Genomic DNA, 64,216 nt, shown 5'->3' with positions numbered 1-64,216 from the left:
CCGTTAAAGACACACACACACACACACACACACATATATAATATTGTACTGTGAGATCTAACCGATTTCTTAACATTGTGCCTTCTTCGTTAATGTCCGTGCAGCAGAATCCTGAGCTCAGTATTAAGTTCTTTGCAGTTTTGTCTACTTGAAGGTTTTGTTAGTTGTGGCTGCATCTCAGATTTAACACAATGGGAATTATAAGGGAGTCTTTTTGATTTGTTGTAACCCAAATGGAGTTACTTATAAGCTATGATTCACATTTGACAGCAACTCTGTGTTTTTGTTTTTGTTCTTGTTGTTGTTGTTTTTCCACTTTTTTCCTCTGCAGTTCTTACATTACAGAAATGGTCTCATCACTGCCAGTGTCAATTGCAGGGAAGAACTTTTCTGTATTTTTCAAGTGGCAGCTTTGGTTTATTTTTATTTTTTAAAAAAAGCCAGAATGTTGAGGCGCTACTGTGCTGTTGTGGAAAAATAATTTCACCCTACATACTCACCTTTGGCTGGAGGAGTTAATCGGGAGGAGGTCGAGGCGAAGCTCGTGCATTGTTTGTAGTTAAAAAAAAATGTTGTCTTGCCATATAAATTATTTATATTCAAAATTTATTTTTGTAGTTTGTACAGATGTTAGTATTTAGACTGAAGTTCTATTTTTAAAGAGTAAATATATATTATATATAAATATATCTATTTGTTGTTGAGTTTGATTTTCTTTTTGTTTGCATTTAGGAAAGAGGGGGAATGATTTGTATGTTATTGTGTGTGTGGAGGGGGGGGCAGTCTTCCTTCATGGCTCTCCCTTCGTCATTGTCCATGTCTAAAACACTGTGACTTCCCAAAACTATGCTCAAGAAACCCCTTGTGTGACCGCTATGTTCTCTCACCTGGTATATAAAATTAACTAACAAAAATAAATTCAATGGAAAAAAAAACACTGTAGTGTCTTTGCCAATTTTCGGTTGCAGTAGTGAAGTATTTCATATCTACTACGTGAAATAATGGACAAACAGACCGAGAAAAGCTTCTGTATCATGTAGAGCAGCAGACAAATTCTTGAATTATTTTCTTCTTTTTTTTAATTATTACAATTATTATATTTGACCCGTGAGGCAATCCCAAATCAATCCTAAGATTATTGTTGTAAAAAACGGAGCCACCGGTATTAAACGGTGCATTTAGCGCTAATTCAAGATTCAAGAGTTTTTTATTCGCCATTTTTGAGCGTGCCAAACAAGGAATTTGACTTTGGTAAATCACAGCCTCTGTTCAACATTTAGGTGACTAACAACAATACTCAGGACATGTGAAGAACGAAAGATATTCTCAAACATCCCCTGATCTTAAACTCCCAAGAGCGCAAGGAAAAACTCAAAACTCCAGCTAGGGGAAATGAGAAACCTTGAGAAGAGACCACAGATGGGAGGGTCCCTCTTCTAGGATGACCAGGCTGCAATGGATGCAGAGAGGACACATAGTACAAACAGTGTAGACAAAAAAGGTCTGGAAAGCGGGATGTTATTGCACAGTAATGACTCTGAGACTCTAAGAGTGGTGTGAGTTCATCAGAGCGACAGCCTGGGGGAAGAAGCTGTCTCTGTGTCTGCTGCTTTTAGTGTACAGAGCTCTATAACGGCGTCCGGAGGGGAGTAGTTCAAACAGGCTGCAACCTGGGTGCGAAGGGTCTGTTGAGATGTTACTTGCACATTTCCTGGGCCTGGACAGGTACAAGTCTTGGATAGATGGGAGGTTGATTCCAATTATCTTTTCTGCAGTCCTTATTGTCCGTTGCAGTCTGTGCTTATCTTGTTTGGAGGCCGATCCAAACCAGACAGTGATGGAGGTGCAGAGGACAGACTGGATGATGGCAGTGTAGAAGGTCTTCAGCAGCTCCCGCGGCAGTTTGAACTTCTTGAGCTGTCTCAGGAAGTACAGCCTCTGCTGGGCCTTCTTCCGGACAGAGTCTATGTGGCCGGTCCATTTCAGGTCCCGAGAGATTGTGGTTCCCAGGAACTTGAAGGTGTCTGATGAGAGAATAGTATTACTGCGGATAGTGAGGGGTGAAAGTGGTGAAGGGCCTCGCCTGAAGTCCACTGTCATCTCCACGGTCTTGAGCGGGTTCAGGTCCAGGTGGTTTTGGCTGCACCAGTGGACCAGCCGCTCCACCTCTTGTCTGTACGCAGTCTCGTCACCGTTCTGGATCAGTCCGATGAGAGTGGTGTCATCTGCATACTTCAGGAGCTTCACGGAAGAGTCACTTGCGGAGAAATTGTTGGTGTAGAGGGAGAAGAGCAGTGGGGAGAGGACGCACCCCTGAGGGGCTCCAGTGTTGGTGGTCAGGGTGTCAGATGTGATGCTCCCCAGCCTCACACGCTGTCTCCTGTTGGTCAGGAAGCTGGTGATCCACTGACAGGTGGAGGCAGGCACCGCGAGCTGGATGAGCTTCTGTTGGAGGATGTCAGGAGCGATGGTGTTGAACGCCGAGCTGAAGTCCACAAACAGGATCCTGGCGTACTTTCCTGGGGTGTCCAGGTGTTGCAGGATGTAGTGCAGTCCCATGTTGACCGCATCATCCACCGACCTGTTTGCCCGGTAGGCAAACTGGAGGGGGTCCAGCAGGGGGCCCGTGACATCCTTCAGGTGGTTCAGCACTAACCTCTCGAAAGATTTCATGACCACAGATGTCAGTGCAACAGGTCTATAGTCATTCAGACCTGTGATGGCGGGCTTCTTGGCCACTGGAACGATGGTGGAGCTCTTGAAGCACGAGGGCACCTCACACAGCTCCAGGGAACGGTTGAAGATCCGTGCAAAGGTGGGCGCCAGCTGCTCAGCGCAGACTTTCAAGCAGGAAGGTGACACGCCGTCTGGGCCCGGTGCCTTCCTGATCTTTTGTCTCCGGAACATCTGGCGCACTTCCTCCTCACGAATCTGGAGTGCGGGCGCGGCCTCTGCAAGAGCGAGAGTCGGTGACCACGGTGATTGAGGTGTGGACAGAGCAGTTGTGGGGGGAGGTGAGTATGTGGATTGTGCTGCAGGAGGTCCCGTTGTGTGGGAGGACCGATCAAACCTGCAGTAGAACCTGTTTAGCTGGTTAGCGAGCCTTGGGCTCTCCACAGGACGGGGGGTTCGTTTCTTGAAGCCCGTGATGCTCTGCAGGCCTTTCCACACTGTTGAGGGATCAGGATTGGCAGAGAGGTGTCTCTCCAGGCTCTCCCCGTAACACCTCCTGGCTTTCCTGACCTCTCGGTTCAGTGTGTTTCTGGTCTGCTTGAACAGGTCCCGGTCGCCGCTCCTGTAGGCCTCCTCCTTGACTTTGCGCAGCCTCCTAAGGTTCGGTGTAAACCAAGGTTTGTCGTTGTTGTACGTGCAGAAGGTCTTAGTCTGCACACACAGATCCTCACAAAAACTGATGTATGATGTGACAGTGTCAGTGAGTTCATGCAAGTCTGAATTTGCAGCTTCAAAAACTCTCCAATCGGTGCAGTCAAAGCAGGCTTGGAGGTCCTGCCTTGACTCCACTGTCCACTTACTGACAGTCCTCACCACAGGCTCGGAAGTTTTTAGTTTCTGTCTGTAGGCAGGGATCAGATGAACTAGACAGTGGTCCGAGAGTCCTAAAGCTGCACGAGCCACAGAGTGGTATGCATCCTTAATTACGGTGTAGCAGTGGTCCAGTGTCTGTGCCCCTCTGGTGGGACACGTTATGTGCTGTTGAATCTTGAATCTTGAATCTTGAATATAGGGAATTTTCACTCGCTGACTAAAGCCAGTGAAAAGTGGATGTCAAGCATCTAAATGTGCAAATTGACTCACTTTTTGTTTGACAACTTTTCATCCTGGATGGTTTATTCACACTGTCCCACTTGAGAGCCTTGGCAATGTGAACACACACAAACACAATCAGCCCAAATTGGAACCATACACAAATGTCTTCCGTCCTTTCCTTCCTCGTACGTACGTAAATATACGGCCATGTGCACACACGCGCCCACACACACACACACACACACACACACACACACACACACACACACACACACAACCACACACACAAACACACACCGGCCCGGGCCGGGCCAGCCCACCTGCGTAGATGAAAGGTTTCGGCTGTAAATTCCTGTCTACAGCAGCACAATTCGTCTGCATCTGATAGCAACGCTTGAAGAAAACCTCAAACATTATTGAAGCGAGCGTCTTTTTGATACACTATTTGCTTCGGTTACGCCTAGTCTCAAAAAGTTGGCAAACAAGGTGCCAGTTATGTATTCCAAACTGTCCACAGCCGACCTTCAAAACAAATCCAGGAGACATTTTTTCCTTTCATATATCCTTTTTCCTTCCTTCCTTCCTTCCTTCCTTCCTTCCTTCCTTCCTTCCTTCCTTCCTTCCTTCCTTCCTTCCTTCCTTCCTTCCTTCCTTCCTTCCTTCCTTCCTTCCTTCCTTCCTTCCTTCCTTCCACCGCTGAGTGGTTGGCCTGAGGATGAGTGGCCATTGTTGGCTGGGTTCAATAGGGCTGATTAGTCAAGAAAAATGTGTGTTTAGGAGTGTCTTGAAAAACACGCAGGTGTGTGTGTGTGTGTGTGTGTGTGTGTGTGTGTGTGTGTGTGTGTGTGTGTGTGTGTGTGTGTGTGTGTGTGTGTGTGTGTATAATCTTGCACTAAGTATGCATCATAAAAGATTCAGAAGAATAATGGGGGGATTAAAGAAAAGCAAGCAAGAAAGCAGACTTGCGGGTGACATACCATGCATTCTTATTCAACACCAACTTTCCTGACAACGATGAAACGGTCAGAATAAATGAATTTCATTGATTAGAAAGTATGTTTTTTTTACATGATATTTTTCACTCTGGCTTTGGTCAAATAAACCCTTGTGGCTATTTTTCACTTCAGCACCAGAGTCTCTCTCTCGCTCTCTCTCTCTCTCCATCCATCAAGCTAATGTGATGCAAACTTTTCTACTCTTTTTGATTTGACACCTATTCCCGCTCAATCATAAAATGCCCTCATTTGTTGTGATTGCACCCCCGCAAGGTCTTCTAATCATTAGAGGAAGGAGTGAAATCAATATATACGGAAATCAGCAGAACAAATATGTTTGCAATCTACATCCTATACTCCATTACGTGTGGGTGCGTGTGGACATACCTTGGCTGTGAGGAGGAGGAGGAATCCAGCAATCATGTCGACAGGCGGGAGAGTAAACATTTTTGGAAATAAACAGGAAGCGGCGTAATGCCCTTTTAATTGATTCATTCTGTGCCTGTCTGTTTACTGAAGAATCTAACTATGAGAGGGCCTCAGTGTTTAGAAGCGCTTTGTTTAGTTCAAACCATAACACTCTGAGGGCCAGACCTGACGCTGGATCATTGTGACAAAAAGAGGGGGGGGACTCACCTCTCTCTCTCTCACACACACACACACACACACACACACTTCTGAAATGCTCTCATGTACACTACTGAAGCGGTCTCATTATTTGAATTGAATACGCGAGAGATACAACATTTGTGGTTTGGGAGGAGTGATTATTGAGCAAGCACCAGGTATTGGGCCATCACGGCATTATTTTCAAGTATTGGGCACTCGTAGAGGCTATTGTTGCACACAAAAAAATATATACTATATGACCTTCTGCTGCATTAGTTGGTGCTGTAATGTTACAAACTAACAGACCAGCAAATCATCATCTGCATCCGAAGAAAAAAGTTCATGATTTTTTTTTTTTTTACATCAAAAGTACTCGAGGTATCTGCAAGCGAGTACTCGTGGAGTGAATATTGTACTGAAATATGTAAGTGGCATCCAACATACCCCGCTGCATTCTCTTTACAGTTTGCCAGTCTCGAAGTGTTACTGAAGTTTAAATTGCAGGGTCACCCATGGCAAAAGGGTCCTAGGTGAGGGGCCAGACAAAGCACGGTTCACAGAAGCCCCTTATGATGAGAAAAATAAATGGACTTCGTTTTCCCTCGCCCGGACGCGGGTCACCGGGGCCCCCCTCTGGAGCCAGGCCTGGAGGCAGGGCTCGAAGGCGAGCGTCTGGTGGCCGGGCCTTCGCCCATGGGGCCCGGCCGGGCACAGCCCGAAAAGGAAACGTGGGTCCCCCTTCCCATGGGCTCACCACCTGCGGGAGGGGCCAAAGGGGTCGGGTGCAGAGTGAGCTGGACGGCGGCCAAAGGCAGGGACCTTGGCGGTCTGATCCCCGGCTGCAGAAGCTGGCTCTTGGGACATGGAATGTCACCTCTCTGGCTGGAAAGGAGCCCGAGCTGGTGTGCGAGGCAGAAAAATTCCGACTAGATATAGTCGGACTAGCCTCCACGCACAATTTGGGTTCCGGTACAAGCCCACTCGAGAGGGGCTGGACTCTCTTCCACTCTGGAGTTGCCCACAGTGAGAGGCGTCGAGCAGATGTGGGTATACTTATGGCTGGGCGCCTGCACATTGGGGTTTACCCCGGTGAACGAGAGGGAAGCCTCCCTCCGCCTTCGGGTGGGGGGACGGGTCCTGACTGTTGTTTGTGTCTATGCACCAAACGGCAGCTCAAACCTTCTTGGAGTCCCTGGAGGAAGTGCTGGAGAGCGCTCCTTCTGGGGACCCCATCGTTCTACTGGATGACTTCAATGCTCACGTGGGCAATGACAGTGAGACCTGGAAGGGCGTGATTGGGAGGAACGCCCCCCCCCCCCCCCCCGATCTGAACCCGAGCGGTGTTCTATCATTGGACTTCTGTGCTCGACACGGATTTTCAATAATGAACACCATGTTCAAACATAAGGGTGTCCATGTGTGCACTTGGCACCAGGACACCCTAGGCCGCAGTTCCATGATCGACTTTGTAGTCGTGTCATCGGATTTGCGGCCGCATGTTTGTGAAGAGGGGGCGGAGCTGTCAACTGATCACCACCTGGTGGTGGGTTGGCTCCGATGGTGGGGGAAGATGCCGGTCCGACCTGGCAGACCCAAACGCTCTGTGAGGGTCTGCTGGGAACGTCTGGCAGAATCTCCTGTCAGGAAGAGCTTCAACTCCCACCTGCGGCAGAGCTTTTCCCACGTCCCGGGGGAGGCGGGGGACATTGAGTCTGAGTGGACGATGTTCCGCGCCTCCATTGGTGACGCGGCCGACCGAAGCTGTGGCCGTAAGGTCGTTGGTGCCTGTCGTGGCGGCAATCCCCGAACCTGCTGGTGGACACCGGCGGTAAGGGATGCCGTCAAGCTGAAGAAGGAGTCCTATCGGGCCGTTTTGGCCTGCGGGACTCCGGAGGCAGCTGACAGGTACCGGATGACCAAGCGAACGCGGCTTCGGCGGTTGCTGAGGCAAAAACCCGGGCGTGGGAGGAGTTTGGTGAGGCCATGGAGAATGACTTCTGGACGGGTTCGAGGAAATTTTGGTCCACCATCCGGCGTCTCAGGAGGGGGAAGCAGTGCAACGTCAACACAGTGGGGATGGCGTGCTGCTGACCTCGACTCGGGACGTCGTGAGTCGGTGGGGAGAATATTTCGAAGACCTCCTCAATTCCACCTACACGCCTTCCATTGAGGAAGCAGGGCCTGGAGACTCTGAGGCGGATTCTCCAATCTCTGGGGTCGCAGTCACTGAGGTAGTTAAAAAACTCCTCGGTGGCAAGGCCCCGGGGGTGGATGAGATCCGCCCGGAGTTCTTAAAGGCTCTGGATGTTGTGGGGCTGTCATGGCTGACACGCCTCTACAACATTGTGTGGACATCGGGGACAGTGCCTCTGGATTGGCAGACTGGGGTGGTGGTTCCCCTCTTTAAGAAGGGGGACCGGAGGGTGCGTTCCAATTACAGGGGAATCACACTCCTCAGCCTCCCCGGTAAGGTCTATTCAGGGGTGCTGGAGAGGAGGGTCAGTCGGGAGGTCGAACCACGGATTGAGGAGGAGCAGTGTGGCTTTCGTCCTGGTCGTGGAACAGTGGACCAGTTCTACACCCTCGGCAAGATCCTCGAGGGTGCATGGGAGTTCGCCCAACCAGTCCACATGTGTTTTGTGGACTTGGAGAAGGCGTTCGACCGTGTCCCTCGGGAGGTTCTGTGGCGGGTACTTCGGGAGTACGGGGTGCTGAGCCAACTGATAAGGGCAGTTCGGTCCCTGTATCACCGATGCCAGAGTCTGGTCCGCATTTCCGGCAGTAAGTCGGATTCGTTCCCAGTGAGGGTTGGACTCCGCCAAGGCTGCCCTTTGTCACCGATTCTGTTCATAATTTTTATGGACAGAATTTCTAGGCGCAGCCGAGGCGTTGAGGGGGTCCGGTTTGGGGACCTCAGCATCGCATCTCTGCTTTTTGCAGATGACGTGGTGCTGTTGGCTTCTTCAGGCCGTGATCTCCAGCTCTCGCTGGAACGGTTCGCAGCCGAGTGTGAAGTGGTCGGAATGAGGGTCAGCACCTCCAAATTCGAATCCATGGTCCTCGATCGGAAAAAGGTGGAATGCCCTCTCCAGATCGGGGATGAGATCCTGCCCCAAGTGGAGGAGTTCAAGTATCTTGGAGTCTTGTTCACGAGTGAGGGGAGGATGGAGCGCGAGATCGACAGGCGGATCGGTGCAGCGTCTGCAGTAATGCGAACCCTGTACCGGTCCGTTGTGGTGAAGAGAGAACTGAGCCAAAAGGCAAAGCTCTCAATTTACCGGTCAATTTACACTCCTACCCTCACCTATGGTCACGAGCTATGGGTCGTGACCGAAAGAACGAGATCCCGGATACAATCGGCCGAAATGAGTTTTCTCCGCAGGATGTCCGGGCTCTCCCTAAGAGATAGGGTGAGAAGCTCGGTCATCCGGGAGAGACTCGGAGTAGAGTCGCTACTCCTCCACGTTGAGAGAAGCCAGATGAGGTGGCTCGGGCATCTTATCAGGATGCCTCCTGGCCGCCTCCCTGGGGAGGTGTTCCGGGCATGTCCCACCGGTAGGAGACCCTGGGGACGACCCAGGACGCGCTGGAGAGACTATGTCTCTCAGCTCGCCTGGGAACGCCTTGGGATCCCTAGGGATGAGCTGGATGAAGTGGCTGGGGAGAGGGAAGTCTGGGAGTCCCTCCTAAAGCTGCTGCCCCCGCGACCCGACCCCGGATAAGCGGAAGAAGATGGATGGATGGAAATTGCAGCCGCTGTGTCATAATATGGAGGGGTCTCTGAAAAAGAGAGAGAAGAGAAGGCGGGGGGGTAATTAGACACACACACACACACACAGAGGGGAGTGTGTGTGGTGAAGGAGAGCAAAGCTAAACACATCCAAGTGAGCTAGTAAAACCTAATGAAGGCTCAGTGCTAAGCTGGCACACAGGAGGAAGAGGAGGAGGAGGAGGAGGAGGAGGAGGAGGAAGAGGAAGTGGACTGGGCCAGGCCGGCGAGCAATGAGGCTGGCTTGCTGACTAGCTGGCTGGCTGGCTGGCTCACTGTGCTCGTTTGGGCAAAACTGTAATTGACACCATCAGTGAGCGCATCACTATGCCTTTTCCTTTGTCTACACATTTCTTCACATGCGACGCTCGCCCCATGTGCGTGTGTGTAACTGCTGGCTGTGGTGACAAAGCAAAAAGGCGCTTTGACGCTCACAGTGTGGCTGGCTTCGCCTGTTCCTCGCGCTCGCTTCAATCCCAACATTTCTACATTTTATGGAGAAAAAGTCTGAAAAATGGAAGCACTTGTGCTTCTTTCTTGAGTTCAACATTGTTGCCTGGCAACAAGAGGCCAGATGGCATCATCCATCCATCCATCCATCCATCCATCCATCCATCCATCCATCCATCCATCCATCCATCCATCCTTCCATCCATCCATCCATCCATCCATCCATCCATCCATCCATCCATCCATCCATCCATCCATCCATCCATCCATCCATCCATCCAACAATCCATCCATCCATCCATCCATCCATCCATCCACCCATCCACCCATCCAGCCTAGCTAAAAATGGGTGGGTCGGGACAAAAAAAACAGTGATGGACATCATGCAAATGACTCTCTGTGGCCACATTCGGTAATCTATCGTCGATATTTAATCAGTCCTATGTTTCAGCACGACAAACAGCATCTCCAAATGTTTGAGATCATTTGTACATTTCAAGCCTTGTTCATTAAAAACAATAGTAACCGTCATAAATATAGTTTCATTCTGTTTGCAAAACAAATCAGTGTTTCCAAACAACTTTTGGCTTAGACAGAAGGCACAATTTCATATTCAATTGGATATTAAACAATATGAAAATAAACCATCTATCATCGCTTTAGTAAAAACGTCATATGGCTATTAGTTTTTCTTTTTTTCCCCGGTCTCATACCGTATGCCTAACATCATCGTGCTGTGGTGGGGGGCTAGGCTATATAAAAAAAAAAAAGAAAAGAAAACCAGGATGTGAGTGTAGGTTGACTTTTTGGGGGCCACATGTTGCACCTATCACTACACCAGCAAACAGATGGCCTTTCTGCTGTGGTCACTAATAAAAAAAAGGGAGGAAAAATGTTATAGCCATGCGTTTAAAGAATTAATTTAAAAAACACACTAACACGTTTTAGTGCTATATTTATGTTGCGGCTCCAGTTGGCGCTCACTTCTGAGTTTCAAAGTCAAAGTCAAAGTCAGCTTTATTGTAAATTTCTCCACATGCCAAAGACACACAAAGAAACCGAAATTTCGTTCCCCCCTATCCCACGGTGACAAGACATGGCCCACAACAGACAAACAAGTAAACGAGTATAACAACAGCGTGCTGAATAAATAATGAATAAATAACACAATAAATAAATAAATAAATAAATAAGAGGAGCAAAAAAAGGAGCAAGTGCGCGTACAGCAGACATTCCAGAAAATAGCGCAACAGTGCCGCACGCTACGCAGAAGGGGGTAGCGAGTTCAGGGTCCTAACAGCCTGGAGAAAGAAGCTGTTGGCGAGTCTGGAGGTGCGGGAGCGCAGACTCCTGTACCTCTTCCCAGAGGGCAGAAGGTCAAACAAAGACCTGCTAAAGTACTTTTTGATACTATTTTGATACGTAGAAAGTAGCTGAATTCATTCAAATGACTCAACATTATTCAAAATGGTTCAGAAAGTAAAATATTCCAAATAACAATATTGTTCAGTTCAATAATAAACACATTGTTGTCGTTAGCCAATGTGCTATCTTTTTCGTCGGCTCACTATTTGGAGCTAGGTAGAAAGTTGACAATGAGTTAGCGGATGAATACAGCTGTGTGTACTTAATCCCACCAATTTTCATTTTTATAAATTCCTTTGAAAACCACCACCCTAGGCGCTGTTTTGAAAAGATCAAATCATTCCAATATCAGTGGTATTGTTAAGCAGTTAGAGCTGTGAGGCAGTCAAACACAATGTAAACAAAAGACTAATGAGCAATTATCCTGTCTTCCGTAGTAAACTTGTTTTATTCATGTCTTCAAGAAATAGTTTGGATGTGAAATTGCTGCTGCTGCTGCCGCCGCCAGAAGAGAGCACACAAGCCGTCCCCGTGCTGTGCAGCTGTGTGTGCTACTCTCGCCACACTTTCGCTGCACAGACCTAATAAATAAACAAAATTAGACCCGAAGAAACGGATCAAATTTGCCAGCTGGGCAAACGTACAGTAGGTGGCCACTGGTTTCGATGGGCCAGCTCAAAAGGTGAACGGACTTCTTGTTGCAGCTCATGTGTTTGAAGAGTAAGTTTAGTCTGTATGGCAGCTAAACTCTAATGATGCTCTTGGAAGCAAAATAGACGCATTTCAGCATGCACCGCCAATACTAATGTGCTCTAATGAGAGAAGGTTCCAGGCGTGCGTGCGTTTCGTGCATGCATGTGTACGTGCGACTGTATTTACTCAGTTTGGCTGCTTGGACACACACTACTAAGTTCACTCATGAATCAATAAATCAACAAAGAGCCTCCAATGGCCTGCTCAAGTCTAAAAAAGGACACTTTGGGGGAAAAAGGCCTACACTTCTGTTCTAATCTTTTTTTTTTTTAGCCTGGCAGGTTAACTCGCCTCTCTGCAGCATCACTTCTCCCTGCTGGTGACCAAAAGAAAAAAAATGCTCATTAGCTTTTTAGCAAGTGTCATTGAAGTAAAATGTGTTCCCTTTTTTTTCTCCTTGCATTTGTTTATAATTAACCAATTAACTGCAATTCTCCTAAAATGGCAAAACCCAAATGTTCCTGAAGTGGGTAAATGTCTTTTTCAGCTCCACTGTGCAGGCGTCAGGCTTCCTGGGTGGTTTGTCAGTTTGTTGAGCTCACGTAATGTATGCATGTGTGTTTATTTAGTCTGCAAAGCGGAACAGAGCCTTGGCCTCGGCCAATTTTCTTTCCATTGAGTTGAATGCTTTTTGCAGATGGAAAGAAGCTGTCAAACAAATTCAGGGCCAACAGATACAAGAACACCCCCATCGGTGATCATTACCAAGATTACGACTCAAATCTTGTCAGCACGAGTCGTACGGTAGGCCGAGTGTCGCGGGTTTGTCCGCTCGGAAATTCAAAGCTGGCTGCTCGCGAGCTTTTGTCCGTCTTTGGGGTTTGAAGCTCATGAGTGGAAACACATGCTGGATGGTTCAAGTGACACTAATAACATGCTTACTTGGAGCTGGAGTGAAATCCCACCTGAGCCCCGCCACGCGGCTACTCCGCACGCTAATGAGCCTAAAAGTAGGTGAGATTCTTGGATTGGATTTAGGGGCATCGTTTTATGTGCCAGAGAGAGTGTTGAGGACATCATTGAAGCTCTCACAACCAACCACCCAAGCACCACAGAAACCTTCTCATTTGAAATGTAGTGTAAAAGGAGCTCTCGATTGCTGTCATCTTAATTAAGATCATTTCTGCTGGTATCAAGGGTTTAAATGATTGTTTCCTTCCAGGAAATCTGTTAACTTTGCCACATGTGTGCCAGATGCATCTTTTCTCCCGCTCGGAGCATTCAGATCTATCCGCTCATCCGTGTTCTCGACTACTTATCCGGTTCAGGGTCACAGATGAGTTTAGGTGATAGGTATACTTTGCCCTGATTTGCTCGCTAGTCAATCAGAGGGCAGCATTTAGATCTATTTATGATAGAAAAATAATGTACGTACTGTAATGGTGGCTGCAAAGGAAACAACGTCGAGCCAAAAAAAAAAAAGAAGAGCGAGTTATTTTTTTAGGTTACTTGATGCAAGAAAAAAAAAAGAGAGAACCAATGTTCTAGATACTTGTTTAAATACAGGCAAAGCCACTGGGGCACTGCTCGTGAAAAAGTGGGGGAGGAGCACTGAGTGGGGGTGTGGGGGTCCGGGTGGTGGTGGGGGGTCGGAGGGGGGAATGCCACCCACTAAGGCAGTTGTGGGGGTTGAGCAGCTCACAGGAAACAGTTGTGGCTCCATCCCAGGCCTCACACCGAGCAGCCCTGGGCCACCCAGTCATCGGCAGGCCAGACCCACCAAATGGTCCGAGCCCACAGAGATGTGTTTATTTTTCATCCTTTGCTTTGAGGGGAGGGAGCGGTGAAGGCCCACCGAGCTGTTGATGAAACCTTTGATATGTCATATGTCAGCGTCACTTGCGAGAAATGTGTACACATACCTGCTTGTGTATAGTTACTAGGGGGTCCCGGCCGAGAGGGTGTGGACACAAAGGAGTGTTTAGGCTTCGGGAGGCTGGAAAATGGAAAGCCGTGCACGCTGAAGGCAAGGCTGAGCTGAATTATGGCTCATTCTCCAGCTGTCCCTGGCCATTGACGTCATCGCCACGGAATGCAGGTGGGAGGGGGGAGCATGTGGATGAATTTATGCTACCTGCGCTCTGATCATATAAGAGCTACAGTCAACATTTGACCTCTGTTATTGCCCCAAAAGTGAAGATTACAAAGCATTGAATTGACAAAATCATTATTTTCCACCCTAATTTACAAATAATTTCTCTACAGAAATCCATGAATTGTTTTCTTCACATTAATGATTTCCTGTCTCTTACAGTTAAAGTGAAATTACAGACTTTGTCATGATTTTAAGAGGAAAAATGTCCACAATTTTTGACTGACTAATTTACAATGATTTGATTGATATACCACTTATTCTGTTCAGTACTGTAGTTTTATCATTATCATCATTATTATTATTATTAGTAGTAGTAGTAGTAGTTGTTGTTGTTGTTGTTGTTGTATCATTATTATCAGTTGTAGTATTATTTGTATTATTTGTATTAGTAGTAGTAGGGCCTGGACCAGACGACAATATTTTATAGCGCCACGTGACGGCGCTATAAAATGCCAGCGCGTTTTTTTTTCCTAGAGAGGAAGAAAACGCGTCACAATGACGACCAATCAGATCGTTAAACACGAGGAAATAAATCCAGTTCAAATGTTTGCTGCTGTTGCTGTCGGAGGCAATTGATGACAGAGCTGGCGTCCAACGCCCAGTGTGTTAAGACATAAAACAGGTAGGAAAATTGGCTCATTCGACGAGAGACTCATATGACACAAGTTGCCAGGTTCTGAAACAATTTCGCTTGACTTTTCAGAACTCTGACGTTACAAAGAGTCAAAATGGAGTCCAAATGGTCCAGGTTCCTTGTTGGACTCTCAGTTTATATTAGTCGAAGCGATGGTGAGTTGAAATGTTCTTTAAGACGCTGTCGTGTCGTATTTCTCGCCTTTATTTTCTGATATGATCGACCTGTTGTTTACGTAGGCCGCGTTCATCGAGCCACTGTGAAGTCTATCGACACCGCCAATTCCACCATACTGACCGAGTGGCCCGGGATAGATGGCACTCATGCCAAGGAGGTCAGTTCAAATCTGCTTTGTTAATGAACGCCGACCTTGCTCATTTGCGACCTCAATTGAGATCGTGTTTCATTAACGGCACAGAAGCACTGAGTGGGGGTTAGGGTTTGTCTTGACTGAAATGCTACCAATATGTAAATAGTTTTACTTTGTCCCGCAAAATGTCACCATCGGGTGGAATCATTGCAAAACTACGACTTTTCACTTGAGTCCCCCAACAGCTTTGTTACATTTCATATCATACATTATATTGCTGTCATAGCCCATAAACTCAACACCAACCCAAACTCATGATCAGTTGCCAATTTAATATCACATTTATTCTACTGTTATTCATTGAAAGTGTACAAGTGCACTGCTAGCACCAGCCTTCCTCATCACAGTCTCAAGTGTATGAGCTATCAATGTCACAAAAGCTCTGTCTGTCTCTGTGTGTCTGTGTGTCTGTGTCCCTCCTTTTCAAAGGTCTGGGTGGGGGCCTTGAACGGCAAAAGCAATATGAGATGTTGCGGCATCAGAAGACTTCAATTAAGTACAGTTACTTGAACAATCTCTTTTTGCGTTTCTTTCATCCAGCTGGATTTGAACAACTTTTGGGCACTCAATCCAGATCTGTGGGATCACATCCAATCCACCATGAACAAATCTGAGGAAAAATCCCACACTCAACCTTCAGAACATGTGTGTTGATTTATTGTTTTCAGTTTGACACAAAATAATCCGTCTTGGCCGTTTTTGAAAAGTCTACAGCGTCTTTGTGAGGTATCGCGTGCTGTATGCACCACTGTTCATTTTTTAAATGTTCCCTGTTCTATTTTGCTGTAAAAATGCTAACCCCAATATTCATCTGTTTCTTCCGTAGAAATACGAGGGTCGACTGCGCTCATCCAGGATTCCGGCCTCATGTAGTACGTAAATAAAAGCATTGGTGTGACTTGTGATTGTGTGTTATGAATCATGTCGTCTAATGCCAAGCTTCCCTCCAAAAGCTGCCACACCATCCGTGGACAAGACTGGAGGCAAGGCAAATCATGCGCCGCCATCCCTTCCCTCCAAATCACTCATTGTCCATTCATGCCTATTTTCTGTAATATGTCACTGACAAACGTTTGATTTTTGCCACTGTGGGAATGGCTGAACGAATAACACGGGTGAATCAAACTGGAGGTGTCACTTTGTCAAATGACTTTGAACAGATATCTCTGCCGATATTCTGACTGATCTGCCTGCCGCTCTCTAAATTTCAGGTGTTGGTCGCTCTCAGGTCAGACAGACGAACCGGTTCCAACCTCAAACTTCTGTCCCCGAGCAGTCTTCTGCAGGAGCTTCAGGATCAAGCCCACTTGAACTTCCAACTAAGGAAGCCCTCGCAAACTGTGGTTGGTCAAAATCCTAACCTCTAAATTGTCAGGCCAGCAATTGTTCTGACTGATGGAATTAAACCCCCCCCCAATCTAGGGACTTCTAATGACCTGCGACGCAAAAGGGAGGCTAAACCAACCTCATCTTTTGTCCACGAGGCCATTAAGGAAAATGTTCAATCATCAAAGATTGTCCCTTCTAACTCTTCAGGTTAGTTACCTGTTGGTCAGAAGATGGAGTTTGTCTACCAACGTTTTGATCCCTGTCCTTTTCGGAAGCTGAGGCACATGTCAATTGTAGAAATACTGCAACATTTCCATACTAGAAAAAAATGTACGTGAAGCTTTTTGGGACGGTGTCTGCGCTTTGGAAAAATGTGACTCTCCCTTTTGCTATTCCATTTCTTTCTAGCATGACCTTGTGATCTTTTCCTCTGTAAATCCCCAAAACGAATTTCCTGCAATGTTTGTACACGTTTTTTTCTTGCCCTCTGCATCCTTCAGGCCGAAGAAAGACCGTGGCTCCCCAGGAAGTCAACAAAGGCAACAAAAGACTATCTGTTGTTGTCAAGCCTCCCGAACAGCAGACCAAGAAGGGCAAGGTCAGTCATAGTCACTCTTGGAACTTTGACTGGAACTTTCTTGCCTTCCAAGAGAACCTTTCCTCCGTTCCCTTTCAAAGTTCAAAGAATCATGCCGACCCAACCAGCAATTCTATGACATGATCCAAGACTTTCGAGAGACCATGGACACCATCCACTTATCCATCACCGACGTGGTACTACTCTACTCGAGCGCCGTTTTGAGTCAATATTTACTAACTTGTGTGTGTGCGTGTGCGCGTGCGCGCGTGAATTTTTCAAGATTGAGCCTCACAGAATTTGCGTATGCGTCCGCAAACGACCCCTCAGCAAGCAAGGTGGGTTGAGTAGGAAGTTGCACTGGAGCTGCTGTGCCTTTCAAACGCCGTGAGCGAGCCCTTTGTTTTCTCTTCTTCATTAGAGCTGAATAAAAGGGAGATCGATGTGATCTCGGTGCCTGGCAGAGGTGCTGTGCTGGTCCACGAACCAAAACAGAAAGTGGATCTGACGAAGTACTTGGACACCCAGATTTTCCAGTTTGACTATTCTTTTGATGAAACCTCCACCAATGACTTGGTCTACGGGTAAGGTCTTCTGTATTTGGCAATCAAAAGGAACGCCTTTCATGATTGAGATTTATTGTCAAAAGAAATCGATGTGGACGTAATGCAAAATGGAAGAGCGACTAACCGAAAGAAAGCATACGTTTGAGCACAAACGGTGCAGACAAAAAAACATTTTCTTGGCTCATTCAAATAAGTTCCCTTTTGTTTTGCGCGTGAGCTTCCTGTACAAAACGATGAATAATTAGGATTTGAAATATTGCCCAATAACATCAAATGAGTCGTTGATGCTGTGCTGTCCAGGTTCACGGCAAAGCCTTTGGTGCAGTCCATCTTCGAAGGGGGCATGGCCACATGTTTCGCCTACGGGCAGACGGGAAGCGGGAAAACTCACGTGGGTTAAGGTCTTGCTGATTGACCAGTAAAAAGCGGTGGCTTGACTTGTTTTCTGCTTGCCTTGCGCAGACCATGGGTGGTGATTTCACAGGGAAGCAGCAGAACTGCGCCAAGGGAATCTACGCCTTAGCTGGTGAGACTCATTTGCACATTTCTTTACACTGTCCGTCTGTCTGTCCGTCCGTCCCCATTTTTTTCGTTTCACCTCCAGCCCAGGATGTTTTTGCCTGCCTCAGTCAGAAGAGGTACGCCAGCCTCAACCTGTCTGCTTACGTCAGCTTCTTTGAGATCTACAATGGCAAAGTAAGACATTGAGTTTCTCCCATAGTGCTACCGAACCGTGGTGTAAGGAATGCACATCTCTGCAGGTGTACGACCTGCTGAATAAGAAGACCATGCTCCGGGTGATGCAGGATGAGCATCAACAGGTGCAAGTGGTGGGCTTGCAGGAGGTCTACGTAGCCTCTGCACACGATGTCATTAAGATGATACAGCTGGGCAGTGCTTGCAGGTAGCTAGGAGTTGAAACATTGCAAAGGTTCCAAATTGCTAAATCAGTCTTGGCGCTCTTCTGCCATTCTTGCCGTGACGTGAGTGGCTGAGAGCAGTGTGACTCTTTAACCCCCCGCCCCCCTTCCAGAACGTTTGGGCAGACATCGGCCAACGCCTACTCCTCGCGCTCCCACGCCGTTCTGCAGATCATCCTTAGGCGCAACGACCGCACCACCAAGCTGCACGGCAAGTTCTCCCTGGTTGACTTGGCAGGCAATGAGCGGGGCACGGACGTCAACAGCAACGACCGCGCCACCTTGGTGGAGACTGCCGAGATCAACCGCAGCCTCCTGGCGCTGAAGGTGCCAAGTTTACTAGGAGTGTGTCGGGGATAGGACCACGTGGCACCCTTTTGACATGTTTTGTGTCATTCCACTCTTGTCGTAGGAGTGCATCCGCTCGCTGGGCATGAACAGCGAGCACATTCCTTTCAGGATGAGCACTTTAACCAAGGTCCTCCGAGATTCCTTCATCGGGGAGAATTCTAGAACCTGCATGGTACATCAACGTTCTGGGTGTCACTTGTGGTGTTTTTTTTTATTTTTTTTATTTTTGATAATACACTCCCATAAATTGCACCTCTCCTGGTCAGATTGCAATGGTGTCACCTGGTATGGCTTCTTGCGAATACACGATGAATACGCTACGTTATGCTGACAGGTATAGTTTCTAATTGGTGGCAAAAATACAAATGTCGACTTGGACTTTGATTGGATCTATCCTATTTGAATTTAACAGAGTGAAAGAGCTGAATGCGAAGTCTGCAGGCAGCGCAGAGGCCAAAACACAAGAGCCGGAAATCTGCTCTTCAGATGAGGTCAGTACACTTGGCTTGTTGCTTTGATTGTGGCCATTCCGATCAAAGGCCTGTTGTGACTAAAGAAGTTCATTTGTGTTCAAGGAAACTTCTGTGGTCACAGCGTGTGAAGCCTTAAGTCATGTGGCTAACCTGGAAGAAAAGGTCTACACGGAGCTGCAGGTAGCATTTTGTCACTGTACGCCATATATTGACGTGAATGAAATGAAAACTGCTGTCATCTTGAAGGACTTTGACGGCTTCTTTGTTCAGAATATTCATGAGAAAGCGAAAGACCTGCTGAACTCCATGGAGCAACCCTCGTATGACATTGAGGCAGCTCTCCCCACCCTAATGGACTTTTCTCAGTCCTCCAAGTTAACAGGTTTGTGCAAATTCCCATTCACTCATTCTCAAGTCTACAATGTGGGAATGAGTCACTTCAAGTAAGCTCGGTCTAACGCGTTGTTGTTGTTGTTGCTGTTGCTGCTTCCATCCTATCCACAGAACTATTGATGACATTACATACCGCTTTGGCGGACGAGAGGGCCCGACTCAAGCATTGAGTCACAAAATGATATTTACAAACATTATTTGTCAATGAAATACCCGTTATTATTTTGGTTTACTGGGTTATTTGTGCATTCTGTGAGCGCTGTACTGTTTTAAATAAAATAAAGCATGAGGACTAATTCAATAAAAACATTGTTTGACAATAAAGCTGACTTTTTGACTTGTTACCTTCTGCTGCACATTGTGTCCTTTGCATCATGCTCTGACCTTAAATCTGCACAAAGACTATTTGCACAGTGATGTTCTTTCTATAAAGGCAAGCATCAGCCAGGAGCAAGTTGTTTTTAAATATCCTTCGGAATGGAAAAAAACGGTTAAACATTGGTTTACCCATAACTGTTGGCAAGAAAGAGTTGAATAAACGATTCCGAATGAACCTTCGCTTTCTCCTCTCTCCACCACGCCTCCTCGTAAGGAAAACGCTAGGTGGTGCCAAAGTTCAGAAGCAACACTAACTGTACTGAATCGCTAGCGATGAAGATGAAATCCTCATAATAGGCCAATGAGCTTATCCGATTGAGCTGTCACTCAGTCGAATTCGGGCAGAGGGGCGACACAACACCCGGAAAGGAAAGGAAAAGAATGATGGCGATCAAGTGGCTTCGCTTCTCCTTCCTCGCCCTCGGGGTTTTGTCGCTGTGTCTTGCCGCGTCCGGGGACAGCAATGGCGTGAAGAAGATGAAAATGCAGTTCGCCGCGGGGCCCTTACTCAAGTTCCAGATTTGGTAAACGAGACCAAATGTGGCGAGTCATCGCGAGCAGCTAGCATAACGTAGGAAGCTAAGGCTAACCGTTCGTGAGCTCATGCGTCATTTAAACTGTGCATTTTCGAGTGACATTCACCAAACGAATAGTTTCCCGTTCGAGCTTCCTAATTCGAGGCGAGTATTTTTTTGTACTTATGTCAATTCTAGTTGATGCTCGTTGCAAGTGTTTGCATGGACCACCTCGGATTACGACGGAGTCGCGACGTCTAACGACTGCCTACGTACCTGAAGCTTTTTTAATGGCTGGGAGAAAGTGATCGAAAAAACTGAAATCATTAGGTCACGTTAAACGTGTTCAAAATCCCCTATTTGTACTGCAGATATTCGTAAACTGTATAATGCACTTCAAATGATCTCCAGAGAAGTTAGCTTTGTGAGAGTCCCAGGTTAAAGTTGGAAAAAAAATGTCCGTTTGTAAAAGTGCATGTTTGTGTCCTTGCAGCATCTCCTGAGGGTATAAGCGGGTGTTTGAGGAGTACACGCAGGTCTTGTACCAGCGGTACCCAGACATCCGCATCGAGGGGGAGAATTTCCTTCCTATACCCGCTTATCGGTAAGATTATCTGTCAAGTCACGGGCGGTTTGTAAAACAGTCTGTATAACCCGTGTTATTGCCAGATGAGCACATTTTCATGAAAGGTGCCTCATTTTACAAGCAGGCTTTTTGCTGCGGACTTGATCATTTATCCAGTTCCAAATTAGGGCCAAAGAAGTCATTGGAATTAGTACTTTTTTTTTCACCGACTCTGCTTACTAGAGAGGGGACAAAAGCAAACAGTTTAATCTTAACAAATGATCTAATTGTCTGTCCATGTGGCTTCAGTGTGTTTATCAAGAGCGATCAGAGTCACATGCATCAATATAGCACAAAGGGAATTGAACACATGGCTGACTTTTAAAAGCAAGTTTTGAAGTATTGTGTTTGTTGTCCTTCCCCCAGGCACATTGCTTCCTTCCTGTCTGTCTTCAAACTGCTGGTGATCGGCCTGATCATTATTGGCAAGGATCCCTTTGCTCTCTTGGGCGTGCAAACTCCGGGCGTCTGGGAGTGGGGCCAGGGGAATAAGGTACACCGATGTTGTGGTCCAGGCTGTTTTTTTTTTGTGACTTTATTTAGTTGGTGAGCATCCTCAAGGGTGTGGGCTGAAGAACGAACACCTTGCATGCTGAGTGCACTTGAAGCCCCGTGGGGTTTCATTCGCCAAGAGCAATGTTTGCAAACATTTTATGGCCATTTTGTGTCAGAGGCTCGGAAAGAACGATGACTGTTGTGAGTTGGCCATCTTCGCTTTAGCTCAATCCTTTTTCATTTCAACATTTCTTTCAGATATACGCGTGCATGATGGTGTTCTTTCTCAGCAACATGATAGAAAATCAGTTGATGTCCACGGGAGCTTTTGAAATAACATTAAATGGTAAGTACCTTTCAACTCTTAATGTCAAAGCGAAAAGAAAATGGCAGCCCGATGGGCCTAGTTCCATCCTTGCATGTTTGTGTGTGTGTAGATGTGCCAGTCTGGTCCAAATTGGAGTCGGGCCACCTGCCCTCCATGCAGCAGCTGGTGCAGATCCTGGACAACGAAATGAAGATGAACGTTCACATGAACACAAAGCCGCTCCACCACTCCTAACAGTGTGTGGCCGCAGCCAAAAGCCCCTCCACGTAAGGACGCAAAACATTTTGCACATGTGTGCCTATCTGGTCTTTCTAACCCGTTGTCCTCCCCTCCAGGTTTGAGGTGGGCCGCTCGCAGGGCTGTGACGTGATGTTTATGAAGGTCTGCACTGAAGGCAGGACCACTGCAAGCGCAGACTGGATGCCCCCCCCCCACATCATCGTCACCCCTTTAGAGATGAGCTGCCCCGGACGCTAGAGTGGGCTCGATGGCGACAGCGCCAACCAGTCGGTCATTTTCTTGTACCATTCACTCAACATTTTAGTCAATCGACCAGATTCCCATCAAGTAGATTTGAATAAAACACTGAGCCAAAATGAACGGGTGCTTGGAAAGTTACTGTGCCACATTTCTTTCATAGAGCAAAGCCTGCGTTAGGTGTTGAAATGTTCAAGTTGGTTGGATTCTAAAATGACTTGTCAACACAAGTAACTCATCCACGTGTTAGCTGTTCCTGCTCGAGTTTTCCTAACGAGCCGTCTGCTCCTCAAGGAGCCCCGAGTTCATTTCGAGTTGATGTACTCCATATCCAGAGGTAGAACTAACGTTTCACGATAGACTATGTGAACGTCCTGCATTCTGTTTTGAAAGCTGTCTTAATGAGAATACTTGTGTACCTGGTGTAGTCCTAAAAATCCAAGTGCACTGTGACTTCTTGAGCACCCTGTCGCGTGACTAAAAAAACCTATTGTTGTCCAAGTACTAGCTTCAGCCCTGTAGAAAAGCGACTTGTCATGCTGTTGTCAAACTAATGTTGGGGAGATTGTTTTGATTTGGGAGTCATTTTTATAACTTGCAAAGAGTGAATAAAAACCGATGATAACTATGATGCAGCTTCTTCCGTTAGAGACAGTCTTGGAGGCAGCCCCTGATGAAGGCACGCTCGTGCTGGCTCATCAGGACATTGGTGCTGACCTCCAGCAGCTTTTTGCCGAAGACGCGGATGCTCTGGGTCGGCGTTATCTTCTGGTGCAGAGGTCTCAGAAGGCTCCAGTTGAGATGTTGGATGCACAGGTGGATCTTCACCCGAGCGGCCAACACAAACAGCTCATCCTTCAGCAGCAAAGGTCCGCTCGTCGACATCTCTCTCGTGCATTTACACTGCGAGGAGGAGGAAGAGGCGTTGCCGTTTTATTTTGGAAGCACTTCCTTTGAGCTTTTGATATGGAACTTCTGATCTTACCTGAGCGCTGCAGCTGCCCACACTACACCGAGCCTGTTGCCCGTTGGCCAGGAAGGAGACAAAAATGTGATCCTTCCCCAGGACTCGCACCCCAATGTGCTTGTTTAGGGACAAGAAGAGAGGAGGCAGATGAGGCGGCGGCAGCGTCTTCCAGCTCCAGCGACGGACCCTGGCACCCGTCTCGTCCAAACACTGACCACCGGAACTGTTGAGATTCAACCTAAAGCAATCCGACAATCACTTTGAATGCCCGCCCGCGCACTTCCTTCCTAATATAAATCTTCCTTTTTTACCATATGTTTCCGTTGCTATGGTAACACGTGGCCGTGCCGTTACACTGGAAAATGGCTCGGATGGCTCTGGGCGGCTTGGGATTGTTGTCATACACGATGCAAACCCTTTCCTTCTTTTTGGTGACGACAAAGACGAGAGCCAAGATATCTCCCGGATAACTGATGGAGAAAGAAAGACAAGGATGACGGACGGCACAGATTTGCTTGCTTCTCTACACAGTTTTGCAGAGTGCATACTAGAGCTGAGCAGAGCCGTCCGGGAACAAGTTAAGAAAGGTCCTGCCGTCCGTGTAACATTTCTGTTGAAATTCTCCTTCCTGTAAACGCAGAAATGGTTAACGTGAGCACATTTGAGCCTGTGCTCGCGTGCGTGCTTGCATGCGTGCTTGCGTGCGTTTTCTCCCCTTTTGATGACATATGCCAAACAGAGGTGGCTTGTGGTCACAAGCGAACTTGGTCTCCTCCTTTTTGACTTGCACAACATTCTCAGCAACGTCCGTGAGCATCCAGCTGCCCTCTTCTGGGATACCGGCGAGCCTGAAGCTGAGGATTTTGGCTTCTGCGGCTACGAGGCAACGGGTTTAGACCATACTTCTCTGAGCAAAACGGACCAGCGATGAAACCTTTTTCTGCACTCACGGGGTTCTGCCTGTTGCGAGGCGTTGTCACGCCTCAACCCTGCCAGTTCCCTGACATAGCAACACATTGCTTCCGTTACTCCATTGTTTGTTTTTTGTTTCTTTGTTTGGATAAAAGTCTTACATGAGTCCGCGTGAAAGGTCACTAATATTTTGGGCGTTCTTTTTGTCTTTGTTTCCGAGCAGCGCGTCTGCCAGGTCGCTGGGCTTTTCTTCCCGCCAGGCCAAGTCATCCGCCAAGGGCCTCTTCCTCACCAAGGCCATGCATAGCCTCCTGCGCTGGGCACAGCAAAAGGCCGACACCGCCTGAGGGAGGAGGGGACGGTCATACAGTCCGGCCATGAGCTTTGCGCGACGAAGCAAACCGTAAGAACATTTTGCATCTCGTGTCCAGTCTGTCTCACCTGCATCTCGTCTTCCCATCTCACATCCAGTACAGGTCTGGCGGTCCTATGGCAGTATTCACATTTTATCGGGCACTCAAACGGAGGCTAAGACCACACACAAACACAAAAGTTGTTGTGTGTCAGGGTGGAGCTAAGATTAGCCTGTGTTGTTGTTAGTGGAATTTACAGACAGTCTGCATTTTTTGTTCAAATGGATTGGAATACCTCTAAATGTGCGGCTGCGTTGGCAAGTTGGGGGTTGTCAGACTCACGGTGGTACCTCAGGACTCCTGCTCTGATGCAGTTGGTGGGCGGGTCACTGAAAGCCTGATGGAAGGAAGCGAAACCAAATGACATGAGCATGGCCAGCCTGCCTGCTCGCATTCTACTTACAAAATTGTTCAGGTCACGGAGGATCTCGCAGATATCGTGCTCTAACTTTGCAACTGCATTTTCTAAGGACAAAAACATGGTCGTTAAATAAGGGGTGTGTAGACCACCACCCCCCCCCCCCTTCCTAGATCCAATTGACTTGACTCACTGGAAATGCTGGACCTCATCGTTTTCTGTTTTTTCTTCTTCCGCTCCACACTTCGGTCGCTTGTCGTGCAAAGCTCCTATGCTGCAAATACATTTTGCACAGTGGTTAAAGCTCTTTAGATTCTGGCTTTGAATCCCTTAGCATGATTTTCCTCATGATTATGTGGGATTTTAAATGTCAATATGTGTGAATGCGATTGTCCTGACCCAAATGCCAAAGAAAATGGATGGATGGACATATTTTATTAGTAGTAATGTCATAATGAAATCTTCACAATGAAGTTTGAGAAAGAGTGCATTTGACAGGAAGGTTCCCATCATCACGTGACGTGTGTGTCACACCTCGGAAGCAATTCAACAGTCATGGTAAGCAAACATCAAATGAAATATAACATGCAAAATGAAGACGCAATGTTGTTGTAAACTCACCCACGCTTCAGGCATGCATGTAATAATCCCCTCTATTGTTGTCCGTAGTCCGTAACCATGGGGATGAACGACTCGTGGCTATTATGTGTCACCGTAGCAACCTCAATCTGATATGATACTATGTCGTCCAATGAAGAGGGTTGTTGATGAGTAGCTTTTCTTAGTTAATCATTTGTCTTTATTTGGTTTCAGGTTAACCTGATTTCAACCAGCAATGTCCTATTTAGCCATCCATCCACCCACTTTTTTTGTCCTTACAAGAGTCAGGGGTGAACTGGAGACTATCCCAGTACAACAAGTTAGACTCTTCAGTGAACCTTGCTTGCAGGTTTTGGGGATGTGCAAACAACGTCCACACTGAAAGGCTGGAGCCCGAGATTTAAACCCAGAATGAATATGCTTTTCAAGTGATGTGATGCTCACCAAAATTGCCATGTAGTGGCTGCTCTGGAACGTTTAAGCAGCAGATGAACTTTGCTCTGTTGTCATGGAGAGAGAAAGCGATTGAGAGAGAGAGAGAGAGAGAGAGAGAGAGAGAGAGAGAGAGAGAGAGAGAGAGAGAGAGAGAGAAAGAGACAGAGACAGGGAGAGAGAGAGAGAGAGAGAGAGAGAGAGAGAAAGAAAAAAATCAATGACATCGCCTTTTACTGAACAAGAAGAGCAAATGGATCCGTCGTAAGACAAACCCTTGATTTGTACTTTCATTTATGAACCTGCAAACGTCACGAGTAAGAGCCATGTTATACACTGTCTCTCCAGAAGACGGCGCTAATAAACTAAGTAATGCTGGCTCAACAAGCTGCACGGACAACATTTTCTGAAAAATGCCACTTCGGGACATTTTTTTTCCACCTTGTGCGGACTACAAAGGGATATTACAATATAGCACACGTAGGTTATTTTCAGTAGGTGGAATAAAGTCGAAAGAGTGATGAACAACAAGCATTTTTCGAGTTGGAGACTGTGGTGTAGAGCTTGCACGTCGGAGCGGAGTGAAAGCGATTCAAACGCGTGCATGATGTCAAAATGGTCAACAAACAGACGTCGGACGCCTTTTTCAACGAGCTTTTCAACTGTTTTGATGCCATGTTGATATCTTCTTCATAATCAACATTTCCAAGCCACACCTCTTTAAATGCCGTGCCGTGCCAGCTGCAGACAATGTTCAAATCATCAATTCTTCCCGTTCAGCCTGCCTCCTGATTGGCTGCTGCAGCGCTCGTTACGCTACCACAAGTTGCGCACAAGTCAAAAAGTAGCGGGAAAATAGCGCAGTCCGGTCTATGCACGAGCAAATAGCGACGAGATGCAAACCAAAAGCGCGAGTGGTTCATTTAGCCTGATGAGTGGTGCGCTGCTTCTTTTCGCAATTCTTTTGGCGCACACGGTCGACTGCTACCGCCTGAAGAAGGCGGACAGAAGAAAAAATGTTCCAGAGGGCTTTAGGCGAGGTAAGATTGTGTTTGGGAAAGTTCCTCCAGTGCTGCATGAAGAAGTCAAGAAGACAAACAGCTCAGTGGAGGATGAAGCCGCTTATCAGGCGGATTCTGCAGGTAGCAAAGTGACTCCATTTGTTCAATGGCTCCCTCCCGTTTTGCAGCTCAATATGTTTTGAATGTTGCTTAGGAGGCTGGCCAGTGAACCCTCAGCCACTGCCACAAGCCCCATCCCAGGAGGCCTCGTGGAGACGCATGACCTCCCTGCATTGTGGAGATAACCACATGAAGCTCAGTGTGAAGAGACCGGGGCTGCCCTTCATGACAGTGCAGCAAGGTTAGGAGAAGGAATCTGCAAATGGCTCATTCTTTCTGGAGTTTGATTGGCTGCCTTTGTTTTCTCTTTATTCTGCAGCGCCCAATGCTCCTCCATTGCCTCTGCCCCATGTGCCCATAAACTGTGGCTACAATATGTATCGCAATTCCTTTGGCTTCTTCATGTATGTTCCCTATGGTGGTTGTTACATGCATCAACAGGTAAAAGTGTTTTCAACTAGCCGGCGCTTTGAGAGTAATCATCTTATTTGAGTTACATTTGTGTGTTGGAATTTGAAATCATTTGAACAATCATTTGTAATTTCATTTTCTTTTATGGCAAGGGGTTTTGAGAATAGATGTTTACTAAGTCATGTAACTTTCAGAAAGCGTTTCTTTTCAAAGTTGAGACAAAACATTTTGATAATGAAATCATCATTTGAGAAGTTTCAATCAATTTGTTCCGATTCAAATTGCATTTGCGTTTATTTTTGTAACATGTCTTGAAACTTGCGCAGGTGACATCATGTGTAATCTTGTACTTTTCGTTTCGTCAAGGCTGGAAGTTATGTACTTCCAATGTATTGGCAAGGAATTCCGGTCATCCTCATGTGCACCAAACAGACTCCAAGTGATGGCCCAAAGGTTACCAGCCCCCCACCCCCATCTGATCCAGTGGTCACCAAGGCACCTGAGGTTTACCATATCCCTATGTGGCCCCCCTTCCCCAAAGATCCAGTCTCGCCACTGGGCATTTGGTCACCAGTTGAGCCCCGGAGCCATCCCCAATCTCCCATCATTAGTCCCAGGTCCCCAAGTGGCCCGCTGAGCCCCGGGGCCCATTCGGTGCCTCATATGCCCAAGTGGCCCTTTGTCCACAAGTGGTCTCCTATGCCCCAGAGTCCTGGCTCCCACCCTGGGCTTCATAAGCCTCTAATGCCTCAGGACCCCTTGTTGAATTATGGACTGCAAGCACCCCTCAGCCCATTTGTGCCTCAGTACCCCGTCATGCCACGCATGCCCTATGTGCACAATCTGCCTCGGCCGTACCAGGGTCCCTCACCCGTGGCCCAGTACCCCTTCTTCAACCCCTCCCTCTGGTCCTTCCCGGGAAATCAGCCGCGAGTTGTCGACCGGGAGCAAAACGGTCCAGCGAAGCAAGCGGTTGCTGCAACCTTTCCCCATCTTGCTCCTACTTCTGTTCCTCTGGTGCAGCCAACAACGCCAGCGCCAGCGCCGGCCACAACGCCAGCACCAGCGCCGGCCACTGATGCTGCTCCGTTAGCATACAAGCCGTTGTATCAATTCCCCCCTGAGCTAATGCACTACATCTCCTATGAGGACTTTCTTGCTGCAATGTACGGCAATCCTTGAGAATAGCGCAAATAAATTGTTCAAAACAAGCTCTGTCTTATTCTTTTGGAAGTCTGCCTGTTTTCAGAGAAAGAAATACATTTGTATGCAAAGCACTCAACTGCCATGATGCGTCACGTTTGAAGAGTAAAATGACAATGTATGCAATGTTTTTACGCTCACAACTCTAAACTGTGTAAATTAAAGGTAACATTTCATTCTGGTTTCATACCTCAATCGTTTTGGAGATCATGAGAATGCCAGGAAGTGGTCATTCTGATTTGTTGTCATTCCATGGAAGTTATGGTGATTTCTTTCTGAAGATGTTCATATGAGGTTAGTGCTGAGAGATCTAGGAACTTGATGAGTGAATGTATTGATTTGGAATTGACTTGCAGCTTGCACTTGTCAGCTACCGCTAGAAGAGACAATGATTGTGTTGCGTGTTTGTCTTTCTCAAATCATTCACCACTAACAAGGACAAGAGTTTCCAACAAAGCATAAGGACATAACGCAAGGATTTTGACAAATGACCAGCTTCTGCTGCAAATACGAGCAAATAAATACACCAATACGCACGGTGGAGTTGTCACTGCTCAGCACAATTGAGCATATTGTCAGTTCACAATATTAGCAAAGTTCCGCAACAGTGTTTTGATATCATAAAACCTTGAGCGAATGCCATTTGCTTCTTGCTTCAATTTTTTTTTTAAATTGAATCCAAATGCTGAGCTAATGGTTGATTGTTAGCTCTTGGCTTAAAATGACATTTTGTCAACTGACAATTTATCAAAGTGCACATTTCATATGCTGAATTTTTTGCCACGTCTGGGTCTGCTGTGTTGCTCATCTAGACTATGAAGTAGGATACACAACAAAAGCACAAACACACACACTTGCCAATTTTAAAAAGCAGTGCTGAAAATGTACATCCGTGTTCAAACAAAAGAAGGCGACGACCAATGGGATCACGAGGACCTAACAAGCTCACCTGAATGAGCACAGGTGTGGCCAGGCCGCCGCCCACCAGCCCAACTTTTTTCCTTTAAAAGATGCCCTTCACTTCTGTTGTCTGATACATAGTTGAGTGTTTCCATCCAATTGGTGGATGTCGACGAGTATGGCGGCAGACACTCCAATACCGTATGCCTCCTGTCGTACTCTAGTTGTTGCGTTTCTTCTGTGTTCCTCTCTCTCGAGTTTCAACTGTTTTCCGCAGAGGACCCTTGATAAAATTCTTCCGTGGCAATTAGCCAGCGAGAAGCTTGGAATAAGGAAGGGGAAGATTCTCTTCAGTGGGAAAGAACTCAACTCCTTGTCACAATCTGATGGTTCAGGTGAGACTGAGCTTCCACTTTTGCTTTAAAATAGAGGGCGATCTGAGCCTTCAGTATTTTTCAAATAATGTAAGTATACTTTGTCTTTTTCCCGTGAAGAAATACACGAGCAGGAATCACAGTTTGACCAGCTTACCCAAGTGGAAGCAACATGGCGGCGCACACATCCCTCCCTGCAATGCAGTCCTACAAAGATGATCTTAAAAGTCACCGGACGTGGAGTTGCAAATTTGGACCTTGACCTAGGTAGCTCAACTGATCACAGAAACATACAACTAACTTCTTGTCATTTTGCAGGATATTTTAAAGAGCCTGTAAAGTAAAAAGGCTTTCTTAAGAAGTTTGAATGATTGCTTATTATGATGCACTGAAGCGAGCGTAAATGACAAATGGCCCTGTCTAGTTCTCATTGGCTTTTTTTTTTTTTTTCTTTTTCATTGTCTAATTTGCCTTGTTTCAGGCTCTGGACGTTCCCTTCCTTTAAATCAGCTGCCGGAATCTTGCGGCCATTTGCTTAATCAGAATTCCCTCGGCCTAGGCTTTGTTGTTTGGTATGGTGGCTGCAATGTGATACAAGCGGTATGTGTTGACTATTCAAAATGTTTATTATTATTTTGGTAGAAAGCCACCCACAAAATTTGCAAATAATTCAGTAAGGATATCATGTATAATCTATTTTTTTTTTAAAAATCTGCTTTCAGAATGGCTATCATATGCTGCCGCTGATCTTCTTGGAGACTTCAGTTACACTGGCCTGCCCCATGTTTCCCGCATTGACCCCCCAGCATCCCATCCCACAAATTGGCCCAAATGCGGAGCGGTCCAAACGCGGTGCGGCCGAGCCCTCTGCCAATGACCCTTACAAGCAATACCAGCACTACCACAACTACTTAAAGTACCTGTACTTTTTGCATACCCTGCACAAGCCCCAAATATATGCTGGCTACAATCCCATGTACCCAACCCTCCATTTAGTTTCTCACTCGTATCCTCATCTTCCCATGTACTATTATCCGCTTTATACGCTGCAGCAGCAACAGCAACAAAACCCTGCGGCCCCTTATTGCCACCCACCTGGAGTGCTTTGTCCTTTCCCTCATTATATACTATATCCCCGTCCTCAGTCTCAAGCACGCATGACTAGCAAGGGTCCAGAGAAAGTAACGGCAATCCCTACTATTCCCTCCCTCGGAAGTAAAACCACGACTGCAAAACCTTTTGAACTCTTCACGACTCCAGCCACCGCTACCACCACGACTAAAAGGCCGTGTCGACGCAGAACCCAATCGCCGAATATAAACTTCACGCCGTATGTAAGCAACCCCTTTGCACAAGAAATCTCGTACAAAGACGGTGACGAGTTTGCAGCCACTCCTGAAAGTGCATTTCCTGCTGGCTCCCGATCCCGACCGTTCCTGGGCCACCAGTATTGGCAAGAGGAGCCCTGGTTTTCCCAAGAAGATGATGAAGGCATTCCCTTAGACTGGGAGGATATTTAACACTAGCAGATGGTAAGCGGGACTGGATTTTTATTTCTGGATTCTTGTGTGCAGTTTTGTCCAATCTTCTCTCTCTTTCAGGAATTTGCATCCCTGATGGAGTGGCAGGCAGGCATTCAATAAAAAATATTTTAACTAAAAGCTGGTCTAAAGTGTCATGTTATTCCAGCTATTGACTTCAACTAAATGTGTTGTGTAGTTCTACACTGTGACAGGCTTTTTTTTTTTCTCTTTTCTCAGAGGAACTCTGATTTGTTCAACATTCCAATAGAAAAGAAGCACTGGCTACTGCAAATTCAGTGTTCTGTCGGTCTACTGTGCAGTCTGTCATTGTACCTTCAGCATGAAAAAAAAGATTTGAGATTCCAAATAAATACTGTGTAAAAAAAGGAGTTCTTTTTTTTTTTTTTATTTCCCCCTTCTGCATTTCAATGCGCATGCACCCTCCACCCCATTCTGTCCGTTTGGATATATTTCCGCATGGCGCCATCTCCTCTGGGCACGATGCACATCTCCCCACATCAGTGGAGCTCGGCCGGCGACCTCCCGGTTCAGTGCAGGGATGCTCTCTTGTCTCGCTCCTCTTGGCCAGGCAGCGAAGCTCTAATGCAAATTGCAACCTCAAATGGTTCTATTCTAAGAGCCATTCAAGCGTGGCAGGGGAAGGAAGCTCTTCTTTCATTCACTCTGCTGCAACCACATTAGAAAGCAGTCGGCGATGAAGGCGAGTTCTTTTTGAGATTTGTGGTCCGGATGCAGATTTGACGGGAATTAGCAACAGAACAATTGCTATTGATTCTCATCCATTTTCTTTCCTCTCTAATTCCAGGGGACATGACGAAGGACGTTGCCATTGTTCAGGACATCTGATTCTCGACACATTCTGTCCATGGAGGAGGACTACGATGTGGACGTGGCTGAAGTGTTCATGGGAAGGGTCGGAGCAGGCCAGTGGTGGATGGACTTTGGGAAGGGGGACAGCGAGGAGGCCCAAAGCGGTTTCGTGGTGAACAGTCACAGCTGGGCTGAGGAGCTTCGGGAGTGTTACGACGGTGGACAAAGCAGACTGTCCAGCATCTCGGTCAGTTTTTTTTCTCGTTACGATTGCATGTATAAAGTCTCGGATCCGAGCACTGATTTATCCCTCTTATTAGCAAAACATGCGTGAGGTCAACAAACCTGCAAGCAGGCAATGGGTGGGACACACACACACGCACACACAAAAACAGCAACAATGAGAGCTACATTTAGGAGAGGTTCAAAGAAATGAAAATGTCATTTCAAAAAATAGATGTTGCTTGTCGATAGCCTTTTGTGATCATCCGCAGGGAAGTGCATTAACAGGCTGACCAAACGTCCATGGAAAAGCCTCTGCTGTGTTTTAGTCTGCCAGCAAATGGTGGCTCGGCCTTTGCTCCTTTGAGATATTTATAGCTATCTGATGCAACGAAGCGCGATAGATGACTCAAAACAAAAGCTTGTTTACCCAGCATGCCTTGCTATGACGCAGCACTGTGAGCTGGTGAGAGGCGGAGTGCACCCTGGACTGGCACAGATAGATCACACTCACATGCACAACAATGGCTAATTGTGATTTAGAGTCTTCAGTTAAGACGTCAATCTATTTATTTCTATGTATCTATTTTTATATATGTATTTTTCTTATTGTGTATTTTTTGATTCATTTTTTATTTATTTGTTTTTATTTATTTTATGTTTTCTTTTATTTTTTTATTCATTTTTTATTTGTTTGTTTTTCATTTATTTCTATTTAATTCTGTTGACTTATTTATTGTTTTTGGATTACGGAGGAAGCCAAACCAAATCCATTCAAGCTCCACATATCGCTAGCTGGGATTTGAACCCGGAACCTCAGAACAGTGAGGCAGATGTACACTGTCCGTCCATTGTACATTTGGAGGCAAAAGCAATCTTTCCAAATGTACGGCCTAGTACAGTCAGCCCAGTCATCATGAAATGCGCTGTCATTTACTCCAAGTGTCCATGGGAGCAATTTATTGATGAGTTATGGAGTGACCCAGGTCGCACGTCTCATTCATCAGACTGCTCAGCCGTGACTCGTCCTTCCATGGCATAGCTTTGAAGGCATTCCGAGGACTCGGAAACGACAGCAAAGATGAGGAAGATGGAGGCACAAATGGCCAGCTCCCCCTTCCATCCTTCCTCTGGTGCGTTTGTCTTCCCGCGCTTCCCCCTCCCACATCTCTTGCTCCCCCCCTTCCATCCTTCCTCTCGTGCTTCCCCCTCCCACATCTCTTGCTCCCCCCTCCTTCCATCCTTCCACTCGCGCTCCCCCCTCCCACATCTCTTGCTCCCCCCCTTCCATCCTTCCTCTCGCGCTTCCCCCTCCCACATCTCCTGCAGTATATGAGAGGGTCTCCTGGGTCCGACTCCACTGCAGTGTAGAAGAAGGGCGGACTTACGTGTTCAGTACGATGCGATGAAGGATGGTGCATCAGGAGAAACGCGTTTACCAGGTGTGTGCATGTGTGTGTGTCCCCTTGTGTGTGTACGTGACGTCGAAGCGGTGAGAAACATTGGCAGATGTTACGTGATTGGCAGCCATCGCTGGTGAGATGCTGTGAATGATTCAGCGACACAGAGGCTTGGGCCGGTGTGCTCTTTTTATCATCTGCGTATTTCTCCTATCGTATTTGTTTGATGAGATGTTTGTATCTGTGCAAAAACTCAAGGTATGCCATCTGTGTTAAAGTCAAATGTGCTGCAGTACCATAGAGATGTATTATCATTTATCACACGTGCCGTTTCATATGTGGGGTAGCTTGGGGAAATGCTTTATGCATTATGCAAAAAAGGCAGTGGCAGACCAGGGGGGAAAAAAACAAAACACGGGAGTCCTGCTGGAGCATTGAGCAGTGGAGCATTAAACGATGATGCTAAAATGCAGTAAAAAAGACACACGTGATTAATAGTTGAGGTGAAATGAAAGAACCACCCCTCAATGTGGCTGAAAAATATCACTAAGTTGTTCTACCATCCGGAACAATATCACAGCATGTGTGGTTAGTTGTAGAAGGTTCCAGTCATCCAAGTCCGAATGTGCCTCATCATTCCCACAGCAAGCAGGGTTGCTGCATGCCTGTGGATCCCGTCATGCACGGCGGCCAGGGCAGACGTGTCACCTCACCTTTCTATCCAATCCGAGTCCAGCTATCATTGCAATCTGTGAATTCAAGGAAGCAAGCCCTCATCCCACGCCACACGCTATGGGGCCAAAGGCGATTCCGTTACCATGACAACCGTGCTTTGCACACATTGTGTATGTGGCCGTTGCTTGAAAGTGGCTCGATTTCTTCACCCAGCCTAATTGGTTCGATCCAAAACACAACGGATACTACATTTAGAATATTGGTCTATCCGGAATGTCCTTGTTGATCATCTCATATACAGCATCATTTTTTTTCCCTTTGTTTTTCTGGCAGGCCCAGCGAAATGAGAGAGAGTCTATCAGGCAGAAACTGGCCCTGGGCAGTTTCTATGACGACGAGCCAGTCATTTTCACCAGCTGCAGCAAGAGCGACCTGTCTTCTCGGTGGGTCTCTCAATGCGGCGGGCGTGTGAACTATTTTTGCATTCTGACTGACAGCTGACGTTGTTTGAACTCGGCATATATTTTGGACGTCAGCTGAGGTTCGCTCCCTCCCTCCCTCCCTCCCTCCCTCCCTCCCTCCCTCCCTCCCTCCCTCCCTCCCTCCCTCCCTCTAACATCATGGATATTTCATTACGTTTGTCGCTCTTTCTGTTTTTTCTACTCAGCAGCAGAATAAATCCACTGATGAATATCTGCATGCAGTGCCTGCTGGTTAGCTATTGATAGTTCCGGAATAAATATTTGCACTTACCTTTGATTATTTCCACGGTATGAGTGGAGTTGGATGTAAACATTAGGCAAAGAAATGACTACCTTGTCATAGTTGGCATATTGTCATGTACATTGTATGCTCGTGGGAGCATCACAAAGTTTTTTTGGTGGTGTTTTATCTTCTGTCAGGTTCCACAACAGTGTCAACCTGCAGGTGTGTTTTGTCAACGACAGCAGCAGCAGCGACAAAGACAGTGATGCCGAGGACAGCAGGACAGAAACCAGTCTGGACACGCCCTTGTCACCTGTGGTATGCATAGGCTGCCTTTGACCGGATAGTTCTTCTTCTTTTTATGACTACAAACCTAATGCTATTTCTCCAAAAAATGAATAGGACTTTTTTCACTCCTGAAAATGTGCAGCATTTTCATTCCCACGATACACATGAAGTCAAATCACCTCTAAGTGGTCAATAGACCCGAAATGTCATCATAATGAAAACAACCACCGTCTCGTATGTTCATCGTCAAATGAATCCAAATCCTCCTGCTCCAGAGCAAGCAGAGCTCGTCGTTATCGGATCGAGACACGGCGGAGGAGGATTCGGACCCGCTGGACGACTGCGGCGGCTTCTGGCGGGTGCAGCGGAGGCTCCAGGAGGAGGCACGGGTGGCCCTGGCTCTGGCCAGACCTATGGCCCGGATGCAGGTGGAGGTGGAGAGGCAGATCCAGCAGCAGCACAGACGCTCGCCTGTGGCAGATCTGGTTAGTCAGCATGAATCACAGTTGGCTCTGGAGAGGTTTTGTTTTGACGTCAACTTGAAATGAGTTTGCTTTTGTGGATACACACAGCTTCCGCATCTGCCTCACATCAGCGAATGTTTGATGAAGAGGAATCTGAGGCGAGGCGACATGAGGGATATGAGTCTTGGCCAGCTTCAAGTGATCACAAACGACTTGCACTCACAAATCCAGAGTAAGTAGGTCCGACTTACAATTGTTGTGGGCACAGAACATTGTTGACATTGTCGTGGATGGAACGTCCGCTTGACAGTTGCGAGTGTTCATTGCAGGTCTCAACGAGGAGCTGGTGCAGCTGCTGCTACTGAGGGATGAGCAGCATGTTGAGCAGGATGCCATGCTGGTGGACATCGAAGACCTCACCAGGTGAACACACTCTGGTCTTCTCATTTGATGTCACGTATAAAAAGCTTGTGGGTCGACGGGTGATTCTAAGCAGCCCACATTTGGTGTACTTGCTTGTCTTTGTCTCGATGCAGACACGCTCACAGCCATCAGCGACATCAGGCTGAGAAAGCAAACGCTAAATGAATTCCCACGTGTCCACCTGCACGCCATTCATTGGATTGTCACTTGTGTTGCTACGGAAACTCCATTTGTGCTGTCTGTGGAGAAAAAAAGACGCCCGATAGTGTTGATAACGTATCGCACCACTGGAACCAGATGGTTTTTGCTTTCTCCTCTGCTCAATTGCTCATGGCAGATTTCGAAGGGTTCTTGACATAATTCCGTCACCTTTGCCAACGTATGTCCATTTTTAGATGGCTAGAGAAAGCACTTGCACACTTTCTTCTTGATTTGTCCATCGTAGTTGAAACTAGAATTCACTGTTGCAATAGAAATGTAGTCAGTCTGTCTCCAGTGCTCATTTGAAAGTATGGCTTGAATGCTGCAGCACCACTGAGACAAACAACTGGATGTACAGCAATCGCTGCTATAGTGCACACTTTCATTGTACTTTTTGACCTTCATTTTTGCACATTTGCATTGCATACAACACACCAATGATACGTATGAAAGGTAGGTTTTTAGGAGTAGCAAAAGCATCATGAACTGCCTCAATTGATTTTTTTTCCTCAGGGTAAATTTATTGAGGAAAAAAACAGCAACTAAATCCCAGACTATACATATATATCTCTATTTTATGTGATAGAAAGGTTTATGGATGGAAAAGTTGTCTATGAAAGAAAAAAAACAACTTGTTGCTTATTATCAGTGTGTCCTTTGAGCATAAAGTCAACTTTGTTTTTCTATTGTATGCTACGCGTATACAAGTCTCGTATGATGACTGTAAAGATATGGGATAATAAACATTTGAAGTGTGTAGAGCGGCTGATTGTTATCACGCAACTGGATTTAGTAGCACTACCTAGTGATTCTTTGCTTAATTGCACGTAAGGCGACGTCAAAAAATTTTTTTTTGGGGGGGGTCATTTCAAATGAAAACAGTCTGCTTATCCTGGATAATGTGTGAAAAAGTATTTTCATTTATTTACCAACCGATATTATTATATCATGTTTGAATGCGTCGCATTCTATTGATAAGGTAAGTGATCCGAACCGGAAATGACCTCATGCGATCGCACACCTGACGCCAATTGTGGTTAATTCAAACGGGTTAGGCTCAATAAATGTCAAACGAGGAGAAGGCGCTCAACATAGCTGAAGTCCATCATCACCTATTTGCACGGCCGCCGGTGTTGAGCGGTGGTGAGGCTTAGCTCCACTTTTCTAAAGTTGAAGGTCGAAATGAAGCTCGCTCCTTGTTGCATCGTTTTCGTGCTCTTGGCCCTTTTGGCCCTGAGCGAAAGCCGCCGCTACCACTTGGTAGCATACGACCAAGGGCCGAGCGTTTCCGTCCAACCTCAGCAGCTGCAAGATCGTCCTAAAAGGCTACTTGTCAAATGTCATTCGGACTCGATGGAGCTCGTACTTCAGCGCGACTTGTTCCACACGGGCCTTTTGGTGGAGCCCGAACATCTGCGCCTCGGTTCTGAGCCGGCGCGTGGAAGCGGCTCATGCCGCGCGCGAGCGACGGCTGACGGCGGCGCGACATTGACCATATGGGCCGACCTGATTGATTGTGGAACTCTGCTTTCGGTAAGCACGTTTTAAAAAAAAAAAAAACAAACTTTTTCAAAACCTTCACGTTTTTCTAACTACTTCACTTTGCTGCCCCACTTGCGTTTGCTTGTGTACGCTTTCTACTGTGCTGTATTTAAAAAAAGAACCCGAGGTTACTAAGACTTTAACTGCTTTTCCGTCTCTCTAGTCAACACGAGACAAGATTATCTATTCGAACGTGTTGGTCTACACACCTGAGCCATCATCTGACGGCTTGCGTCGACTGGATGCGGTGACCATTCCGGTCGAGTGCCATTTTGACAAGTAATTTCTGACTTCAAATATGCATTTACGTAGGATGGTCCAAATTGCACATACTGTATGACAGGGCCGTTTTAAAAGGCATGATCTTATTTCCTATCAATAAATCCCTGCTAATTGGTTCTCATCTTTAGCAAACAGGTTGCTATACTTGAAATCGCGTCAAATAGAGCTTTTTTCAGGAGGTATTCTGTGGGTGGCATTTCCCTGCACCCGGCCTGGATTCCTTCGGTCTGGGTGGTCGCGGCCGAAAGTCGCATTGACTTCAAACTGCGCCTCGTGACTGGTGGGGGCGCAATTCCTTTTTTTTGCCATTCTATTCATGCCACTGAAGTCATCATGGGACGTTTCAGACGACTGGATGTTTGAGAGGCGCTCGCATACGTATTTTTTGGGTGAACCCATGCACATGGAGGTATCCGCCGCTGGCCGGAAACATAAGCCATTGCGCGTCTACGTGGAGCATTGCTCTGCCACGGCTGACCCGGATCCGTATTCCGCCATAAGATACGACTTTATCGAGCGTAACGGGTGAGTGAGTGCTGAATATTCGTCTAGCATCTCGCGGCTCAAAAATGCGACCAGATGATCCCCCTCGGTTACAGATGTCTCACGGACGCCTTCCACACAAACTCCAGCTCTCGCTTCCTGCACAGGCTTGTGGAGCACACGCTTCAGTTTCAGCTGGAAGCGTTCCGGTTCCATCATCAGCCCAACAGTCAGGTTAGCATCACCACTGACAAAATACCTCAAGCGAGGTCGCACACTGACTTGTGTGCCCTGCCCTGCCCTGCCCTGCCGTGTAGGTTTACATCACTTGCTGGTTGAAGGCTGTTCCTGACGTGGTAGCTGTCACCTCTCAAAACAGTGCCTGCTCTTTTATTGACAACGGGTAATGGCACAAAGTAGCACTTGTTCCGGGCATTGTGCTTTTGAAACAATCCTGGGTTTTCTCCATGCACAGATGGTGGTCAGCAGATGGTGAGCACACAAAATGTGGAACCTGCAGTCAACTATTGGCCACAAGGGAAACGACCAGAGCTACAGACATAAGGCTGGATGCAAATTGGGGAGAAAATGTTGCTCCGGACAAAGCCCAGCAAGCAACTAGTAGGAATCTGCACGCCCACCCTGAAATGTCTCAGCAGCCCACTTCTGGTGTGAAGATGGAGAGCGACTACAAATTAAGTGAGAACAAAAATGACGCATTAGCAACAGCTTTAGTCGAGTCTGTTTAAAGTGGTAACGTGCTTTTCTTTTTTGCAGAATGTCAGATTAGAGGGATACATTGCATAGTGTTTGTCATGTACTTTGGTGTGACTTTGTTCTTTTTTTATGCTGTTTACAGTGAGAATCGTCCAACTTGGTCCTTTTACTGTTGAATAGACATCTGTCACAATATCTTTGAGCAACTCCTCCAGTCTGGTCAATCCAAGATGACCTTCACACACTGGAAACGGAATTTCTTTCTCCGGTTCTCTTTCTTTGCCGTCGTGTTTGTGACCAAGCTCTCAAATACAATTTTTACGCTACCTCAGAATGTTGTTTTTCAAGCCACTTTACTGCTTACTTTTGCTTAGGGTTGGGTTTCGAAGCGCTCTGCGAAAGCAAATGGATTTCTTTTTGTCAAAGTACGCAAACGTACTGCGAATCCTTTCGGCATCATCTGATCAATCTGGTCTATGTATCGGCCGTCCTCCGTAGATGAGGGATGCTATTAAGGAGCACTTCCTTCCATTACCACCCACAATCTTGTAGTCCCAATATTGATTGTTTGTTGCGAGAGTTGCCTGACGTAGCGTTTCACTTTGGAATGAGGAACTGTGGGCATTATTGTATATTTTACTGCTTGGAATGAGCAAAACTGAAATGGTGATTCTACTGCAATATGCTGCTTGAAATGTTTTGTCTTGTTTGTTCTTCCAATCTGCGACAGCCATTGCGTTACAAATTTTAGAAGGCCCCTTTTTTTTTTTGTGTAAAAAAAGCTGGGTCCTTGTACCTCAAAGCCCAACATATTTTATCTGTGGATACTCTCACAACCCTCCATCAGCTCTAAGCAGGCAGTCTTGTTAACACCCCCCCCCCCCCAAAAAAAAAAACCAGAACTGCTGCTCACCACTAGGGACCACTTCAGCACACGACTACTTTTGTAGACGAGCTTTTAACCCATTAAAATTTTATCCACGAGGGCTTTAACGGCTGATATACTTTTATGAGTCTACACCTCTGGTCAGCATCTTGTACATTAAAAGTTCCTGGGGGTGTTGGAAGCACTGGCTGTGGTTCTGAAGCTTTGTGTCCCTTCTGTGTTCAATCATTAGTAGTCCATTTCCCTTTCCCGGGCGCCTGTTTACTTTCCAAGCAAATGAATATGCACGCAAGGCTTTGGCTAGCAATTCACTAGAAGGTCTAATGAGCTCACTAAGTGCATAATAAATGTGAGAAGCCTTCGTGTTGCAGAGTACATGCGAGATGGTGAGTGAGATTTTGAGGCTGCTTCACTGACGCCGCCGTGTCTTCAATGCTTCTCCTTGGATCATTCGCAGACATGTTTTTCCAAACGTTGGCCGTCCTCACCATGTGTTTCGTTCTCGGAAGGCGGTCCAGCCAGAGTTGCGGACCCTCTTCTTGCCAGGACGAGCAAGAATGCTGCCCTAGAAACGCCAGCGCTTGTTGCGAGCCCTCGGAGGATGGCACCTACTACCATGTTGCAACAGTTACTCGCAAGCTGTCTGGCGTTCTCATCATGCTTCTTCTCTTTGCCTTGGGATACTCGGTCCAGCGTGTGTTGTGTTCCCGATCCCGACAGCTGAGCCCGGACGACGGCGGACGGCCAGTCGTCGCCGCTTCCCGGGAGCTGCTGATGGAGAGCTCCATGCCGGACAGCCTCACGGATGGCGCGACCACGGCTTATCTGCCCACATATGACCAGTGCAAGCATCTACCTACTTATGAGGAGACCGTACGGTATGGACAAGCTCATTCCTCTGTGGGACAAACCAGGAGCAATTTTTAGAAAGACTTCAGACTGGATGTACTCGTGAGGAATATGGTCAACAAGAAAACACGAGGTACCATTGATGCTGCAAGATGACTTTAATGGCTTTCTGCTCATCTTGAATAATTCACCAATACCTGATGGCACATCCAGAATAAACTAGTCATAGCTTTGGTTTTGGTGCTCTATAAATTGTAGGTGAAACCCTCGAGGCATGTCATGTAACTTGTCGTTTTATTGATTGCACAAGCACGGTTCATCATTCACCCTGCAGGCTTTGGTGATGAATTCCACAACTGAAATATTCAATACAAGTTTCCAATGTCCGTGTTTCGTCGTTGATACGCTTGTTTTTTTCCCTAAACATTGCCAGAGTTCAAACTAGGTAGGGTGCAATGTCCATTATAGAGCTACAAATATTTACAGTCATTAAATTGAATTTTTTTAAACACGACTCTATGAAGGAAAAAAAGACAAAATTTCAGTCCGTTAGCATAATTGCATTGATACAAATAAGATTTAAAATCTGCAGTCCGTTTTTAGTGTAGTAGGCCTATTTGAATGACAAGACTTGTGCATTTTCATTAGGAAAATGATTGCCCACTGAAATGTCCGTGTCCTTGTGTCCGTTTTAATGGCACGTTCCCGTCCCAATCCACACTCAACGCCTAACGGATTTAAATTTGATGTAATTCATGGTGTCCCGAATGTTCTCTTTGACGTTGGGCGCCGATTCCGTCGGGGGTTTGATCATGTGGCCGATCCTTTTGAGAGCCTCTTCCAGGCCGAAGCCCGTGGACGCGGAGCACGGCTGGGCGAACCAGTCCCTGTCGCCACAAGTCTTCCGCAGGTTAAAGCTGTCTATGATTTCCGTCACGGTCATAGCGCCGTCTACGTCCTGCTTGTTGGCGAGAACGGCCAGCGGACGCCCGCGGAGCTGCTCGCTGTTCAGCGTGCTCTCCAGCTCCCGCTTGGCCTCGGCCGACCTGCCCCGGTCGGCGGCGTCCACCACGAAGACGACGGCCACCGTGTCCTGGTGGAAAGTCTGCCAGTAGCGGCGCATTTCCGTCTGGCCGCCCACGTCCCACACGGTCAGAGCAAAGTTGTTCTTTTTCTTCTTCACGTCAAACATTTCCACGTTGAAGCCAATGGTGGGGACGGTGCCGACTAACCTGTTGTGTTTCATCTTGTACAGGAGGGTGGACTTGCCCGCGTTGTCCAGACCTAGCAGGAGGACCCGGGCCTCGGGTTGCGTGGAGCCCCGCTGCCCCATTCAGCACACAGCCAGCAGTCTGACCAAGGCAGGCAGACGTCTGTCTGAGTGTCTCCTTCTACAGGCAGGCAGGCAGGGTGTTTCCTTCTTACCTGCTCCTTTCAAGGTGTGTTCTGGCATCATTTCCTGTGGAAGGTGCGGCTAACTTAATGACATTAATAGATCAACTATTAAGGGACAAAGGAGACTGTCAATTTGGAAACATGGACTTTGCCAGACTGTTGCATTTGTCATTTTGCTGCCTCTGTCCATTCATTTTTCTGGATGTTTCAAAATGACTACTTTAAATTTCAAATGTAGCTCTAAAGGGACCTGTGTCTTGTGATCATACCATGCAGCGGTGCGCAACAAATACAAAACCAAACAGTCACACAGTGCCTAAAAATAGAAGCAGTTTTTTTGTTAAATAAAAAGTATCAAGTGATGAGTGTAAGAAAATCACTACTGCTTTATTAGTTGTGCAACAAGTTAATACAGCATTAAACTTAAGAGAAGAATAACCTGATTGTAAACAAGTCAAGGTATGTAAATCCCTTTTTAAACTCTCAACAGGTTTCACAACAAGCCAAATAGGCATGTCGTGACATGTGATCGGCAAAGAAATACCATTCAATTTCCTCGCCCTGGAACACACCACAGTTGAGGGCACCAGTACATAAGGTCGTTCAACTGTATTAGAAAGAAAGGAAAAAAAACATACACAGCTGAAATGTTTCAAATACTTTTACTACCACAAACCAAAAGCATTGTCAAGTTACTTTTGGATAGACAATGAAATTTAAATTCGGCTAATCAAAGCCTTTGCCGGATCATTTGGGAGCAACCTTAAGCTAAATATGATTCTCGGTCGATCACGCATACCGATCAGCAGTCAAGTTAGGTCAACAAATAAAGTTAAAACCAATGCGATAGACCATAAATAATAAACATGTCACTGGAGCGAGCGCTCCTCTTTTATTCTTGAACATTCCAAATGTACGTTTGAATGCCATGCATGTAAAGAATACTGTGCTGTATTACTGCCTCCTTCCCGACAACACAGCTGCACAGTCTGCATGGAAAACATTTGCCACCCCCCATCTTCTCATTTCTCTTCATCTTGTCCCCCAATTCCAGCACTGCCCACATGAACGTGTCAAGGGACTAAATCAATAAATATCATTGATCCGCCAAACTCCAAGGCGTATCAGGAGACAATCTGCTTCACGTCAGAACGTGGTGGGGGTGCCAAAGCCCAACACAATGGTGTTATTCCTCATTTGAGTTGAATTCTTTATTCCGGGGTCAAGTTCTCGTCCATTGCTCTCTCGGCTTCATCCACACGCCGCCGGTCGGGCTGTCTATGACGTACACCAGTCCCGCGGCTTCCCGGTGCCCCTGGCTCCGAGGCGAGCGGCCCGCCAGCTTCTGCGGCGGCGGCGGCAGCTGCGCAGGCTGCCGGCCGACCAACCTCTGAACGTATACGACCTGGCCCAGAGAAGTGGCCTGGTTAGGCAAATCCCCCGCGGCCAGAATCACGCCAGTCTCCGATTTGGAACCTTGGTGACCCATTTTCAAAATCCACAAGCTACGTATCTGTAAAACGCCACCGTGCGTGTTCCCGTGAAGCAAGTGGGTGAGTTTTGTGGTCACCAGACACTTGCGGCCAGGTCCAGACTATTCTGAGTGTTTGCACCTGGTGCAGGCCGTCACTTGGACGTACAGAACTGGACATTGATGAAGAGGTGTTGGATTTCACTGCTACGTGCCTTGTTGACGTCGTTTACCGTTAGGCGCAGTCATGGTGCTGGTGATGTCACCACCGCTCTTATTGTGGATGCTAATAGAATCAATCTTCTTAACTCGAGACGAATTCCGCCTTCTGAAGCTCTACTGCAATTCTTAAATAGGTCACAAAAGTCCAGAGTGATGTGATGTGTATGAATTTTATTGTAAAAGAAAAAAGTACATCGCTTTGGCCATCTGCTTGACACCAAAAACTCAATAAATAAGGCATGTAAGGTCAATTGAAATGAAACAGTTTTAACACACAAAGAAGGGAATTGAGTTGGCTTTGGAATGTAAACTCTTCAAAGGAAAAAGCCAAGAGCAAACCATTTTTTAAAAATACCATTGAGCGTGGAATAATGGCTCAACAATGTCCAACTAAATTCCAGTGAGGACCCAAAATTCATTGAACTTAATCTAGTGCTGCGTCACGGTTTACAGTCGTAGCTTTTGCTTAAAACGTATCGCCGCCGACATTACTTTTCACCATACGGAAAGTGTGACAGTTCCTCTACACTGCGGTTAGGGTTAGGGTACTGCCATATACTATCGATCCATTCGAGTCAAATGATGGCAACAAACACTTTTAGCTGTGTACAGTGGTGACTTTAGATACAGCATAGGGTTAGCTGATTTTTTTTTTTGGGGGGGGGGGATTGTTTTGCATGCATGCATTATACTGCCCCCAGGTGGCCAACGGAAAAAGCCGCACAATATCCATTGACATGAAAAACGTGGCAAAAACGGATTTATTTTGAGGAGCAAGCATGGTCAATCAATGAAGTATCTCAAGGCACCACTGTATTACAAAATTGAAGAAAATTATAGTTTGGGAGCATTGCTCAGTCCCCTCCTGATCAAGATCAAATGGCATTTCCTCATATAGTGGCAGGGAAAAAGGGATTTGATATTTTATGAGTGTCAACAAAACAGACATGTTTTAGGGACATCACTTGATTGGTACAAATGCAGTTTGGTCATATTTGTTATGCTATGTATTAGTATTGTATTCCCAAACGGTTCTGTTTGGTTCTACATCCCCAAAATATGCTGCTGTAAGCTAATTGTCCATACTATAAGTGCGAATGTGATTATGAATGTGTTGGTCTCTATGCACCCTGCACATGTTCTCTTGCCCAAAGTCAGCAGGGAGAGCTTCCAGCAGACTCATCAACCTAATGAGGAACAGTGCTACAGAAAATGGATGGATTGCATTACAGCCTCCGTCATCAGTCACTGAAAGAACGGTACGTCTCCGTTGCTCCCTTTTTTTTTTTCTTTTCCCTACTCAATAGTATTCGTCTTGCATGAATTGAATCCACATTCTGAAACGGTTTGAATCTCAGCTCATTGGGATGTTTCGCCTGTTCTTCTGGTGACTCCTGCTCCCTCCCTTCGTATTGAAATTCATGCATGTTAAATACGCAAAAGTCATTTGGTCGTTGCCAGTCCCCATCCATCTCTGTTGATGGATCAAATGGCATACAGTCCCACTTGACTTAGTCTCCCGCCTTGCTCCCTCCCGGCCCACTTTTGAACTTGACCACCATGACGGTGATGTTGTCTGGGCAACCGCGGTAGAAGGACTGCAGGACGATGCTTTTGGCGCCAAAGTGCGGCTCGTCCAGGCGTTGGCGGACAAAGCGCACCGCCTCTTCGTTGCTGAAAGCGTCCCACAGGCCGTCAGACGCCAGGATCATGAACTCGGGCTGCAGTTTGTCCAGGTCGAACGTCACGATGTCCGGGTCGGGGATGACCACGTGCAGGTTCTTTAGCGGGTAGTCGCCGAGGGAGCGGGACATGGCCAGAATTCCCTGGACTCTCCAGGAACCGTTAAAACTGATGAAACCTCCTATGGGAGGGTCACAAGATGCAGTTGTCAGAATTCACCAGGAGGGGGCATTCATTGTTCATGGCAAAACAAAATGCGCCTTGACAGCACAGCGTTTTTTCTCTCTCGCTCTCTCTCGTGCTCGTCTTACCCGCCCGCTTGATCCTCTTGCGCTCTTTGAACTGATACGGTTTGTGGTCGTGTGACAGTGCCACGGCATTGCCGTCTTTGTCGCACAGGACGCCGCGGGAATCGCCCACGTTGGCTACTGTCAATTCTCGGTCTGACAGGAGTGCCACCAGACACGTGGTTCCTGGACAAGACAAGACAAGACGTTTAAATTCAATCCAATAAGGAAAGTGGTCCTCCAAGCTTTTCCATTGCCTTGAAAGTTGTTCATTTGCTAGCTCCCCTCAAGTACAAAGGGCTTGCTGCACACTGACCCGCTTCGTCGTGATTGGCAGACAGCTTGTCCAGGATCTCTCGGTCCACGTTCAGGATGCACTGCTCCAGGATGCTGGCGTAAGACTGAGCGCTCTCCTTCTTTTCTCGCTCCAACGCCTGCAGCTGCTGCTTCAAGGATTCGGGCAGGTGAGCCTTCACGTAGTCTGCTGCAGCCTTGTGGAGAGGGGAGGGAGGATGGGAGGGAGGGAGGGAGGGAGGCAGGGAGGGAGGCAGGGAGGGAGGGAGGGAGGGGCGAGACAAAAGGAGGAGTGAACAGATGCTACGTTGTGTCTCCTTCCGTTTTTTTTTCCAAATCCGAAGCTTTAGATAAGATGACCCAAATTACTAATGTAAAGGCCACTTCTATTGAGCACTTCTGTTGAATTATTGAGCAAGCTCCAGACTGTTTGCTGCTCTCCCTCATTGTTTGCATGGTCTCCCTGTGCCTAGTGGGCTTCCTGTATGTACACACTAGCAGCCAAGTGTGGTACAATTACAGTAAATTGAAATTGTGCCTAATGTGCTAACCAGCTCAGTGGCCTAGTAGTAGAGTGTCCGCCCTGAGACTGGAAGTTTGTGGGTTCAAAACCCCGGCCGGGTCATACCAAAGACTATAAAAATGGGACCCATTGCCTCCCTGCTTGGCACTCAGCATTAAGGGTTGGAATTGGGGGGTTAGATCACCAAATGATTCCCGAGCGTGGCACCGCTGCTGCTCACTGCTCCCCTCTCCCCCAGGGGATGGATCAAAATCACATGGGGATGGGTTAAATGCAGAGGACAAATTTCACCACACCCAGATGTGTGTGTGACGATGATCATTGGGGAACCGCAATGTGAAACCTCTGAAAACTAAATCAACATTTATTTTCTGTGTGTTTGTGTGGAGACGCCACAAGGGAGCTACCAGTGATCACATTGATGGAAATTGTTCTGAAGAAAATGGAACCTTTGACGTGCTTGACGGGTGGGGGGGATCTTTACAAGGTGAGCTCTTTTCCTTGACTTGAGCTTTGATCATTTTCAACCAGTTCAAATGTTTATGCACTTTCCTTCTTTGCTTTCTGTCCTGTTTGTTAACACTATACGCGCAACTTAGAACTGAGAAAGAAACAGAAATGTCCTGTTTGGGTTGGTTGGTTGGTTGGTTAAATATTTGTTTATAGGACAGTAATAGACAGAGGGGGTCCCGCATATCAAAAAGGGCCTAACAAATTGCCAAGAGCGACAGGAAATGAGAACGATACAAGATACGAAAGGGGGAGGGTCTCCAGTTCTGCGGTCGGTAGCTCGGCAGCAGGAGGATCGCATTAAAAAAAAAAAAAAAAAATCATTTAAGTTTTCAGCCACAAAACATTCCGGAGGATATGAAATCCTTAAGCTTCGAATTGTTGTGCCAAGAGTCTTGAACTTTTCTGTCACCTTGAAGAAAAAAAAAGTTGGTTTGGGGGGGTTGGCTGGAATGCATTTTTATTAATTTCGATGGGGGGGGGGGGGATGATAAGACAATTTGGACCTCCGCGCATGGCCACGAAATGAAGTAAACTGGTATGCATCTTAAAGGGAAATGTGCTTTCGGGAGTTTGCAAACATATTTTTTAAGGTTGTGTTAAACTTATAATCATATTAATATCTAGTATTGGAGTGCTTGTGTGGATTGGTGGGGGCCGGAGAATGTGCAGGCAAACTGCATGAACTTGTTTTCTTCGAAGTGTTGTGGAATAGGCCCGGATAGGGAGTACCGGAGGAGACCACCTCAAGGTCGGTGAGGAACGAGAACAACAGCACGTCTATGAGGCCGGGCTTCGAGGGGAAAACCCAACCGCCTGACCTCAGCAGCACCTGGACGGGGAGGAGATGGCCATCGACCAATCATCTCACAATATTTTGCATGCTTTAATATTCATATTGTGTTTCTTTAAAACTGGGCAACCCGGAAGAATGTGTCGTCTTTTGGTGGTCATAAAAACGCATGAGTTTTAGTGTGAGGGACCCGGGACCCGGGCCTGTATTAGTGCGCTTTGTCAGGAATAAACAATTGGTAAATTTGGTCTGATTGATCTACTGGTCTTCTCTTTGACAGAACGAACTCGCAAAATTGTTAGGTGCGCCAGTGTGTGGATTAGGACATAGCAATTTATGTGTTAAGTGTTGATCGCAATTTGGAGTCAGATCAATAACTAAAATCCGTAACCTAACAATCTTAAAGCACAACTGTATGTTTGGGGGGGAACTGGTGCCAGACAGATTGCTAGAACCAGGCACTCAGTATGACAAAATGAAATCCAATGACCCTTGATGACACATGCACAGGGTTTGCTGGAACCATCCCAAAGAAACATGCGCTTTTTTTGTGATGGTTCGGGCAGAAGGGGGGAGGACGGACGGGGTGCACACAAAGGAATACAAAGCAGAGTTGGAAGGATGGGAACTTGTGCTACTCTCCTACAATCCGTATAAAAAGAGTGACTACTAGCTAGTAATTGGGCGAATTTCTGGCCGCTCTCACATGACTGCGCTATTCCAGAAAGTTGTGTTACCCAGTGATTTCCCGTGAGGACTGTGCATCCAGCGATGCTGCTCATAGGAGTATGTCCGTCCACATGAGCGCAAATGACGCATTCGGGTGCAAGAGAGGGCCGCCCATGTCGGTGCCGGTGCCGGCCCGCGCTACTTACCTCTCCGCCGTGGCCGTCAAAGATGCCGAAGATGGACGGGTGGCTCTTGTTCGCGATGTCGGTGAGCACCTCGTAGCGATCCTCCATGTGATCCCTTCTGCCTTGTATTGAGTACACGGCCACGTTGTCGCTCTTGAACTCCCAGGTCTTGGAGAACTCTGCGTCCAGCACATTGAGGCCTCCCAGCCGCTCGTTGTGCATCATCTCGGCCACTTTGCCCTTCACCATCTTCACGGCGTCGCGGCTTGACTTGACAATAGTCTTGACCTCGTCCGTGTGGAAGAAGTAGCTCCATAGCGCCAGGCTGATACATAGCAGGAACAACGTCTCCGGCCTGAGGAGAAAATAGCGCATGATCCGACCCAGAAGAGACAAGAGCGTCATCGCGTCTCCTATCATCACACGCCGCCCAAAAGGATGCACTGTTCACTCCATTAACGAGGGACATTGAACGCACCACGGACGCCACCGAGGCCTGCCGGAGCTTGTGCTGCGGCGGCTACTGCTGCGACTGCGACTACCGCACGCCGGCCGGGTCACCCTCATGCGCTTCGTTCGGCTCGAAATCAGCAGCGAAACGACTCCCGACATGAGCCCGAGGTCTCGCGGTCCATCTCAGGAGGCGGACGCGGATTTTGCTGCTTGCTAAGATCCTCCCTCCCTCCTACCCACCCAACCCGAGGAGAGCGACACGGATGTAGGAAGAGCTTGCGTGCCTACCTGCCTGCCTGCTGCGAAGGACGCTCGTTTTAACATCCCACTTCGAATCCTTGAAACACAAAAGCACGCACGCCCGCACGCACGCAAACATGCGCGCTCACACACACACACGCCACGCGTCATGATTAAGGAAATCACACCAAGTAAATCACGCGTTCGCGATCGCATGCTTTTGCTTTGAAATTCCCCACCAGGGAATGTTGCGCCATTCCAGTATTAGCTTGACGTGCAAGTATGCAGCCGCAACACAGCACAGCAAAGCTCGTCCAAAAATAGATCATTCCGTTCTATGACTCAAAACAACGTGATGTCTGTTGATTGCAATGTTTCCTTCCCCCTCTTGTGTTATTTTGTTTGACATCAGGTGCTGGAGTTGCGTTACTGGGGCAACAGAACGCCAGTGGAGAATGAGTCCAAAGCAATCAGTTCCCCCTTCCCATCAAAAGGTAGCACGCATCCCTCTCTTTGACAAGAGTCCAAAGCCAAGCCTCAACTATGAAGCAGCTAGCAATAACCCTTAGCTCACCACCAGGTAGCAGTATTGCGTTTCAAACCCCTGCCTGTGACTGGCAAAAGTTTTATTTTTAGATCAAATACCGGGGCCTCCCTTCAGGTATTTGAGACTGGGATGGGGACAATTGTCACACTGGGCTGTTGTATAAATTGCAATTACTTATTCACCTTGCACATGTTAGTTTGACCCTTAGCCCACACGTGGAAACAGTGTCACAAAGCACAAATACATAAGCACAAAAATCAAGGAAAACATCATTTTGAGCAAAGAAAGTGATTTTATTTTCAAATGAAATTTGTAATGACATAGTCTGCTAGTTATATTTATATTGTTGATGCCGTGTTTGCTTCGCTATATTTCATTGACATTGGCTTTGGTAATGGAATGAATGATCCATGTTGCTTGGGGTTCCAGTAACGTGCCCATGTGACACCTGAAATCCTCCAATTGCCGTGTCATTACTAATCATGTCACCATTTGTAGACGTTCAATCTGTTCGTAAAGGTTGAAGGTGAATTGCATCCTTCACACAGCAATACATACATCCGATCAAGCCGATGCGAGTCAAAAGACACGAGCTGCTTTTGCGCCCCCTGCTACGGAAAACCCCTGCAGTAAAAACGCCACACGACATGGCCATCCATTGCGACTCGGCCGTGCGCTTGCCAAACACTGAAAAATGGCATTGACTTTTACAAATGTTACATCCCTGCCCAGAGAGGCACTAACCCAGCCGCCTGCGAACAACAGCAATCCATCTTCAGAGAAACATTTCTAAAATCAGTTTTTTATTTTGCAGTGACATTCCGCTGGAAGCTGCCTGGCTGTGACTCATTTTCTACCAAAGAGAACATGTAAGTTGTATTCACATTCATAAGGGTTGACTGTGTTATTTAAAAAAATATATATATATATATGTAAAAACTTTTTTATATTCTTAACTACTGAGAAAAATGATAATAAATTGAGAGCTCGGTTAGGGATTATATTACAGGTTCATCTATGGTATTGTCTGCGCTATGCTACTGATATTTGACGTGTAATATAAAAAAAAATTAGAACACAATGGCTGACCAACATATTACTACTAAATCCATCTTTTTGTTTATAATCTCTACATTTACTCCACAAACTTTATTTTATTTGGTCAAAATGTATTCATTCAATCAAATCGTGAAACTTGGAAATATGATTACGGAAACAGTTTTTTGTCTTATTTTAAATGATGCCCAACTGCACACACTTCACGGCAGGTTTTTCTCCATCCCTCCCTCCAAAAGTAAATGAAAAAGCACTTGCACGCCATACAAATGGACACAAGTCCATCCATTATATTTTGAATTACACTTGGTGACTACATTACTGATCACTTAATCAATTGCAATGTATTATAAGTAATAATACTGTTCAACACAAGCATTATCTTTTGAGTAGTACATTTTTAATGCATTCTTCACACCATCATTCTAACATCTGATGTGTAGTTTGAGTCCTCATGCAGGTGTAAATTTCTTTCAAATTACCCTAAATTTTATTGTGTGTGTGTGTGTGTGTTAAAAATGCATCCTTCTTGTTTGTTTATAGGCCCTTCTGTAAACATGCGTGTGCGCACGTTTATGTATTTTCTACTATTGGGCGTGTGGATATAAATAACTACGTTGGCAGTGTGCGCAGTGTAATCTGTTCCCAACAGGCTGGATTCCCACCGAGCAAAAGACAGTATATTGTACCTGCAGCAGCGCAGATAACAACTAATTAGCATACTGAATCATTTGGCTGCAAGAGCCACTCAGCCACCCATCTGCACGGAGCTGATAAACACACACGCACGCATTTATGCGGAGCGTACACTCCTACTGAGACACACACACGCGCGCGCAGGCTTCCCTCCCTCCCTTCCTCCCTTCCTCCCTCCCCTCATACACTCTTTTGGTGAGATTTTGTGAGCGTGAGGCAGGTATAGCCATTAACCCCGAGAGCCCCTTTCAAACACATGGATGTCTCGTGCACTTTCCGGTAGTAGTTCCACTTTTTTTCAGGGATGTCGAGAAGTGCTGCTTCCCACAAAAAAATGTTTATCTTATTCTGACCGTTTTTTCCACATCTTATCTGATTTTTTTTTGGTTTTATCAAATGTCACACACTCGACCGAGCAGGGCTGGACCGGCCATCTGGTACACAGGGCAGAAGCCTGCTGGGCCGGTGTCTTTTGGGCCTGATGCGGTGCTACTTCAATGTTCCTCTATTTTTTTCCAAAGAGACCAAGCCACAATTTAGGTGGGAGCAGCATTTAGACAGCAATTGAGGTCAGGAGTCACATCTGAATAGAAATATGACTTGGACTCAATCAGGCAGGATGCTTCAATTTGTTTGGATTATCGGTAGGAGCGAAGCGGGCTTTAGAGTGGGAGCTCTTTTGGTGCATTGCAGACACAACAGCATATATAGAGAGAGGCAAGTGAAGGGGGAGGCTGTCGAAAGCTCTCTGACAATGGCAGGATATCCTGTAGGTCACTGAGCCCAGATGACCTCTACGGGAAGTTGTCACATGCTGGGAGGAAGTGAGCGTCCACCAAGGAATAAGCATGACGACTTTAGAGAAGGGGAACGCCACTTTCAGCCTGGGAGAGTCGATCGGGAATGACATTAGGTACACCTGCACGTCGTAATGAGACCCAATGTCAAAACAGCTGCTTTTTATGACTTTTTATTTTTTTTATTTTGCAATGATGTTTTCCAAGATATGACACCAATGAAATGCAATGATTAAACGCTGACAGAAATCCTATGATCTTACCTTGAAGCTAGATTTGGATGCATGCTGCAGTGTTATACGCCATAGTCTCCATTTTGCTGCAGTGGCCCCCTTTTTTTCTCGCTCCAGTGATTTAGGGACATATCCAATAATAATAAGGTAAAACATTATAAGAAGGTTAACTTAGCAAAGTTTTCTGCTCATGGATCCAACTACATATTCTTTAAGTGTGGAAAACTTGCATTTGTTGCCTGTCTTTGCTCCCTAAAATGAGATTTTTCTATCAAATATAATCATTGAAATAATTGAGAGATGTTATGTTTTGAATCATTATTCACAGGAAAGTTGCATCACACCAAGTAAATTTCGGGTTGAAAAGGATACAAATGAACGATTTGAGCGAGTTGGAACTTCTAAAGTAGTTCAAGGCACATCTTTGTGAATCATTGAGCACATCAGAAACGTATTGTTCTTTTATTTAGAGACTTTTGTGTAAAATTCATCAGATTTAACATTGGGTAATTTCATAGATACATCTACAACAAATATAACCAAACGTACAAGTTCCTTTTTCCCCCCATTCATAAAATACCATAGTTACCAAAGGTACCAATATAGTGTAGGTTCGTAAATTCTGCTGAAAAGGCAGAACGCACAACAGCATTGAGCAAACCTTGACAACTGCTGGTGCCGTCCGTCACCAACATGCCATGCCGTTGGCAACGAAGGGGTTGGCTTCTCTTTGTACCTTTCTAAAACTACATACGCGTTACAGTCGGAAGAAAAAAACAAAAAAGAAACTAGACATTCAGGTCAAAATGATGTCGTGATCGACATTTTGTACACCTCGAGAATCATCGTGTGTTTTTGTACCTCTCATGCAAAACTGCAAAAATGCGTTTGGAGTCTGTTGTCGTTCTCTCGACGCCAAACCGTAACGAGATGAAATGGTACCAACTTTTCATGTTTATGACTCGCCTTCTATCTTTTAAACGAAACCTGTGAACAAACAACACAGTATAGGTACATCTTAAAAGCACATGATGTTGTTCCGTCAAAATAGAAAGCTATTTACAATTATTGACTGAAGGGCAGTTTAGGGTTTCTATATTGAGCTGTCTTCTCACCAGAGGTTTCCGCAAGTGCGACCAACTAGGCCATTGAGGTACCCCGGAATTCTATATTAAAAAAAAACCAACCATGTTCGGTTGAATGACTCAAGATTGTAATAGCGGGTCACAGCAAATTTGAATCAGGTGCTTTGATTTGTCTGTAAACTCGTTTGATTTATTTATTTAGCACGTCAGGTTTTGGTTTCAGTTTTTAGGTTTGACCAATAGATGATTGCGCAATATGGATTTGACCAATTTTAGGGGGGAAATAAAAAATCACTTTTTCAGGTCAGGTCTAACCAAACTTCATCTAAAGAGCGAGTGCAGTGTAAAAAGGGCTTAAGTGTTCAGGATTAGGTTCTTTTCATTTGCATCCTCTTTTTTTAATAGTAATTGGGGCAAAAAATGACGTGGTTTCCACAGATTATGTCGTCATCTTGTGAGAACAAGCTCATTTGTCAGCACCTTCCAATTTGCTCAGTGGTTTCATTGCAAGAGGTCCCACTTTTCACGGTTTGCTTTTGGCTCGTTCTTGCTTTGATTGCACATGATTTTGACTTTCTAATACAGGACAAGGGATTGATTTCAGATTTGAAGCTCTTAGCTTTTTCAAAACAAACGACTGTTTCATCCACAGGCTGCTCGTTCAAAGACTTGCACAATTTACACCTTGTTTCCAAATCCAGCAACCGAGGCTTTTCCATCAGTGTTGTCAAGTGCAGAAGGTCGTCAGGTCCATGTTGTCTCTCTCACAATATAGATCTTCATTCTCCATCTCAAATGACCCACGAATGTAAGCACGCACTTTTCATTCTGTTTTTCAGAATCATCGTCGGCCGGAGCCATCCAGCGGGCGTCCATTGCGCCTGAGATGGAGCGGAGGAGGGCCGCGTGAAGCCGCCATAGTCCTCGGGGCGGGAGGCGAGTCCTGATCCTCCACGAAGCTCTCCGGGCTGCCTTCGGCGTCTCCGTCAGGCAAGCTCCCGCAGCTGGAGCCGGGCGACATGGTCTCCGGCAGGTCGTCCCTAGCCAAGCTTACCATCGTGTCCTGACGCGGCCCGCCTTGGGGCACCCCGTCGTGTGCCCCCACCAGGATCCCGGTGTCCCCTTCAGTTGGGGGGCCGACCTCGCGCCCGTCCTGGTCCTCCAGCAGGTTGGAGAGGAAGCTGATGTACTTCATGGCCAGACGCAGGATCTCGTTCTTGCTCAGCTTTTTGTCCGGAGGGTGAGTGGGGATGAGTTTACGGAGCTCTGCGAAGGCGCCGTTCACGTTCTGCTGCCGCCAACGCTCGCGGCTGTTGGTGAAGATACGTCGGACAATCTTGGGCTGGCCGGCTTGAGGAGAAACATCAAGAGACGTGAGTAAATTACATTGCGCGTATTAAAGAGACATTCATGTTAAAGGAATACAGTCATTCACCATATTATTGCCATTTCATTACATAAAAAAAAATCTGGTTTTCCAAATAGAAAAAGTGTTACTTTTATTCCCATAGGAACATGTTTAAGTTCGACCCTTCGACTAAGAAACAAAGTTTCGCCTGGGTTGTTAGTGGAAATGCCTCGAGTTTCCCAGGATCTTTTTTTGCTTTAATTTGAGAGGGCAAACTTGAAATGAAAAGAAGCCACCCAATGTTAGCGACGGGTTGACATTTAATTTGGGTGCATGCACAACTCAGGTATTTCCACAGCATATCTAAAAGAGCCTGCATTCAGTCACATCCTCACACCCCCATCCATGGTGTCTTCCAGGCTTTTGTCGTCCTTGGAACACACCCAGTCTATCTTAATCCCTCAGCCCACTGCGGTAAATGCTTGGCATGGAGGTAGAGGCAGCAAAAGCTCAACCCCCGATCCCTCCAACCGTTCCCCTTCCCCCCCTTCCTATTCTCCCATCCTCCAGCCTTGCATGTGTCAGTGTGCATGGAGAAGACACCAGAAAATACAAATCTACCTGAAGGTTTGACACCATTAGTTTGAGGTTTGACAGTATTTTCTTTTTTTTTTCCGCGCTGGGGGCAAGACTTGGTAGATCCATTTCAAAGGACGGATGGAGATGAAGAGGGAGTGAGGGGCTAGCTTTCAGCGGCAGGTGCGAGGACACAGCAGAAGTGCGTCTTACCATACTTATAAAGATCTAAAATGCTCCTACCCTCGTCGAGTTCAACCTCATAAGGCGCCGGGCGGCGTTTTACCCTGTTGCTGGGGTACATGCTGTACTGCTCAGAATCCCCTCCAAGACTACATGGCAACAAAACAAAAAAAACAAACAAAAAAAGACAAGACAAGAGCAGCATGTTACATTCCATGTCATTTCACATCATAGAAGCATACGCCAACATAGCCGCTTTATGTTTTATATATATATATATATTTTTTTTAAACAAAATAAGAGAAAAAGCATGTGAGCGCTGATCACGTCTTCGCTTGAGTTGTCGTTACGTTGCCATTATATGTTCAAATGTTGTATGATGCAGGAAATCGCATGTATTGGTTTTGGTCATATGTTAGCTTTATCATCATTATACATGAACAAAATATGTTAATTCTAACATATCCAAATTAGGGAAATGAATGTGAACACTGGTATTGATCATAGTTACATCATCAACATATGTTAAAATGATGTCGTTGTACACTATTTACCTAAGATCACAAGCAGGAAATGTTCAAATTACAATGTTGCTTTACTTCAATATGTTTTTTTCCCCCCACATTATCAGAAAAATAATCAAAAATGTCATGATCGTGTATACCTACAAATGTTACTTCTATTTGCATGTAATCACCAAACTAAGAGTACATGCAGAAAATGCTTGCGAAAAGTGCTAATACAGTCATTTTAGCATGATTCGACATCAAAATGGCCCCCAAGCCCAGAATGACTCAAAAAGAGCACATACAGGAAAATGAATGTTACTGTTATAGCTTCGCTTTATCATCATTAAAACATTTTTAAAAAATGCATCTAATCATCATTACATCATCATTTTTTGCAAGGAATCATAATCAAATTAAGACCAAAAGGAGAGACATCACCAATACTTGACATGATCAATATACATTTGGTGCAAAAAGTAGCCTTTAATCTTCATCTAATTAAGAGCAGATGCAGTCAAATGTATATATATTTGCATTTTTCGTACATTTCATAAATCCAATATGTCACAAACATGTAGAATACATAGTATTATGTATTTGCTAACACTAACGTAATGCATCATCTGCAAAATATGACCTCGAATGCAAGCATGATGTTGGCTTGATCATCACTATGTCTTCTTTTTTTTTTTTTGCATCATAGCACATGCATACGATGACAAAACCTCTCGCATGTTAACATTGATCATATTAGCTCATCTGGACATCCGTCTACTGCTGACACGATGCTGAGATTTTTTTGAAGAGCAGCTATGAGGACATTTTCATATCAATAGCCTTCCATGCAGGATGCAAATTAACATAGATCTTAATAACACCATTATGGATTCATTTATTACAACATGCACTCACAAAAAACATGCACTAACGAAATACACGGTCACTATTATGATTTATCTGACAAGTGATTATAATCTGAGTTGTGTGTTTCCTATGTTGTTGTTTTTTTTTTTTTTATTGTGTGTGTGTGTGTGTGTGTGTGTGTGTGTGTGTGTGTGTGTGTGTGTGTGTGTGTGTGTATGCGCGTGCGTGCGTGCGTGCGTACCTGTTGATGGCTGCGAGAGGCTGCGCCAGGTTGTAGAGCATGGCCCGAGCCGGGACAGGGAACGCGTTGGGGCTCAGCTGGACCATTCGAGCGTTCTCTCGTTGGGTGTGCGGCGGTGCAGGAGGAGGAGGAAGAGCCGCGTGAGGAGGAAGAGCGTGAGGAAGAGGAGGTCTGCGGAGCTCCGTTATGGGCACCAAATGGCTCTCGGCCCTCCTCTCCAGCGCCTTTATAGCGTCCCTCCTGGAGAGCTCGATCACTGGCACTTTCCTTTTCAGGCCAAGGGCGTCGCGAGAGGCGGTTTCCTTGGCAACACCGTTGATGACGGTCCCGTTGGTCGAGTTCTGCAGGGGCGCGTCATCAGTCTCCTCTACCCCCGCGGTGAGCCCTCCCCCTTCTTTCTCTTCCTTCTCCTCCTCCTCGTTCTTCCTCCTCCTCCTCCTCTTCATCCTCGCCTCCTCCTCCTCCTCTTCCTCGCATCTGATGATGACGGAGGAGTCTTCAGGCTTTCCGTGACCAGCCTCTGCGTCTGGACTCCCGCGACAAAGGCCCGGCTGCCTTTTTTCCATCATATTTCCCCCCTCTCTGTCTTTCTTCCACAGTTTGGATGAACACGATTTTAAGCCATAAGCCGTGCACTCGCCATTATAAATGTGGGATGTGTACGTGCAACCAACCCTATGGAAGAGAAAAGAAAAAAAATGTGTCACTTTTTTCAATGATGACATATGCCTACTTGAACAATATCTCGTCGTATAAATACACGGACGGATACCTTGACTGCTAATGGCTTTAAAAACGAGGCTTGTTTCAAACATGTTTTTTCATTCATTTTTTTACTTTCTGAAAAGTCCCCTTTTTCTAAAAAAACGGACCATTCGTTTTTCTTTTTTGCCTGAGGTCACGTTTGTGATCAAGTAACAAGCTGCAAGCTTTTTTCTATCATTATTTTTAAATGTATGAAAAGGTCACATTTCTGGTTGGCAAAACGAGTATGTAGAAGCTTTAATCATCACTAACAAATTATAAGTGTCAAAACGAACACAAGATTTATTATTTAATTGTCGTCACCTGAAAATAAGAGCCCAATTTAATTAGATATATTGTAATGGTCTCAATCGTAATACTAACCCAAAACACGATCTTATTTTTAATAGTCTTAAAAGTCACGTTATTACACTGTCCTTTAACTTTAAATGTATTTGATCACTTTCTGCCAAGCCTATTTTGTCTGGTGCTGGTAGATAAGCCTTTTGAAACATTTCACATAATTATCTAAGGGCCATTGCAGAAAACATTTCGGTCTGTGATATAATGGCACATAATGCGATGCATTATTTAGACAAACAAAAACGTGCCCTTTAAAAAAAAAAAAGCAAAAAAAAAATAGGCCGTTGTGTATATTAACAATTGCAATGGTCGGTAAATAAACTGACATCAAATAGCATTTAAAAGGTGAATTTGACGGGTTAAAAGCGGCATCATTTCTCCCGAATGGAGGCCTCGCATCCGTTCTAATAGCCCTCCGAGCCAATACAGCGAATAGCGTGCGAATAGCGTGCGAACGCATAATAATCCCAAAGAATGCCGCTCAACTATAAAAGATAATAAAATAAAGCGAGCCACCGACGATGGGACGGACGGACGGACGGGAGAGCGCCCGTTTTGGAACTGGAGCACTTACCGTTGGGAGTGCTGCTGTTGATGCTACCGACTAAGTGGAGCCATTTTGTGAGTGGCTCATCCATAGCTGACGTTTTCTTTTCTTTTTTTTTTTTTTTTTTTTTTTAGACTTCCAGTGTGTGTTTCGTGCGTGCTTGTCCGTATACTGTAAATGTGTGCGTGCGTGCGTGCGTGCATTCCGCGCGGTAACCAACGCGCGCTCGCTTGCTCGCTCGGCGGAACTCGGGCCGGCAATGTGGCCGAGGGAGATAAGCGCATGGCGGCGGCCTCTTCATTCGCGATAAGCCTCCCCTAAGGCCATTATTTATGAAATGATTCATTATTATTTGCCTGTCGTGGGGGGGGGGGGGGGGGGGGGGGGGGCTGTATAGGCGTTGGGAGGGAGGTGGGGCATCGTCAGGCGGGATACTGTAACAGCGGTGGCAATGGAGGTGTTCCATTTCTTTTTTTTTTCCAATGGAAAAGAAACAAAAGCACAGTTGAAGCTTTTGACCGAATTGTCTTTATTTGTCATGATAGGTTCCCCAAAAGACTTTATCCCTTTTTCCCCCTCAACCTAAAAAGATCAAAATGTCTTTTATTCCATATCCCATGATGAAGGTCTAATTATGCAGAGATAATCCTTAATGGCCAATTGACACCGTTTTTTTCAATGATATGAAACATGGAAATAAAGAAAAAAAAAATAAGTCAACCAATTAGGATAACCTCGCATATTGCATATACGCAATCATTGCCATTGTCGACGTAATTTTCATTGGATTTCCCCCCCCCCCCCCCAAAAAAAAAACATCGGTGGATGAGAAAATGGATTGATAAATCAGATTTTTGTTTCTTTTTAAGGAATAATAAAATTAAAAAGGCGTCTCGGTCATGTGCGTGTGTGGGTGTGTGCGTATATACATTATACGCACACAAACATTGTCAATGTAATTTTGATTGGACCCCCCCCCCCCCAAAAAAAACATTAGTGGATGAGAAAATGAATTGATAAATCAGATTTTTGTTTCTTTTTAAGGAATAATAAAATTAAAAAGGCGTCTCGGTCATGTGCGTGTGCGGGTGTGTGTGCGTATATATATTATACGCACACACACATTGGCAATGTAATTTTGATTGGAGCGCTCCAAAAAAAAAAAAAAAGACATCGGTGGATGAAAAAAATGGGTTGATGTATCAGATTTTTGTTTCTTTTTATAGAATAATAAAATTAAAAGGCGCGCGCACACATTTTCAGTCATCATTTTGAGGGCGTCGGCGGGCTAAACAAAACCTAAAAAAATATTCAATTAAACAGGTCCTTTCTGACCATTTTGAAATGCTTCTGATGTCAAATAAATGCTTATTGTGAAGGCCCCCCAGAAAAAAATCGAAATGAAAAAAGTCATTGTGTTGAGGGCCACGGAGCACTGGTGGCGGTTCGGGGGGGGGGGGGACTCGTGGCCAGGGGAGATAAAGTGTGCGGCTATCGGCTTGTGGTCACACACGCACACGCATCAGATAAATAAAGGAGGAGCAGCATTAACGGTGACACGCTATCACGGAGCAGATTTGCAGCAGCTCCCAAATAGCTGCATGCAGGTCGTAACGAATGCCATTAAGAACGGATTTCTGTCTGCTAATTTAATGCAATAAAACGTGCACGGTTGCTCCAATTGGTGTGAAGTGCACCACGACGTCGTCAGATTGCTATCAGTGTTTTATGGATTGTTTCTTATATGTTCAGACGGCGTCAAGGGTCAGTCACGATGTCTGCCGCACGGATGAGGCTTAGTGCAGTCACGACACGGCACGACACGGCACGACACGACACGACACGACACCACACGACACGACAGGACGGCAGCCCTCTTGCAGTCATCCATCCATCCATCCATCCATCCATCCATCCATCCATCCATCCATCCATCCATCCATCCATCCATCCATCCATCCATCCATCCATCCATCCATCCATCCATCCATCCATCCATCCATCCATCCATCCATCCATCCATCCGTCAATCCATCCATCCAGTCACGAGCGTCATCCTGCAATGCTGCATGTTCGAACGTAAGGAGCCACGCATCTGCATCAATCGTCTCATTAGTCTCTTTCCCAACTTTGATTGAACCTGCACAGGACACATTTCATTTGAAAACATTGCTTGGGTGCCTTTTACTTTCGAACTTCCTGGTGGGTGGAAGTTTTATTTTGAAGAATGGCTATTTTGGCTAAGATTCATTCACAGACGACAAACACAACCATTTAGACATACTTTAGGCATAGCTGACGGACATCGCTCAAACTGTAAATTTGGTTCAAAATCATTTGGTTGTGTTCCTGTATTTCATTTTGCAGCGAAATGTCATGTCATGAAATTGTAATATCAAGACCCTAGGTAACTATAAATCAAGTGTGGCAGAATGCTTGTGCTTGCCAAATAATGAGCAGATGCTGCAGGAAACCTTTGCAAGTCATTGCTGTTTATTAACGATTCATGGTTGTAGTCCATATTTGGATAACCATTATTAGGGTAGCCTAACTGTAGACAAAGTTATACACTTCAAGGTGTTTCTAGACATTTTGCATAATGTCAGATTGTGGATCAAACGGTTACATTGGATCACAATATATTGAGCATACCATACTCTGTTCAGTAAAGTATTCCTGAACATGAAATATGACAAAAATATAGCTGCTGCTGCTGCTACATTGAAATATTGATATGGCGTTGGCCATCATCATCTTCATCATCCTCATCCCTGCAAGTTAATGTCTGGCCCTGCTGGTGAAGTGTGAAAATAAACAAAGCCCACATATCAATATAACACACAATACTGCACAGTGAACCACCAAGCACTGCCAATAGTTGAGGCCACCACCAAAGATTGATACTCGCCATCAGTTGGTGGCAAAGCACTCGTGAAGCTTGAAGTCAATTCAACCTATTTCCTTGGCACAAAGATACCACAAGATGGCACTAAAGTCGTACTTTCGTCATACATAGAAGTGATGCTGTTGTCTGTTGCCCTCATTCAGCGTGGGCTACGTCGAGCCGGCATGATCCGTAGAGAAGCCACGCTTTCCCGTGTCATGAGCCGGGTCACCTGGTCCAGACTGAGTCCTGCCACCACTTCCCCATTCACCTGAATAATCTCATCACCCACGCCCAGGAGACCCACGTAAGGAACGTCACCAGTTCCGTCGCCCACTTTCTCCACATAAACGCCTGCGAGAACACAATGAGAGCTTTGCAGGGTTGCCCATCCCCCGTCTGTACATTGCACACCATACCTGTGTCAGGTCTGCCTTTGCCCCTTGAGATGACGAAACCAAAAGGACCATTTGGGGGTCTGATAAGCTCGAGGAGAAGAGACCCGTCCGGAAAGGCCTGAGAAACCCTCCCGGCTGGCCGCAGCACCCTGGATGGCATGACGTCTTCAACGCTCAGGGTCCGGTGGAGTTCCAGATGAGGACTGTCAGGACTTTGGGCAGAACAAGTATTTCTTTCACTGACCACCAAGGTCCGCTTCACGCCACGTGCCTAGCCTCTGGAAATGGACTTACCTTGGCGCTAGGCCATAAGGTATGCGCACCTCACCCAGAATGGTTGTACGCTCTGTTCTCCTCTCCAAACTCTGCACGGAGGAGGCTTTACGTAGTTGGGCCAGTGGCAGGGCCTAGAGACAAAAAGGCAAGCTTAGAAATGGTGCACTTCAACATGGACAGAACTCTATTCTTTATGTCATTGTGTTTTTCTAGCCAGGTAGAGGAGCACCAAACCAAACCGTGTGCAGGGTCTGCAGAGAGGGCGTCCTCTGTATCCGAACGCTGGGATGCGGTCTGCGTGTGGGGCTCGGCGAACTTGCGTTGGACCTGCTGGCGGCGGGAATGCTGAGCTGTTCCATGCTACTGGAACGGCTTCCCTTCACAAGTCTGCCCACGCTGTTCAGGCCGATGGAGGAAAAGAAGCGACGCAAGAAAAGCTTTGGTCGACCGTCCGGCTTCCTGGAAAGAAAGAAAAGAAGAAAAAGCACAGGTACACAAATGATATTATACAAAGCTTAAGTGACAATATAGAAAACACGGGAAACATCTCTAAAGGGCTACCATTTGAGAGACGAAACATTTTGTCAAGTTTGAAAAGTCATCATTTGTGGTGACAAAAAAATGCAACTGCATTTCCTTTCCACAAGAGAGCAGCCTTGCTTTGAACATTCCACCCCACAATGCCATCCTGTTCATTGTGTGCCATGGTTGTAATCCCCTGTGGAGC

At 46.3% G+C, this 64,216-nt stretch overlaps 12 protein-coding genes and 2 long non-coding RNA genes across 31 annotated transcripts in view; 9 read left to right on the top strand and 5 right to left on the bottom strand.

Annotated features, from left to right (window-relative positions):
- The window catches only part of ptch2 (patched 2), a 36,583-nt gene extending 36,355 nt beyond the window's left edge, over positions 1–228 (top strand). For both annotated transcript variants that reach the window (XM_088396073.1, XM_088396072.1), the window contains exon 23: positions 1–228. This exon is cut by the window's left edge and continues 448 nt beyond it. The gene's annotated coding sequence lies outside the window, so the exon portion shown is untranslated.
- A 14,059-nt stretch (positions 229–14,287) lies between these two features.
- On the top strand, positions 14,288–19,741 carry kif2c (kinesin family member 2C). Of its 2 annotated transcripts, XM_088396307.1 has the most exons (23): positions 14,288–14,426; positions 14,508–14,593; positions 14,678–14,772; positions 15,349–15,453; positions 15,635–15,680; positions 15,762–15,791; positions 16,020–16,151; positions 16,231–16,344; positions 16,638–16,735; positions 16,816–16,911; positions 16,998–17,052; positions 17,136–17,298; positions 17,581–17,671; positions 17,743–17,806; positions 17,885–17,976; positions 18,042–18,184; positions 18,314–18,527; positions 18,613–18,723; positions 18,818–18,885; positions 18,964–19,042; positions 19,127–19,204; positions 19,295–19,406; positions 19,529–19,741. In XM_088396307.1, the coding sequence occupies exons 2-23, from the start codon at positions 14,533–14,535 to the stop codon at positions 19,585–19,587; spliced, it is 2,106 nt and encodes a 701-aa protein (XP_088252433.1). In that variant the 5' UTR covers positions 14,288–14,426; positions 14,508–14,532; the 3' UTR covers positions 19,588–19,741. The 2 variants fall into 2 exon arrangements, with proteins under 2 accessions (XP_088252433.1, XP_088252434.1); XM_088396308.1 differs by lacking the exon at positions 15,762–15,791.
- Positions 19,742–20,102: 361 nt separating this feature from the next.
- selenot1a (selenoprotein T, 1a) lies at positions 20,103–22,863 on the top strand. Of its 2 annotated transcripts, XM_088396315.1 has the most exons (6): positions 20,107–20,319; positions 20,804–20,914; positions 21,302–21,428; positions 21,689–21,776; positions 21,868–22,024; positions 22,094–22,863. In XM_088396315.1, the coding sequence occupies exons 1-5, from the start codon at positions 20,177–20,179 to the stop codon at positions 21,990–21,992; spliced, it is 594 nt and encodes a 197-aa protein (XP_088252441.1). In that variant the 5' UTR covers positions 20,107–20,176; the 3' UTR covers positions 21,993–22,024; positions 22,094–22,863. The 2 variants fall into 2 exon arrangements, with proteins under 2 accessions (XP_088252442.1, XP_088252441.1); XM_088396316.1 differs by lacking the exon at positions 20,804–20,914 and having other exon boundaries at positions 20,103–20,319.
- LOC148386944 (uncharacterized) lies at positions 22,124–26,711 on the bottom strand. 4 transcript variants are annotated; one of them, XM_088396312.1, is made up of 13 exons: positions 26,634–26,711; positions 25,930–25,985; positions 25,079–25,159; positions 24,931–24,992; positions 24,763–24,864; positions 24,556–24,642; positions 24,276–24,457; positions 24,153–24,202; positions 23,920–24,078; positions 23,751–23,832; positions 23,514–23,672; positions 23,221–23,440; positions 22,124–23,138 (listed from the first exon to the last, which is right to left on the bottom strand). In XM_088396312.1, exons 3-13 carry the CDS (start codon positions 25,095–25,097, stop codon positions 22,881–22,883), a joined length of 1,380 nt encoding a protein of 459 aa, XP_088252438.1. In that variant the 5' UTR covers positions 25,098–25,159; positions 25,930–25,985; positions 26,634–26,711; the 3' UTR covers positions 22,124–22,880. The 4 variants fall into 4 exon arrangements, with proteins under 4 accessions (XP_088252438.1, XP_088252436.1, XP_088252437.1 ...); XM_088396310.1 differs by lacking the exon at positions 26,634–26,711 and adding an exon at positions 26,220–26,359; XM_088396311.1 differs by lacking the exon at positions 26,634–26,711 and adding an exon at positions 26,193–26,329.
- Positions 26,662–28,660, top strand: LOC148386943 (uncharacterized). The gene is made up of 4 exons (XM_088396314.1): positions 26,662–27,059; positions 27,133–27,279; positions 27,358–27,479; positions 27,816–28,660. Exons 1-4 carry the CDS (start codon positions 26,813–26,815, stop codon positions 28,629–28,631), a joined length of 1,332 nt encoding a protein of 443 aa, XP_088252440.1. The 5' UTR covers positions 26,662–26,812; the 3' UTR covers positions 28,632–28,660.
- A 989-nt stretch (positions 28,661–29,649) lies between these two features.
- LOC148386942 (uncharacterized) lies at positions 29,650–31,587 on the top strand. Of its 2 annotated transcripts, XM_088395534.1 has the most exons (6): positions 29,650–29,947; positions 30,047–30,193; positions 30,408–30,526; positions 30,649–31,260; positions 31,375–31,458; positions 31,528–31,587. In XM_088395534.1, the coding sequence occupies exons 1-5, from the start codon at positions 29,719–29,721 to the stop codon at positions 31,444–31,446; spliced, it is 1,179 nt and encodes a 392-aa protein (XP_088251660.1). In that variant the 5' UTR covers positions 29,650–29,718; the 3' UTR covers positions 31,447–31,458; positions 31,528–31,587. The 2 variants fall into 2 exon arrangements, with proteins under 2 accessions (XP_088251660.1, XP_088251659.1); XM_088395533.1 differs by having other exon boundaries at positions 29,651–29,947; positions 30,649–31,458.
- Positions 31,588–31,940: 353 nt separating this feature from the next.
- LOC148386941 (schwannomin-interacting protein 1) lies at positions 31,941–37,415 on the top strand. 2 transcript variants are annotated; one of them, XM_088395541.1, is made up of 8 exons: positions 31,941–32,170; positions 32,276–32,527; positions 34,911–35,020; positions 35,480–35,600; positions 35,846–36,055; positions 36,143–36,266; positions 36,364–36,457; positions 36,571–37,415. In XM_088395541.1, the coding sequence occupies exons 2-8, from the start codon at positions 32,336–32,338 to the stop codon at positions 36,620–36,622; spliced, it is 903 nt and encodes a 300-aa protein (XP_088251667.1). In that variant the 5' UTR covers positions 31,941–32,170; positions 32,276–32,335; the 3' UTR covers positions 36,623–37,415. The 2 variants fall into 2 exon arrangements, with proteins under 2 accessions (XP_088251667.1, XP_088251668.1); XM_088395542.1 differs by lacking the exons at positions 31,941–32,170; positions 32,276–32,527 and adding an exon at positions 33,800–33,944.
- A 316-nt stretch (positions 37,416–37,731) lies between these two features.
- On the top strand, positions 37,732–40,016 carry LOC148386940 (zona pellucida sperm-binding protein 3-like). Its single transcript, XM_088395535.1, has 8 exons — positions 37,732–38,191; positions 38,364–38,479; positions 38,659–38,762; positions 38,830–39,007; positions 39,082–39,199; positions 39,283–39,368; positions 39,441–39,664; positions 39,825–40,016. Exons 1-8 carry the CDS (start codon positions 37,841–37,843, stop codon positions 39,860–39,862), a joined length of 1,215 nt encoding a protein of 404 aa, XP_088251661.1. The 5' UTR covers positions 37,732–37,840; the 3' UTR covers positions 39,863–40,016.
- A 1,540-nt stretch (positions 40,017–41,556) lies between these two features.
- arl14 (ARF like GTPase 14) lies at positions 41,557–42,885 on the bottom strand. Its single transcript, XM_088395543.1, has one exon. It carries the CDS (start codon positions 42,748–42,750, stop codon positions 42,139–42,141), a length of 612 nt encoding a protein of 203 aa, XP_088251669.1. The 5' UTR covers positions 42,751–42,885; the 3' UTR covers positions 41,557–42,138.
- Positions 42,886–44,661: 1,776 nt separating this feature from the next.
- Positions 44,662–50,352, bottom strand: ppm1la (protein phosphatase, Mg2+/Mn2+ dependent, 1La). 3 transcript variants are annotated; one of them, XM_088395540.1, is made up of 5 exons: positions 50,191–50,352; positions 49,471–49,804; positions 46,792–46,966; positions 46,500–46,661; positions 44,662–46,369 (listed from the first exon to the last, which is right to left on the bottom strand). In XM_088395540.1, the coding sequence occupies exons 2-5, from the start codon at positions 49,696–49,698 to the stop codon at positions 46,017–46,019; spliced, it is 918 nt and encodes a 305-aa protein (XP_088251666.1). In that variant the 5' UTR covers positions 49,699–49,804; positions 50,191–50,352; the 3' UTR covers positions 44,662–46,016. The 3 variants fall into 3 exon arrangements, with proteins under 3 accessions (XP_088251666.1, XP_088251664.1, XP_088251665.1); XM_088395538.1 differs by lacking the exon at positions 50,191–50,352 and adding an exon at positions 49,928–50,155; XM_088395539.1 differs by lacking the exon at positions 50,191–50,352 and having other exon boundaries at positions 49,471–50,079.
- Positions 46,495–48,972, top strand: LOC148386938 (uncharacterized). Its single transcript, XR_015862444.1, has 3 exons — positions 46,495–46,939; positions 47,682–47,779; positions 48,505–48,972. It is a non-coding gene; the product is annotated as an uncharacterized LOC148386938 (long non-coding RNA).
- Positions 49,621–58,475, top strand: LOC148386936 (uncharacterized). Of its 4 annotated transcripts, none has more exons than XR_015862442.1 (6): positions 49,621–50,167; positions 50,555–50,636; positions 51,504–51,558; positions 55,396–55,546; positions 55,665–55,929; positions 56,324–58,475. It is a non-coding gene; the product is annotated as an uncharacterized LOC148386936 (long non-coding RNA). The 4 variants fall into 4 exon arrangements; XR_015862441.1 differs by adding an exon at positions 55,209–55,304 and having other exon boundaries at positions 55,665–58,475; XR_015862443.1 differs by adding an exon at positions 53,215–53,354 and having other exon boundaries at positions 55,665–58,475.
- tal1 (T-cell acute lymphocytic leukemia 1) lies at positions 53,918–60,123 on the bottom strand. Of its 2 annotated transcripts, none has more exons than XM_088395536.1 (4): positions 59,959–60,123; positions 58,278–58,952; positions 56,694–56,812; positions 53,918–55,906 (listed from the first exon to the last, which is right to left on the bottom strand). In XM_088395536.1, exons 2-4 carry the CDS (start codon positions 58,844–58,846, stop codon positions 55,398–55,400), a joined length of 1,197 nt encoding a protein of 398 aa, XP_088251662.1. In that variant the 5' UTR covers positions 58,847–58,952; positions 59,959–60,123; the 3' UTR covers positions 53,918–55,397. The 2 variants fall into 2 exon arrangements, with proteins under 2 accessions (XP_088251662.1, XP_088251663.1); XM_088395537.1 differs by having other exon boundaries at positions 56,724–56,812; positions 59,959–60,121.
- Positions 60,124–62,402: 2,279 nt separating this feature from the next.
- The window catches only part of LOC148386934 (uncharacterized), a 7,198-nt gene continuing 5,384 nt past the window's right edge, over positions 62,403–64,216 (bottom strand). For 3 of the 4 annotated variants that reach the window (XM_088396489.1, XM_088396487.1, XM_088396488.1), the window contains exons 7-10: positions 63,729–63,948; positions 63,508–63,620; positions 63,235–63,425; positions 62,403–63,169 (exon numbers count right to left, since the gene is read on the bottom strand). In XM_088396489.1, the coding sequence (XP_088252615.1) occupies positions 62,976–63,169; positions 63,235–63,425; positions 63,508–63,620; positions 63,729–63,948 (718 nt within the window). In that variant the 3' untranslated portion in view covers positions 62,403–62,975. Of the gene's footprint in view, positions 63,170–63,234; positions 63,426–63,507; positions 63,621–63,718; positions 63,949–64,216 lie in introns of those variants that run through there. The other variant, XR_015862626.1, reaches the window with a different exon arrangement.

The sequence above is a fragment of the Syngnathus floridae genome, chromosome 14, assembly GCF_059516105.1.
Source record: "Syngnathus floridae isolate MCC-2025c chromosome 14, RoL_Sflo_1.0, whole genome shotgun sequence".
NCBI classification, from domain to species: Eukaryota; Metazoa; Chordata; class Actinopteri; order Syngnathiformes; family Syngnathidae; genus Syngnathus; species Syngnathus floridae.
The sequence above is the reverse complement of the archived record's forward strand: the minus strand, read 5'-3'. Positions and strand labels throughout refer to the sequence as shown.

Excerpts from the sequence above, each read along its gene's own strand:
- LOC148386941 (XM_088395541.1), top strand. The coding sequence starts at position 32,336 with ATGGAGGAGGACTACGATGTGGACGTGGCTGAAGTGTTCATGGGAAGG. Across the intron at positions 32,528-34,910 it reads GCAGACTGTCCAGCATCTCG|GCCCAGCGAAATGAGAGAGA; the intron begins GTCAGTTTTTTT and ends TTTTTCTGGCAG. Across the intron at positions 35,601-35,845 it reads ACACGCCCTTGTCACCTGTG|AGCAAGCAGAGCTCGTCGTT; the intron begins GTATGCATAGGC and ends CTCCTGCTCCAG.
- LOC148386944 (XM_088396312.1), bottom strand. Across the intron at positions 24,643-24,762 it reads ACGCAGCCGCACATTTAGAG|CCTCCGTTTGAGTGCCCGAT; the intron begins GTATTCCAATCC and ends GTGTGGTCTTAG. Across the intron at positions 24,458-24,555 it reads GATGGGAAGACGAGATGCAG|GCGGTGTCGGCCTTTTGCTG; the intron begins GTGAGACAGACT and ends CTCCTCCCTCAG.
- arl14 (XM_088395543.1), bottom strand. The coding sequence starts at position 42,750 with ATGGGGCAGCGGGGCTCCACGCAACCCGAGGCCCGGGTCCTCCTGCTA.
- kif2c (XM_088396307.1), top strand. The coding sequence starts at position 14,533 with ATGGAGTCCAAATGGTCCAGGTTCCTTGTTGGACTCTCAGTTTATATT. Across the intron at positions 14,594-14,677 it reads TTATATTAGTCGAAGCGATG|GCCGCGTTCATCGAGCCACT; the intron begins GTGAGTTGAAAT and ends TTGTTTACGTAG. Across the intron at positions 19,043-19,126 it reads AAATCTGCTCTTCAGATGAG|GAAACTTCTGTGGTCACAGC; the intron begins GTCAGTACACTT and ends TTTGTGTTCAAG.
- LOC148386940 (XM_088395535.1), top strand. The coding sequence starts at position 37,841 with ATGAAGCTCGCTCCTTGTTGCATCGTTTTCGTGCTCTTGGCCCTTTTG. Across the intron at positions 38,480-38,658 it reads GTCGAGTGCCATTTTGACAA|GAGGTATTCTGTGGGTGGCA; the intron begins GTAATTTCTGAC and ends AGCTTTTTTCAG. Across the intron at positions 39,008-39,081 it reads GACTTTATCGAGCGTAACGG|ATGTCTCACGGACGCCTTCC; the intron begins GTGAGTGAGTGC and ends CCTCGGTTACAG.
- LOC148386942 (XM_088395533.1), top strand. The coding sequence starts at position 29,719 with ATGTCGACGAGTATGGCGGCAGACACTCCAATACCGTATGCCTCCTGT. Across the intron at positions 29,948-30,046 it reads GTCACAATCTGATGGTTCAG|AAATACACGAGCAGGAATCA; the intron begins GTGAGACTGAGC and ends TTTCCCGTGAAG. Across the intron at positions 30,527-30,648 it reads GCTGCAATGTGATACAAGCG|AATGGCTATCATATGCTGCC; the intron begins GTATGTGTTGAC and ends ATCTGCTTTCAG.
- LOC148386943 (XM_088396314.1), top strand. The coding sequence starts at position 26,813 with ATGCAAACCAAAAGCGCGAGTGGTTCATTTAGCCTGATGAGTGGTGCG. Across the intron at positions 27,060-27,132 it reads TTATCAGGCGGATTCTGCAG|GAGGCTGGCCAGTGAACCCT; the intron begins GTAGCAAAGTGA and ends AATGTTGCTTAG. Across the intron at positions 27,480-27,815 it reads GTTGTTACATGCATCAACAG|GCTGGAAGTTATGTACTTCC; the intron begins GTAAAAGTGTTT and ends CGTTTCGTCAAG.
- selenot1a (XM_088396316.1), top strand. The coding sequence starts at position 20,177 with ATGATGGCGATCAAGTGGCTTCGCTTCTCCTTCCTCGCCCTCGGGGTT. Across the intron at positions 20,320-21,301 it reads TTACTCAAGTTCCAGATTTG|GCACATTGCTTCCTTCCTGT; the intron begins GTAAACGAGACC and ends TCCTTCCCCCAG. Across the intron at positions 21,777-21,867 it reads TTTTGAAATAACATTAAATG|ATGTGCCAGTCTGGTCCAAA; the intron begins GTAAGTACCTTT and ends GTGTGTGTGTAG.
- ppm1la (XM_088395538.1), bottom strand. The coding sequence starts at position 50,061 with ATGTCGGGAGTCGTTTCGCTGCTGATTTCGAGCCGAACGAAGCGCATG. Across the intron at positions 46,662-46,791 it reads TGCCAATCACGACGAAGCGG|GAACCACGTGTCTGGTGGCA; the intron begins GTCAGTGTGCAG and ends TGTCTTGTCCAG. Across the intron at positions 46,370-46,499 it reads CAAGAGGATCAAGCGGGCGG|GAGGTTTCATCAGTTTTAAC; the intron begins GTAAGACGAGCA and ends ACCCTCCCATAG.
- tal1 (XM_088395536.1), bottom strand. The coding sequence starts at position 58,846 with ATGATGGAAAAAAGGCAGCCGGGCCTTTGTCGCGGGAGTCCAGACGCA. Across the intron at positions 56,813-58,277 it reads CCTCTCGCAGCCATCAACAG|TCTTGGAGGGGATTCTGAGC; the intron begins GTACGCACGCAC and ends GTTGCCATGTAG. Across the intron at positions 55,907-56,693 it reads TTTAGATCTTTATAAGTATG|CCGGCCAGCCCAAGATTGTC; the intron begins GTAAGACGCACT and ends TTTCTCCTCAAG.